At 35.6% G+C, this 60,330-nt stretch overlaps 5 protein-coding genes, 1 non-coding gene and 1 pseudogene across 7 annotated transcripts; 6 read left to right on the forward strand and 1 right to left on the reverse strand.

Annotated features, from left to right (window-relative positions):
• Positions 1–9,631: 9,631 nt before the first annotated feature.
• LOC115954677 lies at positions 9,632–10,344 on the reverse strand (annotated as a pseudogene).
• Positions 10,345–15,503: 5,159 nt separating this feature from the next.
• Positions 15,504–18,715, forward strand: LOC115954527 (probable protein phosphatase 2C 25). The gene is made up of 4 exons (XM_031072399.1): positions 15,504–16,045; positions 17,436–17,774; positions 17,974–18,153; positions 18,282–18,715. The coding sequence occupies exons 1-4, from the start codon at positions 15,599–15,601 to the stop codon at positions 18,444–18,446; spliced, it is 1,131 nt and encodes a 376-aa protein (XP_030928259.1). The 5' UTR covers positions 15,504–15,598; the 3' UTR covers positions 18,447–18,715.
• A 10,389-nt stretch (positions 18,716–29,104) lies between these two features.
• On the forward strand, positions 29,105–42,360 carry LOC115956114 (clathrin heavy chain 1). Its single transcript, XM_031074589.1, has 30 exons — positions 29,105–29,535; positions 29,926–30,130; positions 30,556–30,644; positions 30,763–30,841; positions 31,003–31,130; positions 31,945–32,043; positions 32,136–32,244; positions 33,109–33,188; positions 33,269–33,496; positions 33,580–33,645; positions 34,124–34,240; positions 34,872–35,069; positions 35,219–35,335; positions 35,457–35,516; positions 35,732–35,818; positions 36,011–36,094; positions 36,192–36,326; positions 36,420–36,482; positions 36,561–36,665; positions 36,746–36,858; positions 36,951–37,203; positions 37,317–37,453; positions 37,540–37,818; positions 37,905–38,907; positions 39,149–39,634; positions 39,733–39,903; positions 39,984–40,169; positions 40,549–40,671; positions 41,423–41,533; positions 41,808–42,360. Exons 1-30 carry the CDS (start codon positions 29,491–29,493, stop codon positions 41,967–41,969), a joined length of 5,118 nt encoding a protein of 1,705 aa, XP_030930449.1. The 5' UTR covers positions 29,105–29,490; the 3' UTR covers positions 41,970–42,360.
• A 4,073-nt stretch (positions 42,361–46,433) lies between these two features.
• LOC115957257 lies at positions 46,434–49,490 on the forward strand. 2 transcript variants are annotated; one of them, XM_031075457.1, is made up of 2 exons: positions 46,434–46,582; positions 48,606–49,490. In XM_031075457.1, exons 1-2 carry the CDS (start codon positions 46,541–46,543, stop codon positions 49,272–49,274), a joined length of 711 nt encoding a protein of 236 aa, XP_030931317.1. In that variant the 5' UTR covers positions 46,434–46,540; the 3' UTR covers positions 49,275–49,490. The 2 variants fall into 2 exon arrangements, with proteins under 2 accessions (XP_030931317.1, XP_030931316.1); XM_031075456.1 differs by having other exon boundaries at positions 46,446–46,582; positions 48,603–49,490.
• Positions 49,491–53,737: 4,247 nt separating this feature from the next.
• Positions 53,738–55,635, forward strand: LOC115954806 (transcription factor bHLH51). The gene is made up of 2 exons (XM_031072746.1): positions 53,738–54,365; positions 54,859–55,635. Exons 1-2 carry the CDS (start codon positions 54,063–54,065, stop codon positions 55,327–55,329), a joined length of 774 nt encoding a protein of 257 aa, XP_030928606.1. The 5' UTR covers positions 53,738–54,062; the 3' UTR covers positions 55,330–55,635.
• LOC115958656 lies at positions 54,576–54,678 on the forward strand. Its single transcript, XR_004084585.1, has one exon. It is a non-coding gene; the product is annotated as a U6 spliceosomal RNA (small nuclear RNA).
• A 904-nt stretch (positions 55,636–56,539) lies between the features above and the next one.
• Positions 56,540–57,697, forward strand: LOC115957215. The gene has a single exon (XM_031075415.1). It carries the CDS (start codon positions 56,540–56,542, stop codon positions 57,695–57,697), a length of 1,158 nt encoding a protein of 385 aa, XP_030931275.1.
• Positions 57,698–60,330: the final 2,633 nt, after the last annotated feature.

Consider the following 60,330-nt stretch of genomic DNA (forward strand, 5'->3'; position numbering starts at 1 on the left):
GTTCACATTAATGGATTCTAAATTAGGATAAAGTTGTAAATTGAGTTTAGAGTTTAAAAGGTTGTGCATGCAACTTCAGTGGTGTTGACCAAGTTAAATACTTGTTCTCCTTCTCCCCCTATTTTTTCAATAAACCATATTTTATAAGTACGAATATAATAATCATGTTGCAGTTGTTAGAGTTGATGACAGCACTAGCTGCAGATAATCCAAACTCCAAAGAACTCAAGCAAACTCCCTTCTGATCAACCCAACCCTAAAATATAGGGCTGTAAACGAATCGAGCTTTGTCGAGTAATGCATGTTCAAACTTAATTCGTCAATAAAAATCAATGAGTTTGTGACAAGCCTAAAAATAGTGTTTGAACTTGAGCTCATGATGATAGACCAATAATGTATTGACCCTTTATGATGAATTAACCAATTAATTAGTCAAGTTAATTAATTAGATTCAATTACATGTAATAAGCGTGATAACACAAATAAATCACCAATTAAACTAAATGCAGTAGAAATTAAATTGACACGGTGATTTGTTTATAAATGGAGAAAACCTATACGGCAAAAACCCCACTAGGTGATTTTAAGATCACCACTCTCGAGAATCCATTATTATCAAAATAAGCGGTTACAAGTAAATGAATCCCAGTACCTTATATCAACCTACAGTTGAACCATTATCCCAATATCCAATTAGACTTGTTCTATAGTGACAATCTTTTCTTTTCAATGCACGGCTCTCAGTACGTGACTAACCAATAGATGCGCGGATCCCAGTACGCGACTTAATCACCAACTTGAGAAGGATGTTGGCTGCAAAGTTCTTCAGTTCATCGCACGATGAAAATCAAGAAGCTCATTGGTCACAAAACCCTACAGTGTACAAACACAGCAGCTTCTTCAAGAGAAATATGAATTCGGACATATGTCTCCGGTTCACAATATGCTTATAAAAAACTTTTGCATTGAGTTGCATCAGCTGTGATAGTCCTTAAAACAATCCTTATATATGTTTAGGGTTATGAGAAAATAAAGCCTAAATACATACTCAAGGATTGGATGAAAAACAGTTCTGAAAAACTGAGTTTCATAAACCTCGATAGATAGCCATCTATCGAGCTAGCAGTCGAGCCACGGGTTTCAGTTGCTTTTAAATCTCGATAGATGCTAGCTGTCGAGTTTTAAAATCCAGCACTTTCTCACTTGATTCTTGAATAGACTTACATGGCTTTAACACTTAAACTTGAAACCTTGTTCTTTGAAGTATTAAATACATCTTAGATCTACCCAATTACAAGTAAAGTGCGTTTTATCAAAAGATTAATCAATTACATAAAATAGTGATATATGTTCCTAACATTGAATCACATATGTCCTAACACATGGGAAAGCCAAAAAGTTTGAACTTGGCTTGGCTTGACTTGATTAATTAGTCCAGCCAAACTCAAGTTTAATATCAAGCTTAAACTCAAGTTCAGGTCAAGTTTTTGAGCTTGAGTTCTAAAAAAATTACATTATTAAATGCTTAAATCTCTAAAATAAAATAAAAAAATAGTATACTTATTTTATTATGCATCTAGTCTTACTTATGACTAGCTATTATTCAAATTAATAATTTACATAATTAAATTCATTAAATTCATCATTCATCTTCTCTAGGAGGGAATTTCACACATATATACACTTAAATTAGATTATAACTGAATTATATTTATCTAAAAAAAAAAACAAAACAAAACAAACAAAAAAAAGCAAAACAAAACAACCAAGATACATGGTATATCTTTCCTTAAAAAAAAGAAATGATACATGGTATATCAGAAAAATTTAACAACATGCTATAGTGGTATGCTAGTAGTTGCTACTATTATTTAATTATTTTCTCTTTCTCTTTCTCTTTCTCGTGCTCCTCTCTTTCTTCTTCCTCTCACCACTTCCTCACCGTCACGAACCACCAAGGCCATCTTCGATCAAAACATCTCTCCGTTGCATCGAATTCCTTCTACCTCATATTCAAAACATGAAATTATTTTTAGCAAGAAACAAAAAAGAAAACCAAAGCAAATCATCAAGCTTCATACTCAACAAGGAAACTCAGCCACTAATCAAATCAAAACTGAGACAAAATGGGAGCAGGGAAACAGAGGAAGACCCAGTGGCCACCAATGGTGGCGACACTGACAATGGGATTGTGGGTGCAAGAGGAAGCTCAGCCAAATGTGAGCTTTAAAGAACAAAAACTCAAAGAGAGAGACATAGCAACCTCATCGAAACCACCATCGGCAGTGGTGGTGTGGGGTATGGTGTCTGCTAGCTATAGCCCACAAAGATATAACAATGGTGTTCTAGAGAAAGCTCTGATAAAGAAGAGAGAGAGAGTTTTTTGAAATTTGGGGAAGCTGAAGGGTGAACCGGTTAAGAGACAAGAGTAAAAATTTTTGGAGAAAATGCTCTTACACGGATCACTATCGTGTCTCTATGATGTGTCAATTTTATTTGCACAGGATCTCATTTCTACCAGTAAGTTAATATCTGCCATTTTTGTCAATACTCAGTATGAATAGACTCCCAATCATATAAGAGAAGATGGAGGAAGCCTATCAAATGCCCACATTACTGATTATGAGCTTGCCAAGTACTTCATTAAGAATGTTGTGGCACTTGAACAAATTATATTTTGAAATGGATTAACATTGGAGGAGATTGTAATTTGTTCACATTAATGGATTCTGAATTAGGATAGAGTTGTAAACTGAGTTTAGAGTTTAAAAGGCTGTGCATGCAACTTCGGTGGTGTTGACCAAGTTAAATACTTGTTCTTCTTCTCCCCCTATTTTTTCAATAAACCATATTTTATAAGTACGAATATAATAATCATGCTGCAGTCGTCAGAGTTGATGACAACACTAGCTACGGATAATCCAAACTCCAAAGAACTCGAGCAAACTCCCTTCTGATCAACCCAACCCTAAAATATAGGGATGTAAACGAGTCGAGTTTTGTCGAGTAATGCATGTTCAAGCTTAATTCGTCAAGAAAAATCAAAAGTTCGAGCTTGGCTTAAGTTTGTGACAAGCCTAAAAATAGTGTTTGAACTTGAGCTCATGATGATAGGTCAAGAATGTATTGACCCTTTGTAATGAATTAACCAATTAATTAGTCAAGTTAATTAATTAGATTGAATTACATGCAATAAGTGTGGTAACACAAACAAATCACCAATTAAATTAAATACAGTGGAAATTAAATTGACACGATGATTTGTTTACGAATGAGGAAAACCTATACGGCAAAAACCTTACCGGGTGATTTTAAAGTCATTACTCTCGATAATTCACTATTATCAAAACAAGCGGTTACAAGTAAATAAATCCCAGTACCTTATACCAACCTACAGTTGAACCCTTACCCCAATATCCAATTGGACTTATTCTGTAGTGACAATCTCTTCTTTTCAATGCACGGCTCCCAATACGTGACTATTCAATAGATGCGCGGATCCCAATACACGACTTAATCACCAACTTGAGAAGGATGTTGACTGTAAAGTTCTTCAGTTTATCACACGATGAAGATCAAGAAACTCCTTGGTCACAAAACCCTACGATGTACAAACACAGCAATTTTTTCAAGAGAAAGATGAATTAGGGCATATGTCTCTAGTTCACAATATGCTTGTGGAAAACTTTTGTATTGAGTTGCATCAGTTGTGAAAACAATCCTTATATATGTTTAGGGTTGTGATAAAAGAAAGCCTAAATACATACTCAAGGATTAGATGAAAAACAGTTTTGAAAAAACTGAGTTTCATAAACCTCAATAGATAGCCATCTATCGAGCTAACTCTTGGGCCACGGGCTTCAGCAGCTTTTAAACCTCGATAGATGCTAGTTGTCGAGATAGCTATCGAGTTTTAAAATCCAGCACTTTATCACTTGATTCTTGGACAAACTTGCATGGATTTAACACTTGAACTTGAAACCTTGTTCCTTGAAGTATTAAACACATCCTAAATCTACCAAATTACAAGTAAAGTGTGTTTTGTCAAAGGATTAGTCAATTACATAAAATAGTGACATATGTTCCTAACATTGAATCACATATGTCCTAACACATGGGAAAGCCACAAAACTTGAACTTCTTGATTAATTAGTCAAGCCAAACTCAAATTTAATATCAAGCTCAAACTCAAGCTCAGGTCAAGTTTTTGAGCTTGAGTTCTAAAAAAATTACATTATTAAATGCTTACATCTCTAAAATTAAGAAAAAAGAAAAAGAAAAAAAATAGTATACTCATTTTATTATGCATCTAGTTTTACTTATGATTAGCTATTATCCAAATTGATAATTTACATAATTAAATTCATTCATTCATCATTCCTTGTCTACAGCTTCAACAATTGTTCAAAATACAATTTTTACATTCACGTTAGATGGTGAAGGACTAGAAAAATACATGTTTGTAACTATTATAAATGAGAAAATACTAATATGTTTCATAACTTTACTTTAGATGATTGATAGAGAAGGATCATATGTGGCATTCTTAATTATTTATTTATTTTTAAATGAAACTATTGTCTAAAATGGTTCTTAATCAGTTTAAAAGGAAGGAAAAAATTAAGGTAATATAGGTAGTAGTCTCATGTTGGCTATGACATTATTAAGATATGTGTAATTAGTATATTTAACTAACACATATAAACTTATAAATGAGTCTATGCTTGAATTGTTGTGTATCAAGCCTAATAGCTCTCGAGCTTGTTTGTGAACAAATTTTTTTGCTTGAGCTTAGCTTGTTTATTAAATGAGCCTAAAACTAAGGCTCAAACTTGGCTTATTTATAAACAAACAAACATGAATAAACTTTTTATTGAGCCAAACCTGAGTTGTTCATGATCGGCTTGGTACATTTACAACCCTACTAAAATAGATCGAGCTCTGTCTTATCAAAGAATGCAAATATCTCTTTTTCTTTTTTATTCTTTTTGATGAGAAATGTGGTAACTTTATTAAGAAGAAGATAAATACATAACATCTTGAATCACTTAGGATTCAATTAGGATGGATTTTCCTCTATCCAAATTACAAAATAATCAATTCTTTTAGCATATTTTGCCAAAGTATGTGCTAGTTTATTTCCTAGGTGCTTCATATGCCCTATCTAAAGAGATTTGAACTCCTGCATTTTATGGTGGGTGTCTGAAATGATGTTGGCAATAGAGATCGGTGGGGAGGCAGAGTGAGAGAGAGCATGGGACATAATGCATGAATCACCTTCGAAGATAACATCACGGACCACATTATCCTTTGCAAAAAACATGGCTTCATCCATAGCTTTCGACTCAGCCTTTAATGGACCTAGGGGCAATGGTAGGTGCTTACTCATAGTTGCTATAACTGAGTCTTCATGATCATAGATCACTACACCAATACCCACCGATTTTGACTAAGAGAAAACAGTGGCATTAGTGTTCACCTTGTACCACGGGGAGGTTGGGGGGACCCAACGGTTGCTTGATGCATCGTTACATTGGGATGGTCTGAGGTGTGCAAGCTGGAATTCCTCAAGAATGAATCAAGCCTTTGTTATGATCTCATGAGCTCGCAAGCTGGAATTTCTATTTGTTTTCTTTTGTTGTTGATGGAGACTAATTAGCCAAAAAAAATGGGAAAAGAAGAAGAATATTGAGATTCTACTAATTTCCATTTTAGTACATACTTTTTTATTTTTTCACTTTTAGTCCCCAAAATAAATAAATAAATAAAAAACGTTATGGTTTCTACCGTCATCTCACTAATTGAAATAGCTTATATGACACACAAAGTGTAGTAGGCATGTTAGACGCTAATGTGACTAATAAAATAAGAATATAAAATTCCATGTCAGCATTTAATTAAAAAAATTAATTTATCAATTTAAAAAAAAAAAACATTATTAAAAACCAAAGCACACTAGAATTACAATGTACCAAACGTGACCTAAGAACTGAATACATCTTGAAATTAACACACAAGAGCACAAACCCACAAAATTCAAACATAAGAACACACAAACCAGATTAATTAGTTTTTGGATTATCAATATTCAAACCAATACATAGTTATCTTTTCATTTTAGTTAAACCATACAATAAAACAACAAACCCAAGAACTAATAACTGTTTGAGCTCTTAAAATCCAATAGTTTCCTCCCATAAACTTAAGAGAAAGAAGATGAAGAGATTGGGTCAAGGCCATTGCTGGAGATTGGGTCAACGCTACGAGGTCCAACTTCTAACACCACTATTGGAGATCGGTTTGGTTGCTTGGATTCCTAGGTTTGTGGTTTATTTTCTCTCCTTTATTTTTGCTCTATTTTTTATTTATGGCCAAAGCTCCCTACTTATTTTGTTTGGATTTGTTGTATTTTGGTTTGATTTGGTACTTTTGGGTTATGAGATTTGATGATTTTGCTTGGGTTTGAGAAAATGGGGTTTTTGGTTTATTTTTCGATGGGTATTCTAATTTGGGTTTTAGGGTTTGGATATGTGTTCAGCTAGGTTGAGAGAGAGAGAGAGAGAGAGAGAGAGAGAGAGAGAGAGAGAGAGCTCCTCAAGTGAATGTTCATGATGGAGTTGGCGGCTCTAACTAGGTCCAATCATGGGAGCTTAAATGATGAGGGTGAGATAAGGGAGAGAGGCACAGTGATTTTAGGTGTTTGGCAGCCAAGAAAATTAAAGAAACAAAAATGCAAGTTGATTTTTTTATTCAATTTTTCTACAAATTCTAATTTCAAATATGGGTTTTGTTCAGTATAGTAGGCTGATTGTTGTGTTTGATTGTGAAGAAAATGCTGTTGGAGGTTTCAGGTTTGGGTTTGTGTTTGTGTTCTGGAGGTTCTTGTGTTTGTGTTATAGGTTTTTGTTATTATGTATTCATGTTCAAGACATATTCAGATCTTAATTCAAGTGTATTTTTTTTTAATTATTTTTGTGTTAAAATTGATAAATTATTATATTTTTTAAATTAAAAGTTGACATGGATGCCTGATGTGGAATTTTTTTTAACTATTATGGTGGTTACAGAGAGCTGGTGTTTGTGGTGGAAAATGGAGATCTAAAATTGTGGGTTTTTTCTTTCATTTAGTTTCATGTCTTTTTTCTTTCATTTATGTTATTGTTTGTTTTAATTTTCGTCTTCCTTTTTAATTTTTCTATATATTTGGATCATATATATATTGTGGGTCCGAGAGGTCTGCAATCCGGCCCAAACTCTATCTGGGCCCAGGGCCCGTGCCGAGGAGGTATCTTGCTGAGGACGAATTGTCGATGGCCGGGGAGTCCAGGGGAACGGCTGAGAAGCTACCCTGTCCTCGGCGCTCCAGAACTTCGATGGGACGATCAACATCTTGGTAGAGGCTATCCCCAGACAGTCCCCTGAAGGGGATGTAAGTAGAAGGGGGCCCATAGGGAAGCAGGGTGTAGGATTGGATCAAGGATGACGCGTCCCCTCCGTATTAAATGCATCTGCCAACACCCAGATCCGATTAATGAGAAAAGACGTTGGGACGGTGTAAACTTCGATCTTCGCAACTAGTAAAAAGTAAGATGGGATGGTTGATGGGATGGATACAGAAAATAAGCTCCTACCTGACCTACAAGTGGAGGGCCAGGATTAACCAAGACGGACTATATAATAAAAAGATAAGTAACCTAAAGAGGAGGCTGGGAAAAATGGCCAAAAACCAGAGCCTCCCAGTCCACCTCCAGGAGAAAGACTCCATGGGTGAAGATAACCTAGACACGCACGAATACCACGAAAAACCCACCGCCTGGTGACTAAGGCCTAACTTTCTAAACCCACGCTCTACAAATGATATTGTTTTGGGCCTTTTTACGTGCGAACCCCACACCGCTACGGTTCGTTACGAATCGTGTCCTTACATATATCAACCGAGTTGGCTCGGTGAAAATGGTGACCAAGTTGGCTTGGTGAATGGGTCTCTCTTTCTCTCTATATCTCTCTCTGTTTCTCTCTCGACTTTTAATTTGACATAAAGGAAGTTTTCAAAGGCCATATTTGAATGAACTAAAAGAGAAATTGATATATAAAAAATGTCAATACCTAGAAAGCGCAGTGCGGATTTGGGTTCGAGTGCGGATGCGGGGCGACAACACGACAATTTTTGAAAAAGTAAGATACAGGTGCGGCAGGATACATTAATTAATTATCAAATATATTTTTATTTATATATTCTATATATTACTACGCTTTTTTTTTTTCATATAATAGTAAAGATACTTCAATTTAAGAAAAATAGTAAATAACAAAGTGAATATATGGATTACATGATGTTTAAAAATTAAAATACAAAAGAAAACCGTAGGAGTAAAAAAAAAAAATGAGAATTTTAAATGTAGAAATAGATTTAATGTAATAAAAAAATAAAATTTATGGTGGTGGCAGGCAACTGTTGTAGACTTTAGCGTCTCAAACCTTTGTGCATATATCGTTTATTTATGGTTCCCAAACGCTGATATCCCTTGCATTTTTTTAAAATTTTAGTGGGTGCCATCTCATACCCCATTATCTCACTAAAAGACAAAATTGAGATATAAACCACAACCATATCTCACTTTATTTTTAACGATAACATCACTTTGTTATCATCGGAACCAAGTATTAACACCAAAAAAAAAAAAAACAAACAAACAAACTTGAAAGGGGCGGGCGGTATCAAACGGTTCAAACCGCATTAGAGATGGAGAGAGAACAGTGTATTGGGTCGGATCTAAAAACAAAAGAAATAAATTCGTCTGGGACGCACATGCATTCGCATCCTGTGTCCGACACGGGTGTGGTAACCAAAATGCTGCACCCATGCTTCGGCCCATAATTTAGAAAAATTTTAGTGCCACAAATTAGTATACAATTTTGTCTACAATTTGTCTATGTGGCGAGTTATGATTGAAGAAAAGATGATCTATCATCATTTTTTTATTAACCACAATTTATCACATGGGCGAATTATAGACAAAATTGTGCACTAGTTTGTGATACTTTCTCCATAATTTAAGCTAAGGCATCCATATAACATTTTCAAAATTATAAAATATTGTTCACTGAAAAAAGAGAGGGAGAAGAACAAGAAGTATTTAAGCCGAGTCTTCCATATGCCATTTTCAAAAAAAGTTAGCAAATTAACACAATGGCATAATTCCTTCAACTACATAAACACTATACCACCTCCATACATGAGGAGCTAGCACCACCTTCTACGTATACGCAAAACGAAATGCCAGCTACATAAGACAAAGTCACAAGAAGCACCAAAGCCCCATCGGCCCACCACAAACACCAGAAATAAAGGTGTGTTTGGATAGAACTTATTTTGCTGAAATTGAAAACTAAAAATTGAAAACACTGTAGCAAAATAATTTTTAAATGTGTGAATAGTATCGTGAGACCCATTTTTAATGAAAAAGTTGTTGAAAAGTGTAATTTGCGGGTCTATAAACAGTGCACAAATGTACTGTTCACGGATAAAAAGTCAACAAGTGCGGCTAAAAAAAAAAAAAAAAAAAAAAAAGCTGAAACGCAGGAAACGCTAAACGTGGACGTAGAAGCTGAATACAAACACAGACAAAACTAACAAGTAATAAGTAATACTACTAGTCTACTACTATAGCATTCAGATCAGATCCAACTTCATCAACATAACAAATGCTCGGAAACGACACACTAGCTCTTGGTCCTGAACTTGGACTCGTCAATGGGTATACCCTCTTCCTTTGCACGTTCTTCTCCGGGCCTATCCCCAGTGCTTAGACCACCCTTGCGACCCATCTCCTGGTACCCTTCTGTTCCCAGCTGCGTCCTCCTAGTCTGTCCTCCTCGGCTCCTCCCTTTCATTACGCAAAACCAACAAAATTAGCAAAATTAATATTATATATTAACCAAGCCTATACCAAAGTAATTATCTAAACACCATCTAAAAAGTTTTTGGGTTCAATCCACAGACTATCAATTATAGAATTTCTGGGAGTTTTTATGAATAGAGAGTTAAATAGTTGACTAAAAATTTGAAACACCAATTCCTTATATATCAAACCAGCAATGAAATAGGCACATACATTGCTTACATGCACGTATAAAGAGCTAAATTGCTAGTTAATTAACCTTCAGCGAGGTGTTACTGGGCTTCAAGGCTTTTGCCACCGGTTCCACCGGGGACTACAGTCTCTCCTTGCCTAGCCCTGGCGTCAAGTTCCTGTCTTTTCTGCTGAGAAGACATATTGCTCGATCTCTATTTTGCATTTTTGCTAAGCTGATTACGTGCAATAAAAGTATAAAATCAATGAAATCTTTGTGATAGACTGATAGTACTGGTCTCAATGCGACGCTTGGGATTAGGATAAGTGAATTTATACGACAAGTTGTGAGGGAAAAGCATGTTCAAGTGGAAGACACGTGGGGTAGTGATTCGGCAAATTGAGGAAAAAGACCATAGGACACGGAACAAATAGAATGACACGAGTCATGCTTTTGTGACAACACCGTGTGAGAGAGCCCCGTTTCTGTGACACGTATGCATGTCTTTCTTCAGTTGGAGATAGGAGAGTCACTTACCAAGCTAGCTATCTCAAACATCATTAGTCGATGCTTAGGCCATGTTTGGTTTAATAATTTTCATCACTCAATTTCTGTTACTCATCATTCATCACTCAAAATACCCTACCCGTTTGGCACCATCACTCACTTCCCACCACTTAATATTTTTCACACTATTTGTGGGCCCATACCTATGATCACCCGGTGCAGCATTTTTTTTTTCTTTTCTTTAGTACCCAAACTCACTGAACCTAGTGAAAAAAAAAGAAGAAGAAACTTAGAACAGACCGAACCAGTGAAAGAAGAAGAAGAAAAAAAAAAGAACCGAACAGCCAACCCAAGAGAAGAAAGGAAAAAAAAGAAGTCAAAAGGTGGTCAAAATGTGCGGCTGAGTACTGTTTGTGGGTCCCCTATGTGTGTTTAATTACAATATTGTCATTGAGTTATTAGAGCATTAGCATTGAAAAATTCCAATGCTATTCTATTTTACCATTCTAAAACACTACTTTATCAATATACCATACCATTTTACAATACCTCCACATCCCAAAACTCTATTTTTATTAAAATATTATTTTTTAACCTTTTTTTATTATTTCTTTCCAACCGTTTTCCTAGGCTTTCCAATAGCCATTTTTATTCCTCTCTCTCTCAACCTCTAGCACCGGTTCAACACACAACACACACACACCCATGATACACCGATCAACCTATCCAAAACCATCACCACACCCACACACACAAACACAAACATCAAACTAGTAACAAAGCCACACACACAAACAAAAACCATCAACAAAGCTACACACACAAACCATCAAACTAGTCCACTGATCAGCAAACCCAAGCCACCGATCTGAAACCCACGCCGCCGATTTGAAACCCAGGCCACCAATCAAAAAAATCATCACCGGAGCAAGCCCATTCAAACCCATTCAAAAAAAATCATCACCGAAGCAAACCCATTCAAAAAACATCATCACCGGAGCCACCAGAGCAAACCCATTCAAAAAAAATCATCATCGGAGCAAACCCATTCAAACCCATTCAAAAAATATCATCATCGGAGCAAACCCATTCAAAAAACATCATCACTGGAGCCACCGCAGCAAACCCATTAAAAAAAAATCATCACCGGAGCCACCGGAGCAAACCCATTCAAAAAAATGAGAGAGATGAGAGAGCAGATGGAGAGCAGAGACGAGAGAGTAGAGGGAGAAGCAGAGACGGAAGAGAGAGAAGAGAACAGAAAAAATGAGAGAGATGAGAGACAGAGGAGAGAGAGTAGAGATAAAGTATTAATTTTTTTTTTACAATACTGCTACAGTGCAATTTTATCTTTAGAGTATTAGTATTGGGGAATGCTAATGCCATATCTAAGAGGAATTTGACATTTTAAACCTAAAAACCTCTTGCATCAGAGAATGTTAAACAGCAGTATTGCAAATTTTTTTGCAATACTGCTACAGTACAATTCTAAATAGAGAATTGTACTGTTCACAGAATTGCAAAAAAATAATAATATTTTATTCTCCTATTTACCCTGAAATTTCTCTCTCATCCCTCTCATTTTTCTGTGCTCTTCTCACTCTTCCTTATCTTTCTCCACCTGCTCTCTCCTCTCTGAAGCTTCAGCGCCAAAATTTCTCACCCATCTCACACGACCACTCTCTCATCTCTCATCGCATGGCCTCTCATCTCTCATCGCACGGCTTCTCTCTCATTGCATCGGTGCTGGGTTTTGGATTTTTGAGGTTGGAGGTTGGATCAACGTGGATCGGCGAGTTAGGTTTGGATCGTTGGGCTGGGATCGATTGATGGTGGGTTTGGATCTGTTGATCGGTGGGTTTGAAATGGTGGATCCGTTGATCGATGGGTGGATCGTTTGGGTTGATCATCGGTAGCTTTGGTGATGATTTTTGGGTATTTTCGACGGCTTGGGTTTCAAATCGACGGCATGGGTTTGTTGATCGGTGGCTTGGGTGGTGGGTGTGGTGGCCGTTGTTGGCTCCAACTAGTTTGATGGTTTGTGTGTGTGTGTGTGTGGCTTTGTTGTGGTTGGGTTGTGGCTGAAGTGGCTGGTTATTCTGGGTTTCCGATGGTTTTTTTTTTTTTCCTTCTGTTGTGACGCTGGGTTTTTTTTTTTTTAATATGAGTTTTTGTTTTGGTGGGATTTTGGTGAGCAGTGGGCAGTGGTGGCTTGGGTTTTTCTGGGTTTTTGTTTCGATGGGTCTGTGTGTGTCACACAGGTCTTGAGGGAGAAAGAGAGGAAGGCTTTGTGTGTTGAACCGGTGTTGAGGGAGAAAGAGAGGAAAAAAAAGACGGTTGGAAAGCCTAGGAAAACAAAAATTTCGGTTAGAAAAAAAAATAATAAAGAAAGACTAAAAGATAATATTTTAATAAAAATAGAAGTTTGGGATGTGGAGGTATTGTAAAATAAGATGGTATAAATGATAAAGTGGTTTTTAGAATTGTAAAATAGAATAGCATTAGCATTTTCTAATGCTAATGCTCTTAGAATTGCACTGTAGCAAGTATTGCAAAAAATTTACAATACTTGCCTTTACAAGTTTTTGATGTAGATGATTTTAAAGCTGTAAATGCCAAATTTCCCTTAGATATGGCATTAGTATTCTCCAATGCTAATGCTCTTAGTTATGGAAACTGAAAATACAGTTGTTTTCAGTTTTCATAACTCATAACTTAAAAATCAGAGAATTGAGTGATGGAAACAAAGTTATGGAAACATAGTTATGGACTTCCCAAACAACCTTTTTGTTATGGGTCCCACTATTTTAAGTTATGAGTTATGGAAACAGAGTTATGAGTTATGAAAATTGATGAACCGAACACCCTCTTAATTTCACTGTCTGAAATGTTTTGATTGGATATCCGAGCCAAAAAAAAAAGTGTTAAGCAAGTAATCAAAACTTCACAGATAACATTTTTCCAAGAAAACAAATTAATGAATTTATTATAATATGATAAATCCATTTTTCTAAACAGGTTTTATTTTTGCTAATCATCTATATAAACAGATTTTAAATTATCGGACTTGATTCAACAATAAAGACCCATCTCTGTATGCTCCTGTGTGATTGCATTATTTGTAGGGAGATGATTTGTTGCAATCTTGTTTGCAGCAATTGTTGCATATATATATATATATATATATATATATAGGTGACAATCAAAAAGAAATAATAAGTGTCCAAGAACTATGTGCAATATTCATGACAAGTTTGACTCATGCCACTTTATTTTATATGCAATAATTGATACAAACGAAGTTGCAGCAAATCCTCTCCCTTATTTGTATTTACGTGGTGACATGGAGGGAGCGTGGTCTACAAGCTACAGCCTACAGCTAGGACATTGTAAATGGAGTATAGTAGTGGACATTTCATGATGCTAATTAATAATAAGTGTGGAACAGTGGAATACACATTAATTATTTCAAAGAATCGGTATTGAAGCATTTACTCATACAAAGCCTGATTGTTTCAAATTGTTCTCGAAGCTGCCATGCAAAAATTGAATGTGACCAACACCAATTGCGTGCAGCTTGCTCTCACCTTCCACTCAAATCAATTTGTAAAGTAATACTTTAGCTGCGGAGGATAAAGAAATGCACCATTTATATAGGGAAATGTTAAGGTGCTTGTTAAGATTCCTTAATGTAGATCCAACGTAATAAAAAAATGAAATAAAAAGACATAAAAGTATTTATAAAATTAAAAAAAAAAATGACAAAAAATTGCAAAAAAGACAAAAAATTTATAAAAAGAAAAGTTGTTGTTAACAGGCAACTTATAGAGTTATAGTGTCAGTTAACACAACCCATTTATATATTATTCTCCTCATTATCATACCTTCTTCTTCTAAATTCTAATAGTTAAAAAACAAAAGATTTCAATTCAAACTATTACTTCTCTTCTTTCGGGTTGCTTACTAACTTTGCTTCTCAAATTTGGTTGTCATTACAGTCTGCATTGAAATGTTGAATTACCTGCATGTGATGTTATTGTAGTTTTTTATTTTCCAGTGGCCTGTTCCATGCAATTCGGTTACCAAATACCAAATACACATTAAAATAACACAAAAGGAGAGACTTTTATGTTTAATGAGATACTAAAAGAGAAGAGTATATGAATTTTTCTCACCCAATATCACATGCCACCTAATTTAGTCTTATCAAACAAGTGGCTAATATTTTCATGTAACTGGAAACCGGCAAATCCATGCCAAATTTAATAACTCTGACCACCGACTCTAGCTAGATCAACCCCAATTTGCTTCATGTCCAGGGCAACAATTTGAACCAGGTACAATGAAAGGAACAAAATATAGTATCCAAAGTAGGGGAATAATATCCAATTAGAGAGAGAGAGAGAGAGAGAGAGAGACAATGTATAAAGAACAAGATAAAAAAACCAAACTAGGAAAGGCCAAAGATAGACTCAGTCTCACAACTAAAATCCGGAAGAAGAATAACGTGTTTGACCGTTGAAACATTTTAGTCATAAAAAACACACCACCCACTGGGCCACTACTGTTATTTTCTTCTCTCTCTTTTATGGTACGTTGAATTTTAATTACACACTCACATTTAGAGCGCGTTTAATGTACTACTAGTACAAGCAAAGGCCGTCAGGGCATTTTTAGCTTTTAGCCCAGTCAACGCACCCAAGTAAACTGGGCTGACCTTCCACGCTCCTAAAAAAGAGCGTTCAGATTCTCTGAATTTAGAACCACAGAAAAGAAAGAAAGAAAAAAAAAAAAGAATTACGGATCAAACGGAAAATTTCCAAAACTCAGACTTAGTCAATAACCAGTCAATTCCATTATACGACATCGCTTACCGATTCTTCCATGACAATATATATTCATACGGATCCTCTCACAACTCATTCATAAGCTGTGTTTTGCTTTGCATTCCAAAGAGAAAAAAAAGAAAGAAAAACATTAACAAACACACAACCAAGAACAAACAAAGTTAAACAACATGTCTGTGGCAATCTTAAACTCTCCAATATTTTCTCCTAGAGTTTCGTCAAGCTTGTGTAAATCCTCAGCTTCTATTACTAAATCTCCTAGAGTTCTTCATGGCTTACCACCAACCCCATCACGATCATCATCGTCGTCATCATCGCCACTGCCGCCTTCTCCATCGACACCCTCAACGGCTAGGTTTAACAAACAGATAAGTACTATCAAGGAGGTTTCGTGTTCGCTTAATGGGACGGTTTTGAAGAGGAAGAGGCCGGCGAGGATTGATATTCCGGTGATGTCACTGAGTTTCGGCGTTGATACACCTAGAGCTGTGGAGAAAGTAGTGGACGTGGTAGAGGTTGAAGGGGATGGATATGCGCTTTATTGTAAGAGAGGAAGGAGAGGTCTAATGGAGGACCGGTACTCAGCTGTCGTTGATGTTCATGGAGATTCTAGACAGGTATGTACATGTTATGTTAATTAAGATTTTGTGTTTCGGTTATATAGTGAAGAAAATAGAGGAAAAGAAAATATTTCTTAGATGACTCTTTTTCTTTTTCTTTTTTGGTATCTTTTGGATGTAATTTATAGATGGATACTATAATACGTGGATTTAAAACGATTAAGGATGATATGTGTGTAATTTCTTTTTAACAAAAATGCTCATAACTCAAATTTATTGTATATTTTTGTTATATTCATATCAAACAATTTGTAATATATATATCAATATTAAAATTGGTTTTTAAGCTCCTTGAATTAAATCCTCAAATCCAAAATAAAATAAAATATCGTGCATGAAAAATGGGTATGTTCTTCTGTGTAAATTAATTTTATCTCAGGTTTTTTTTATCATTTAATTTTAGCAAATTGATCAAATTATTTAATCTTAATAAATATAGAGGTGTTAAGATCTTGTAATTAAGGCATTGGAATTTTTGCTGAAAGCCTAACATTGGAGAATTTGAATTGCCAGATCAATTGGGGGAAATGTGGTTATAAATATTAGCCTTTAATTTCCTATTAACTAAAGATTAAATATTAGTGTGATGGTTCAAAATATGGCATGCTATTTGAAATGATGATATAGAAAATTGCGTGAATATGTTTGCACTTTCATAAAATTAAAAATTAAGTTATTTAGGAAGAAATGAGAACTTTTTTTTTTTTTTTTTGGCACTGAAACTGCTAGCCTCCACTTGCTGCATTATATATGCACTCTTCACCATGAAAGACCCTTTGACAATTCACCCTACTTGAGCTTACAAATCCACTAGCATCCAATGTAATAATTATGTTATAATTTGAAATTTGAATTATATCAAAATCCATAGACATTAATATTTTAGTCAGTAATGTGCTCACTGCCAGTTAATTATTTTGGAATTAGGATATTGACAGCAAAAATTGATAGTTTGAGAATTTGGCTAATATCTTCATAATATAATGATGGATATGTACAATTAATTACTATATTGTTGTACTTAAAATTATCCTCTTTGACACACTTTACGGTGAGTTGGCCAAAGCTAATAAAATTGAGTAAGCAAAACATGGCACCGGTTCTCTTAGTAGCTCATTGGGTTTGATACTTATACCAAGTGTCAGGTCCATGGGTTCGAGAACTGGTGAGATAGAGATAGAGAAACTAAATTGAGGTATTCTAAAATACCTCTCTTTTTATTTGGAAACTTCAAAGGACAATTAATATACATTTTTTTTTTTTGGCTCAAGCAACCACATTGTGTTTTGATGGGAAAAAGGAAAAATAAAAGTTTGCTTAAAATTAACGTGCTCAGCCTTTTTCTTTGCCTTTTAGAACCTGACGATATCATATTCTATGATTGCAGGCTTTCTTTGGTGTTTTTGATGGGCATGGGGGTACAAAAGCTGCTCAATTTGCAGCCAACCATTTGGATAGGCATATAATGGACCAATCCAGGAAGAGATGTGCAGATGAAATTGTGGAAGCAGTTAGAGATGGTTACTTGACCACAGATGCCGAATTTTTTAAGCAGGGTGTTGAAGGTGGTACTTGCTGTGTGACTGCACTGATACAAGAGGGTAATCTTGTGGTCTCCAATGCTGGTGATTGTCGTGCTGTGATGAGCCGAGGAGGAATAGCTGAGGCCCTCACATCTGATCACCGGCCTTGCAGGGAAGATGAAAAACAACGAATTGAAACCCTGGTAAGTTAGCTATGTAATTCTCTGATATTAAAAATAGTGCAAATTTTATTACATAAGTCTTATAAATCGACGTGTCACCAATTATTTAAAAAAAAAAAATTTAATTTATAAGTTTATATTTTTATGTAGTTGAAGTGACACTATCACATTTGTTGTTAGTATTTTTCTAATCGATTATGCAATAATCATTATTTTTTAGGGTGGTTATGTGGATTCTCATCACAATGTATGGAGAGTACAAGGGTCCCTAGCTGTATCGAGAGGAATTGGAGATCGACATCTTAAACAATGGATTATAGCAGAACCGGAGACCAAAGTCTTAAAGATTGAGCATGACTGCGAGTTTGTAATTCTAGCCTCTGATGGTCTTTGGGACAAGGTAACTTCAAAACAAAAGTCATTGCTGTGACCCCTTAAATTGGAACATAGTATACATATAATGAAATTAAAATCATTTCACTCACTGAATTTTGCTGATAAATATTTTTTTTCCCTTCCTTCTTTTAGGTTAATAATCAAGAAGCAGCAGATATGGTTCGTCCTTTGTGCACCGGAATAGAAAAACCAAAACCATTTTTTGCTTGCAAAAAGCTCGTCGACTTAGCAGTAAAACGTGGCTCTACAGATGATATAAGTGTGATGATAGTTCAATTAGGCAATTTTCTTTCATAATTTGTAACTATAAGAAGATAGAAGAATTCCGGCGTATATGGGGGAATTATAGTTGTCATGCAAGTGTTTTTTTGGAGAAACTTGCAGCTTTAAGAAAGCTAGAAAGCAAGACCATCGTGTTTTTGGAATGTTATTGAACATTTCAAAGCTAGAAAGCCTCTCCTAGGATTGTCCCTAGTAGAAGTTATAAAACATACATATCGCATTTTGCATGTAACTCTATATATCCATCCCATTTAGAAGTTAATAGCTTTTATCACTTTATTCTAGTGAAATGTATTTATAACTTACAGAAATCTCTCTCTCTCTCTCTCTCTCTCTCTCTCTCTCTCTCTCTCTCTCTCTCATATTTACTGCTAACAACAACTATCAACTAACAATAAACTGACTATTTTACAACTAACAACTAACAATAAACTAACCATCTAACGTTCCACCACTTTAATGCCCCCATACAAAGGTTACAAGTTTGCATTACTAAACTCGACCGGTCTCATATTTACTGGAGATATGAATTGTAAGGACACGTTTTGCAGTCCATGCCCAAGATGTATGGGATATTGGCTCAGTGAACCTAGTACAATAAATTTATAGAGAGTGGGTCAAAGAACTAGGCCCTAATGAATTTGACAACGACTAGTATGTAGGGATGGCAATTTAGATCCGACCCGCGGATACCCGGCCCGGTCCGATCCTAATGGGCCGGATTTTACCCGGCCCGATAAATAATAGGGTCAGGTATGGGTTTAAAAAAAAAAAAAAAAAAAAACCTGAAGCGGGTCCGGGTCGGGTTCGGGTTTTATCAAAAAAACCCAAAACCCGACCCGGTTATATTATATATAAAATTACTAAATTAACCTCATATATATATAGTTAAAACCCTAAACTCTCAATTCCGCTCCTCATTTCAGCCTCTCACGCCTCTCATCTCTTCAGCTCTCTCAGTCACTACCTCTCATCTCTCAGCGATCTCGCATGCATGGCCACAAGCCATATGTATAGCGTGATGAACATCATGAACTCATCAGACAAGAGCTAGCGGGACTCCCGTTTCCGACAGATGGAAGTACCGATACCAGAAGAGCTAACCATCCTCGCCGTTCCGACAGATTTAAGAAGGGAAGGAGGCAGTTTCGTCCTCGTCGTTCCCGTTTCTCTCAAGTCTCAACTCCGTTTCGTCCTCGTCGTCGCTGATCTCGCACTGTCTCCATTTTTTTTTCTTTTTTCTATTTTTTTTTTCTGGGTTCAGTTCGCCTCAATCATGTGAATTTGTGTTTGTGTTTATGATTTCTGAAAGGGAAAAATGAAAATCATAGATCTAAAATTTGTGTTTGGATTGTGATTTTGAAAGGGAAAATGTAGATCTGAAATCTGTGTTTGTGATTTCTTTGTTTTTGTTTGTGTTTGTGATTGTGATTGTGTTTGGATCTAAATTTTTTTTTTTTTTTTGGTTGGGCCACGAATTGAGCCCAATCCTTTAATGGGGCCCGCGGGGCCCGGGAAAAAAACCCGCTTAGTTAACGGGCTGCGTCTGGGCCATGGGTCTTGGCCTGCGGGTCGGGTTCGGGTATAGAAAAACCCGGCCCGAACCCGACCCGTTGCCATTCCTACTAGTATGAGTTTAGAGGATGATCAAGCAAAAACAAGGAACATAAGGTTGAATGAATTCCCTGTTCGAGGAGGGAAGTTTTTCATACAGATCAATAATGGTTGAGTGCAAATACAATTTTGATTGCTACAGTATTCTTTCTCTATCTTTCTGATCCCTTTCTCATGGAGGGTCTTTTACATTATATAGCTCCCTTTAGACCATCTTGATCCTACACTTATTGATTATTTGAGACCTTACTTGAGTATCTGTCCCATCAGACACCCTCTTTGGCTTTCTATGAGTTATGGTAGTCAAAGCAGCACTGTTCAGAGGTCTTTTCCACATAAATGCGGCCAGAAAAGTAGCTGTAGTGCATTCAATGTGGTGGTAGCAGCTTTCCTTTAGATATTTTTGGGTTTCCCTCCTTTTTGTATGTTTATGATGCACATCTCTATCACTAGAGTTTCTTGAAAGGTTACCCTGATTGTAGGGATACATATTTGAGCTATATCTATTATATCCGATGAGGAATCCCTCCTCGGACCACCTTCCACTCCTTCCTTACTTATGAGACTCTGAACTAGAATCACCCATAACTATTTATTCCTCCTCGGACCATTCATCTTCTCGGCCAAGGCCCAAGGCCCAATATACAATTTGGGCCATTAACCCTACATGAACAATTCCATCAAATTATGAGCTAGCTTAACTAATTTAAGGGCATGACTTACAAGCCAAAAATCTGTAGGTTCTAAAAAAGTTCGCATTTCATCATTAGTAATGGAACTACAGATATATATATATATATATATATAAAACTACGAAAATCATAAACAAATTATATATTATGTTATGCATGGTAGTATAAATTTATAAACATAATTCAATATGTCAATGAAATTTTTTCATAATCCAAAAGATCTATAACAAAAAATATCCACTAAACTTAATAAATATGTGCTAATACAAACAAATTATTGAAGAATTGGATACCTTTTACCTATCTCTTATTAGTTATCATGCATGGTGGTGCTAAGTAATTACTTGAAAAAAAGAGAGGGTTTTTGCAGTGTTGTAGAAAATTGTAGGTTACACTTTTTCAAGAAACAAGAATCATCAAAGACCAAATTTGACTAAAGTTCTTAACAATTTTTCCTTCATTTATAGAAAATCCAATTATATGAAAAAGTATTCATGTTTAAAGATTTTTCAAACGCTCTTTGGGAATTGAAGTTTTAGTAAGAATAAAAAAGTGTATCACTTTCTAAATTGTAAACAACTTTTACTTTAAAGAATGTATTAATAATTCTTAACTTGATTATGCCTATCCATATAGCCTATAGGAGGGCGAAAATCAAATTGAAATTGATTTTTTAAAGACATTTCATATATTTTCTTGTTTGGGAGTTCAATAAAAACAAATTAAAATCATTTCACTCACTGAATTTTGCTGATAAATATTTTTTTCCCCTTCCTTCTTTTAGGTTAATAATCAAGAAGCAGCAGATATGGTTCGTCCTTTGTGCACCGGAATAGAAAAACCAAAACCATTTTTTGCTTGCAAAAAGCTCGTCGACTTACAGTAAAACGTGGCTCTACAGATGATATAAGTGTGATGATAGTTCAATTAGGCAATTTTCTTTCATAATTTTAACTATAAGAAGATAGAAGAACTCCGACGTATATGGGTGAATTATAGTTGTCATGCAAGTGTTTTTTTTTTGGAGAAACTTGCAGCTTTAAGAAAGCTAGAAAGCAAGACCATCATGTTTTTGGAATGTTATTAAACATTTCAAAGCTAGAAAGCCTCTCCTAGGATTGTCCCTAGTAGAAGAGTTATGAAACATATATATCGCATTTTGCATGTAACTCCATAGTTTACATAGGGTCCGTTTGGATTGAGCTTATTTTTGCTGAAGCTGAAAACACTGTAGCAAAATAATTTTTAAATGTGTGAATAGTACTGTAGGACTTATTTTTAATGAAAAAGTTGATGAAAAGTGGAATTTGTGGGACCCGTGAACAGTGCAAGAGTGCACTGTTCACAGAAGGCTAGTTAAATGTTGCGGCTGACCAAAAAAAAAAAAAAGAAGGTACAACATACTATATATCCATCCCATTTAGAAGTTAATAGCTTTTATCACTTTATTCTAGTGAAATGTATTTATAACTTACAGAAATCTCTCTCTCTCTCTCGTATTTACTGTTAACAACAACTATCAACTAACAATAGACTGATCATTTTACAACTAACAACTAACAATAAACTAACCATCCAACGTTCCACCACTTTAATCCCCCATATAAAGGTTACAAATTTGTGTTATTAAACCCGGCCTCTCTCATATTTACTGGAGATATGAACAATTCCATCAAATTATGAGCTAGCTTAACTAATTTAAGGGCATGACTTACAAGCCAAAAATCTATAGGTTCTAAAAAAGTTCGCATTTCATTATTAGTAACGGAACTACAGATAAAAATAAAAATAAAAACAAAAAAAACTACGAAAATCATAAACAAATTATATATTAAGTTATGTGATGATGCCGAAAAATCACTAGTGAGCCACACAGCTTTTGCACGCACGAAACAATACCTGCACAATAAAAAGAGAGGACCTAACAGAGAGCACATGTGTGGTGCCGGCCAAATACCTTTCGAAGGTCAAGTTAGAACTTCTTCACAACTCTAGAGTGCTAAAACTGGGTGAACTATGCGTACCTTTTTTCTGAGGGTTTTCGGATTTTTATAGTAGTGTAGAATCAAACTCCTTTGCTTGCATCACAAGTCTTTTCCTTATAGAGAAAATCTCCATTAATGCGCGTATATTTTAGAATCCTCTTCATGTTAGAATTCTATTCAAATTGGGACTCTATGGACTAGGGTTAATCTTGAGACGCAAGTCGTTTCTATTTAGGGTTTCTGGGAGACCACATAATGACCAGTTGAGTGCCACATGGCCTTTTGATTTGTCCACCCTGTGTCCGTTCACATAGTATCCGTTCACTAATAGCCCATTTGTCTCGCACTGTCAAGTCCATCGAAGTGGATCTGTCACCTCCAATTTTCTCCCTCTTCATTATGCATGGTAGTATAAATTTATAAACATAATTCAATATGTAAATGAAAAATTTTCATAACCCAAAAGATCTATAACAAAAAATATCCACTAAACTTAATAAATATGTGCTAATACAAACAAAATTATTGAAGAATTGGATACCTTTTACCTATCTCTTATTAGTTATCATGCATGGTGGTACTAAGTAATTACTTGAAAAAAAGAGAGGGTTTTTGCAGTGTTGTAAAAAATTGTAGGTTACACTTTTTCAAGAAACAAGAATCATCAAAGACCAAATTTGACTAAAGTTCTTAACAATTTTTCCTTCATTATAGAAAATCCAATTATATGCAAAAGTATTCATGTTTAAAGATTTTTCAAACGCTCTTTGGGAATTGAAGTTTTAGTAAGAATAAAAAAGTGTATCACTTTCTAAATTGTAAACAACTTTTACTTTAAAGAATGTATTAATAATTCTTAACTTGATTATGCCTATCCATATAGGAGGGCGAAAATCAAATTGAAATTGATTTTTTAAAGACATTTCATATATTTTCTTGTTTGGGAGTTCAATAAAAACAAATTAAACGGTGAAGGGAATGCTTATTCCATTCCGTTTCCACCTAAGCATTCCTCCCAAAAGTGGGAACAACAATCACTCCACCTCATTGATAGTATATTGACATAACTTGTGGATGTAGGGTAGGCCAAATTACAATAATTTTTTTTTCTTTTATGAATAAAAGCAAGATTATATTATTTTGTTTGTGTTGATGTGCATTTGTTAGCTAGCGTCAAAATACAATACACTGCCATTGAGGTTTTCATTGTCACAACAACTAATTTGAAAGTTCAAGGTTCATCTTGTTGTGGTTTGAGAAAAGTTTTTTTTATTTTATTTTTTTGGATACCTTTTTGCATTTGGTTTCGTATAAGGATTCTCTGCTTTAGATGTGGAAATAATAACCAACTTGTTCAATGAAAACTTGCTTGAAAATTTGAATTAATGTGGAGATTTATTAGAAACTACCTCAATTTCCTAATTTAACTTGGTTTGGATATTATTATAATGGAGTGAAAGTTTATTTATTGCTAGTAACATAAATTGGTATTACTTATCCACACAAAAAATGTATTGTAATTTGAATTAGTTTTTATTTGTGAAAAATGCGTGCGTGTATTGTTGTGAGAGTGTATTAATTTTGTTATCAGTTTTGGTTAATTGAAGCTTATTGTAATTGATATTGTTGATAATAATTTTATTTCATATGGATTTAGGCCTGGCATTGTGTCTTATGTGGAATTTTTGTTTGTAGTAGTGCCTTCGCTATCACATCTTGTTATAACCTAATATTAAAGAGTGGTAGTTACCGTGATGTGAAAGATATGTGATGAACCTTCATTACTAATCACAACTTACAAAAGTGACATGAAATGAAAGAAAAAAGTTTGATGTATTTTACTTTTTGATTAAGGGGTCACAAGAAAACAATGTTTTTATTTTATATTAATGTTTAAATTGATTGAAAAATTATAAAATATAACGAGATTTTGGGATGCCAGAGCCATGATGGGTAACCCCAAAAAAAAAAAAAAAACCTTAAAATTTATAAATTTTTTTTGGGGGTGAATAAAGCATTGGAATATTTTTTATTTATTTGTGAAAAGTTTGACAACAATACATTTTGAAATTTGAATCACACAACTACAGTCTACAAGGCACGCCACTCATCCAAATTTGACCACCTGTGTAGTCGTTAGCAAGAAGAGCCAAAGATTCTTATGAGTCATAAGCTTCACACTGTTGCCATAAAAAGATTCTTATGAAATGTTTCAAAAAGATTAGCCATCAATTTTTAATGATATATGATATTTACTACAAATAATTATATCATTTGCATTTTTAAGTAAATGGAGAATTTTACATATTAGTTGGATTTGGGATAACAACATGTGAGACGAGGTTGGATCATTGGTATTCTATCTCTTATTTAAGACAAGAAAAATTTGCATGTGTGAGAATGGACTAGGTCAGAGGTGGAGAAGGTTGGACTTTGGAGTCATCCTTAATAAGGTGGCTCCAATATTAACGAGATAATTATGAGAGAGAATTGGGAGGGGCAACTGTGAGTGTTGGGTGATGGATAGACGAGTCTTTTGCAATGGTAATACAATATGTATATAAAAAAGATAGATTATAAAAAGGATGTGTATACAAAATTTAAATTCTGTATAAATAACTTAAAGATACATTATATATGTATATACTCAAGACGAGACGGGGCAAATAAAATTCATTTCTAGCTTATTCTCTATTTGGTATGGAGAAAATCCGCATGATCAAAGTGTGACAAAGACATTTTCACCATCCACAAATTAAATACACTATATGCTTGGTTAAAGGGAAAAGAAGTGGAAGGGAAAGAGGGTGAGGGAAAACTGGAAAGGGAAACTCTTCCCTTGTTTGGATCGGTAGAAGTGAAAGGGAGGGAAAGGAAATTGAAGGATTTTCATTCCCTCCAAATTGGAAAAAAATGGACAAAGTGTGAAATAAAAAGTTTAAATTTTAATTTTTCAAGGAAATCATTTCGTCATAACCAAACAACATGAAGGATGTTATTTATTTATTTATTAAGAAATGTTATGTTTCACAGTAACGCTTTGTTTATTTTGATGGAAAATCTGGTGTAAAGATAATTTCCCATGTTTTTCAGTGTTTGATAGTTTTAGAAAAAATGAGTCGAAGAAAAACTATCTTTGGTCAACAGAATAAGTATGAGTTATTTTTAGAGATTGTTTTCTACTAAATTTCTTTGAAAAACAACTTTATCTTACAGCAAGTTAAATAAGAGAAGTTATAAAATTATTTTTCAACTTATTTAAGGTTACTACCAAACATAGGAAAATGCGATAGTTTTGTAGAAAACAATTTTTGAAATATGACTTATTTTTTAGAAAACATTATCACTGAAACAAACTGAGCGTAATCATAAGTGGTAAATTATTATTGGTTGTTACTGTGGATAAAATAAGTAATTTTAATGGTAAGTTCAATTTAGAATCAATAATAACTTACAATCTAAAATTTGTTACGAAAGTATAATAAAAATGTTTGTAAATGTAATAGTTTTCTTATTTGTTTATTTTTATAAAGGCGAAAACCACTACATTTTCACTCTCTACATTTTCACTCGATTTCTACTTTGGTCCCTATCTTTTATTTTCACCGCTTTTACTCCTTATCCTGAAAAAACACATCTCGTTTTTGCCCCTGTCGTTACATTAGAGATGGAAAATGCACACGTGGCAAATGGCAGAATTAAAAAAATATTAAAAAAAATTATTTTATTTTAAAATAAAATAAAATTTTAGTTATCATTTAATTTTTTAAATAATAATTGTTCTTCGTGTTCTTCCCCCAAGAACATGGTTGCCCAGAAAATAAGAAATTGAAGATGAACATAAAATTTGAATTCAAACCCAAATTGGCCAAAACACAAAACTCAAAACCATATTTCAAACCCCCACACCACCAAAGCATCAAACACAAAAATCAAACCCGTATTTTTGGCCCCCAAATACTAAATCCAACCTAGATTTTCAGCCCCCAAACACAAAACTCCAAACCCAGATTTCCATGAAATTTATTTGTCACAAGATTCGAAGGTGCTATAAAAGAACCGAAGGAATAAAAAAATATGTTACCAAGTTGGCGGGCTTCCTCTAGCGAGAGTTCCAAAACACACTTTGCACGAGGAGTGAATGGAATCTCAACAGCAACAAATCCACTACCCCTTCCAATAATTTTTTCCACTTCTACATGTGCATCTTTAAGATTGATTCCCATAGATTTAAGAACTTTAGCAACAATGCCAATGCCTTCACCAATAAGACCCAACAAGATCTATTCTGTGCCAACAAAATTATGACCAAGCCGTCTAGCTTCCTCTTGTGCAAGCATAATTACTTTAATCGCTTTTTCTATGAAGCGCTCAAACATGGCTTTAGCCAAACCCAGATTTTCGACCCCCAAACACAAAACTCAAAACCCAAATTTTCTTATTTTCAGAGAAACCAAATAGAAACCTCAAATCCAAACCTTAAAGCCAAAACCAAACCACTTGCATCCTCAGATTCGAAGCTATCAAATCCAAACGGAATCAACCTCAAACTAGCCAAAACGAAATCAACTTCAGATTCACTGCTCTCTTCTTTCTCATGTTTGCCTGGGGTGTGGATTTGAGAGGATAAGGGAGAGAGGAAAAGAGAGACAGAGAGGATGGGATTGTGTGGGTTTTAATGAAAAGGAGAGGATGAAAGACTAAGGCTATGTTTAGTTCAACGGAAAGTCAATTCTGAGCGTAAAATGATTTTAGGGGAAATTGTTTTCCCATAAGGAAAATGAAATCCGAGTGTTTGGTTCTGCAATTGAAAATGTTCAAAAAACGATTTTCGGTATTTGGTAACATTCTGAAAATGCTATTTTCCTACAAAATTTTCACATTTTCTCAGCTCCTAAACCCAGCCACCATCATCCACCACATAACCAATTAATTTGAAAAATCATAATCAAAACCCATTAATCTCAAAATCAATATCAAAACCATCTACCAAAACCCATAATCCACCACCATTGAAACCCACAAACCACCATAGCCAATAATCCACCCCCCCAATCGACCAACATCAACGCTTAAACTCACCCCCAACCCACCTCCACTAAAACCCATGAATACCCCAACCACCAATCCTCCAAAACCCAAGCAAAAATGTTATTTTACAATAAAAAAAAATAAAAAAATTAAAGGCAGCAACAATGTGGGTGGAAGAAGGATGGGTCTAATGAGTGAGAGAGAGGATGAAGGTGAAGTAGATGAGAAACTACCTTCACTGGCAGAGGGGCTTGTAGGCACGACGGTAAGGCCGTGGGTTGGGGACTGGGATGCGGTGAAATCATGGTGGGTTTAGCTAGGTTCATCGGAGATGGGTTTGAGGATGACGGAGAAGCTGAGGTGGCGCGATCAGATCGACGATGGGTTTGAGCGGTGCGATCAGATTGGTGGGGCCGTGGGTCAAGGATTGGACCTGGGCTTCACTGGCGATAGCTCTCTCCGTCCTTCGGCTTGGGCTTGGCATGAGTGATGAGAGTGAGTGAGGAGAGAAAATTTATGAGGATGGAAATGGTTTGAAGGTAAAATCAAAGTGTAAAATGATTTACACTTATGGGGTGGGTATTTTATAGTCAACGGAAATGATTTTCGGTTTGACCAAATTTTCCATGCGTAACCAAAGACACGGCAGGGTGTAAATTGTTTTCCCGAATTCACCTTCAACCGAAACAAACACACCCTAAAAGGAAAATGTTGTTCTTGTATTTAAATTTGGGTTGGTTTTTTTTTTTTTTTTTTTAAAATTTTTTTGAGAAACATATGGTTTGATATTTTTATTGTTCTTGTTTTAGATACACTTAAATCTTGACTCATGTGGTTTTTGGTTTTTAATTATGTTTTTAGTTTTTTTTTTATTTAGTTAAAATTGATAAATTAGTTTTTTAAATTTAGATGCTAATGTGGCATTTTTTAATGCCAAATAACATTTTTTTAATTTAATTTTAATGATTACATCTGCTTTTAGTGTGTCAACAGTGCACTCCGTTTGTCACGTGTGCATTTTCCGTCTCTGATGTAATGACAAGCACAAAAACGAGATGCATTTTTTAGGATTGTGAGAAAAAACAGTGAAAATAAAAGATAAGGACTAAAATGAGAATCGCGTGAAAATATAAGGACAAAAATATAATTTTCACCTTTCTTTTACTTTTATATTTTTTCACTCCCACCCTCCCATTTTGCCAAACACGAATCTTTACGGTTTGGACCGGACCTCAATTCCCTTCTCCAAACCACAGTTTGACACAATAAAATGTCCGAAGTCCGAGCTGTCGTGTTGGGCCGGACTCGACCCAGTGGCTATAAAAACCAAAAGAAAGTAAATTCCACTTCCACATTTGCGCACCCAGGCACAGGCACAGGCACAGCGCATCTCAACACACGTCTTATTCCAAATCGACGAGATTTTTCTATATAGTGTGTTCCCTTTCACTTTCCCCTTAGGCCCTGTTCGATTTCTGCTTCTCGTTATTCCGTTGCAAAATCACATTTATTTCTTTCCCTTTCTCTTCATTTCTTAATTCCCAAATCACAGCTCAAAACGCATCACACCCTCTCTCTCTCTCGCTGTAGATCGATCTCTCTCTGAGTCTCTGGATTTGGTCGCTGCTTCAGATCTTGCAACGATTCGAATCCTCTGTGAGTTTTCCATCTCTGACTCTCAATTGGCGATTCAATCGCAGCCACAGATCTGCGGAGCCTCCTTCGATCTCAGGCACCATGGCGGCCGCCAACGCTCCGATCACCATGAAAGAGGCCCTAACTGTCAGTCCTCTCTCATTCTCCACTTCGATTCGAAGCTTGCTTTCTCTTTCAACTTTATGCTTAAATTTTGAATCGTAACTTTTTTTTTAAGCTGAAAATGAATTGTATACGTTAATTGCGTTAATTTAGTAACTCCTGTTCATTCAATTTCGATTCTAGGTCAAATACTGTGCTTTACTTTCCTCGATTTGCTATTTTGAACAGTGCTTTTTAATGCTTAGTATGTTTCGAGGTTTATTTGGATTGGAAATGTATGGTTTATAGTTAGATCTGTAAAATTTAACATTATTTCTAAATTTTTTTGATAATTTATTGCAAAGGATATAATTTTACCATACTTAGAGGCTGAGTGATGAGCTTGTGTGATCTGAATTCTGATGTGAATTGCAGTTACCGAGCATTGGGATCAATCCACAATTCATCACGTTCACTCATGTTACTATGGAATCCGATAAGTATATATGTGTTCGGGAAACAGCGCCGCAGAATAGCGTTGTTATTATTGATATGAGTATGCCAATGCAGCCTTTGAGGCGGCCTATTACCGCAGACTCCGCACTCATGAATCCAAATTCCAGAATCCTTGCTTTGAAAGGTAGGACATTGTTATCAGTTTTGAATTCAGCATTGCAGATGCATATTTGGAATTGCTTTTATGATTGGTATAGTCTTTTTTTTCTGCTCATGTTGATGTTGTATGATCATAAGTGTGTGATCCATTTTGTTTATGTATGCAACTGGTTGAACCAGTGGTGTCATGCACTGTGTTACTTGCTTGTATAACTGTCGATACTGCCTGAGTATCGTCGCTCTCTGGGTCAAGAAAGAATATTATTGTCGAGATGCTAATTGTGATACTCTGTAATGTAGCTTAGATTTATGTTCTTCTGGTTTTAAAAAAAATGAAGGGTGTCCTTTTTTGAAGTATATATCTATATGTTTTGGGTTTGTGCACGCTTCTGTTGTTCTTTGTTCTTACATTGTTTTCTCATTAACTGTGTCTGTGACATTCTTCTGCAGCCCAAATACAAGGAACTAATCAAGATCACTTGCAAATATTTAACATTGAGATGAAAGCAAAAATGAAATCTTATCAGATGCCTGAGCAGGTGAGGACTTTACTTTTTAGCATCCTCCTTACAGTTTGTGAAATATTTTGATGGTCCACTTTGTTCCATTGAGATCAAAATCATTTAGCTAAACCAAGTCTCCTTGCTTCCTTAATAGATTGTCTTTTGGAAGTGGATTACGCCAAAGATGCTGGGCCTGGTGACACAGACCTCAGTATATCACTGGTCAATTGAAGGTAAATTGGTTTTATTTAACCTATTTCATTATCATGCTGCCATAGTTTTTCAGCTTATAAGGATATTTTTTTCATGGATATGTTCATATTTATGGTATTGGCTTTCTTGTTAAGTTGACATTGTTTTCTATTAATGGTCTTCACTGCATTTCCTTATATAGGTGATTCTGAACCTGTAAAGATGTTTGATAGAACAGCTAATTTGGCAAACAATCAGATTATAAACTATCGATGTGACCCTTCTGAAAAGTGGTTGGTTTTGATTGGAATTGCTCCTGGTGCACCTGAGGTGTGTTACTATTTCTGTTAATGCCTGTACAAAGTTGGTTACATTATTTCTTGAATGAGCTCTATCTCAGCTGACATTTTCCCTCATTTTTTAGAATGAGGTGGAGGGTTAGATCATGGTTTCAAAATCCACTGTGCATGTAACTTATGGGTAAAAAACAAGTTGGTTACATTGTTACTTAACCAAAAAAAAAGAAGAAGAAAAGAAATCGATTGCATCTCATGTATAGAGGGTGTGTTTCTTTCTCACAAGGGATATATAGAAATGCTACCCAAGTGAAAACCTGTTTTCCCAAAAAAAAGAGAGGATGTAAATGGTAGTATACATGTAATCAATGTTTACCTATCAAAGAAAAGTATACGTGTAATCAATGTTATTGTGTTGGCCAGGCAGGGTCTGGCCTAAGTTGCAAAACACATGCTGCTTCAAGCGAACTGGGCTTGAGAAGTTTTCCTACATCTAATTGGATGATTCGCAGTCCTTGGGCTTGGTTAATTTACCATGTCTATATATAACTTTTGGAAACACGGAGTTGTCCTGTCCCCTGCAGTACAATCTGTTAGATCTGGCCATTAAATAATTTATGAGTTTCAGTATCTTAAAGCCTTAAACTATTGGATTGGATGCTTTAACATATAACATAATCTTGTTCTTGTTCTACTCATAAAAAATAATTTGAGTTTCAGATTACTTTTTGTATTTTTTAATGTTGTAATTTGTCAGATGCTACTCTGTGTGTATTTATGTGATGAATTGTTTTGGACAACTTTGGTGGTATTCTGTTTTTGATTTCCTCATCTGATTTTGTTTACAGAGGCCACAATTGGTTAAAGGGAATATGCAACTTTTCTCCATTGATCAGCAGCGCAGTCAAGCTCTTGAAGCACATGCTGCATCATTTGCCCAATTTAAGGTGCCATGGTTTCCCTTTCCTAGTCCCTTTCCAACATTGCATACTCTCACACACGTGCTTACAGAATTCCATGAACTTGTATGTTTTTACAGGTTCCAGGAAATGATTATCCTTCTGTTCTTATTTCCTTTGCGACAAAGACCCTCAATGCTGGACAGATTACATCAAAGTTACATATTATTGAGCTTGGTGCCCAGCCAGGTGAACTTACTAGATCTAATTACCTTTTTTACGTCCCTGAAATCAAGAAGAGATTGTTAAGGATGAAAGTGCCAAATTACTTTTGATGTTAATCAGTAATTGGTTGCAACTGCTGGCATGGTAAATGGAAATAGGTAGCTTGGCCCCTAAATTTATTTAAAATCATGAGAATCTGATGGATTGGCTAATGTTGCCTGGATTGGAATTTTGATAATAACATGCATAAACAATTGTGGTGTTGTGTTGTAAGTTATTGAAATTTCTACAGAGAAAAGGCGAGATTCTAAAAAAAAAAAATGGAAAATATAATTGTATACCAGTATTCGCATGGTTCTATCTTTGGACGCTTGACTTGTGATTTTGAAGATGTTATATTTTTACTAATGGTTCGTTTGGATTGAGGGGAAGATAGGGAGAGTAGAGTAGAGCAGAGTTAACCCAAAATTAGCCTTATTTCAACTAACTCTACTCTCCTCCACTCCCCCTCCCTCCCCCCTCAATTCAAATAGGTCCTAAGTAATTTAAAATTTTGCTATGTTTGGGCTTGTCAAGATGTGTCCTGGAGTTTATGAATATAGGAAGTAGGAAGTTGAGAATTTTGAATGTGGTTTGGTATCAAGTGGGAACCCTCAAGGCAGGCTGAATTAGTTTAAAGAATTTGACAATTTGTTTTTGGTGGTTATAACTTATAACTTATAGCATACCATTCCTGCTTCTGTGATTTTCTGGAGTCAATAAATATCTAGTTTAAAGAATTTGACAATTTGTTTTTGGTGGTTATAACTTATAACTTATAGCATACCATTCCTGCTTCTGTGATTTTCTGGAGTCAATAAATATCTAACTTTGCATTTTTGTTGGTAGGGAAGCCGTCTTTTACAAAGAAACAAGCAGATCTTTTCTTCCCACCAGATTTTGCCGATGACTTTCCAGTTGCAATGCAGGTATCAAAGTCGCTCCTCCGTTTATTCATTGTAGTAAATAGCAGCATCATTGTTTTATTCATGAATTTATTAATTGACAGATATCCCAGAAATACAATTTGATCTATGTGATCACCAAGCTTGGACTATTATTTGTTTATGACATGGAGACCGCTACTGCAGTATATAGAAATAGAATTAGTCCAGATCCAATATTTTTGACAGCGGAAGCTTCATCGTTGGGAGGTTTTTATGCTGTCAATAGGCGTGGACAGGTGCTACTGGCTACTGTCAACGAACAAACGATTGTGCCATTTGTCAGTGGCCAGGTATGTTCAGTCTTGCATTTTCTTCGAGGTTTTATAGGAAAATGACTATTTGCTTTACAATTATTACCTGGATATTTTTACAGTTGAACAATTTGGAGCTAGCTGTCAATCTTGCCAAAAGAGGGAATCTTCCTGGTGCTGAGCAGCTGGTAAGTGATTCTTTTTCTATCTAAATATAGTAATGATTTTGTTAAATAGGATGGTTCTGTCAGATAAAAGTAAGTATCAAAGTCAAAACTTGGTAATGTATTTAATGTAGTGATGCAGATATGCTATAGTTTTTTTATTATGCTAATGTTTTGATAGTTTGGTTTTTGTAATTATTAAAGCACTCTATACATCTTGTTGTCCTCAATATTGTATATCCCTCTTAAGTATCCACCATGGATGTGGACATGGGATGTGTTCAACTTATCTTTATGCTTATTTTTTCTTGTTATTCTGTTGTGGTTAGGCGTGTTCTCTCATAGTGATGAAAACAATGATGTTTCATGCTGCACTTGATGACTTGCCATGTATTTTGTTCTGATGAAATGAAATGTTCTTGATGTTCAACTGGTCCTTATTTTCTATTTCTGTGTTCTCTATAATGCTGAAAATCTGGGAATGTGCTTTCTTGGATCTCAGGTTGTCCAACGTTTCCAAGAATTGTTTGCCCAAACAAAATACAAAGAAGCTGCGGAGCTTGCTGCTGAGTCTCCACAAGGAATCCTCCGTACACCTGACACAGTTGCAAAATTTCAGGTTTAAAATTTTGCTTTTCCAATCTTCATGTTTAATCTGTTGCTAATATGTTCATAGTTTCAACACTGTTCATCCTAGTGTATGTTGTGCATATGTCATTTTGTCTTCATTTGATTTCTTGCCAATTAAGATCTCACTTTTTAACACTTTATTGTATTGAAATGTTATAATAATGGTTAAACGATAAACTTAACCCTTTATTATCAGTTTAAGCTTTGTGAAAGGGTTATTTATCATGGTATCAAAGTAGGTGGTCTTGAGTTCAAGCCTTGCCTGCACTCCTCCTGTATAAAAATTATAAATTTCACTTGTTGGCCTCCACTCATTGTGGGGGATTTTGGGTTCGTATGTGCATGAAAAAAAAAAAGGGAGGGGGGGGGGTGATAATGGTTCAAACATTTTTGGACTCATGTTTGTTTGGAGAGGAAACAAACATTTTTCACATATTCCTTGATATATATATATATATATGTTAAGGAATGGGTATGGTAAAGGACCTTTAATCGACCAATTAGCGTAAAATGTACTTGATGAGTTGAGATCGTATGAAGTCCTGGTTGTTTCCTTGCCTGAATGGAACATTCCCTGAAATAGACTTGTCGTATTAAGTTAACACTTTGCTCTGTTGCAGAGTGTTCCTGTTCAAGCTGGGCAAACGCCACCGCTGTTGCAATATTTTGGGACACTATTGACGAGAGGAAAGCTTAATGCATTTGAGTCATTGGAATTATCACGCCTAGTTGTGAACCAAAACAAAAAGAATCTTTTGGAAAATTGGTTGGCAGAGGATAAGCTGGAATGCAGCGAGGAACTAGGGGATCTTGTGAAGGTTTGATGTGCAACTTGGGATTTAATAATATCAAATACTTTTCTCCTGAATAAAATTTATTGGGTGTCTTGTATACTTAATCCCAAAGCTGCTGGATCTGTAATTATTTTTCCTGTTGTGTTCTTATTGGTAATCACGTTTTATTGTAGACCGTGGATAATGATCTAGCATTGAAAATATATATTAAAGCCAGAGCAACTCCGAAAGTCGTTGCTGCTTTTGCTGAGCGGAGGGAGTTTGACAAAATTCTGATCTATTCAAAGCAGGTGAAGGGATGCTTATTATTACTATTGTTATTATTGTGATTATTGTTACTACCATATTTTTCTGATATTTTGTCAAGTTATTCTGCAACCTGAGCATATCATTATTTCTTTGTTGATTTAGGTTGGGTACACTCCAGACTATCTGTTTCTTCTGCAAACCATTCTTCGTTCAGATCCTCAGGTATTGCATAGTATTTCTTGCATGCATGTATGTTTTGTAACTTTTAGTACTTGAAGGTCAAACCTTTTCATATGTTGCCAATGTCCTTTTTCTTGATAACTGTCTGTTTTGGTGTACCATTGTTTTGAAACCATACTTTAATCAATGTAGCTGTAGTCTAGGATAGACTTCTTCTTTTTGAAACTATAGAGCTAATATTTATTTTTGGAATGTAGGGAGCTGTCAATTTTGCATTAATGATGTCTCAAATGGAGGGAGGTTGTCCAGTTGATTACAATACCATAACAGATCTCTTTCTTCAGGTTTGTTGATTCTAGCAGTGCTTAAGTTGTTATATTGATTTAATAATGACAATGATTTGTGCTTTTCGGTTGTTATAGTTTCTTGTCAACATGCTTCATAAAGCATAAATAAATTCTCATTGTTGCAAATTTTGCAGAAGGTTTAAGTGATTATAGTTAATAGTTTTTTGCTTTCTATTCTGTCTTTTTCAGAGGAACTTGATTCGTGAGGCGACGGCCTTCCTATTAGATGTTTTGAAGCCAAATCTTCCTGAACATGGTTTCCTTCAAACAAAGGTTTTTCCTTAACTCTCACTTTCTTTGTTCAGGTGATATGATTTCGGTTTGTATAGTTGTACCCATTTTGAGCTCTGTAACACTTTCTTATATATAGGTCCTGGAAATCAATCTGGTAACTTTTCCAAATGTAGCTGATGCTATATTAGCCAATGGAATGTTCAGCCACTATGACCGTCCTCGAATTGGCCAACTTTGTGAAAAAGCTGGTCTTTATATTCGTGCTCTGCAAGTAATGTCTTCTTGCAGTTCTTTTGTATTCATTAATTTTTTTCTTACGTTTAGTTAAATGTTCTTGTGTTAAAACATTTCACTTCTGATGCAGCATTACACAGAGTTGCCAGATATTAAACGCGTCATTGTGAATACACATGCAATTGAGCCACAGGTTTATGTACTCCAATGCTTATATCTTTCAGTACATGATGGTTGTTAAATTTCATACTGATTTTGTGGTTCATCACAGTCACTTGTAGAGTTTTTTGGGACTCTGTCACGAGAATGGGCTTTGGAGTGTATGAAGGACCTTTTATTGGTCAACCTAAGAGGCAATCTTCAGATAATTGTGCAGGTAAATGTCATTGTCTTGTGTTATGTTATGGAGTATCTTAATTAGTATTTAACTGAGCTTACTTACATGCATCTATGCAGGCTGCCAAGGAATATTGTGAACAGTTGGGTATTGATTCATGCATAAAGCTTTTTGAGCAATTTAAGTCATATGAAGGACTGTACTTTTTCCTTGGGTCATTTTTGAGCTCCAGGTAATCTGTTCAATAAAGAAAAACTTAAACTTTGGCGAGTTATTGGTATGTCCATTTTGTTTTTTACTTACTCATTTTCGCATATGGGACAGTGAGGACCCTGACATTCACTTTAAGTACATTGAGGCAGCTGCTAAAACTGGACAAATCAAAGAGGTTGAGCGTGTGACCAGAGAGTCAAATTTCTATGACCCGGAGAAAACGAAGAACTTTCTAATGGAAGCTAAGCTTCCAGATGCACGCCCACTAATTAATGTTTGTGATCGTTTTGGGTTTGTTCCAGATCTCACACACTATCTGTACTCAAATAACATGCTTCGTTACATTGAAGGTTATGTTCAAAAGGTATGAGGTTTTAAATGTTACTTGTGGCACCCTGAGCTTTTGCAAATGCCTTACCTGTTATGTGAATTTTACTTGTTTCTTGTACTTGATACTTTATGTCTCTCTTTTAATAGGTGAACCCAGGGAATGCTCCTTTAGTTGTTGGGCAGCTGCTAGATGATGAGTGTCCTGAAGATTTTATCAAAGGCTTGATTCTTTCTGTCCGTTCTTTGCTTCCAGTGGAGCCCCTTGTGGAGGAATGTGAGAAGAGGTGGTGTTCCAACTCTATTTCATCGCTTCATGATTCTTTTTCACAATTCTTGATATTTTTTCTCATGTTTTCTCTGTGGTAATTAGGAATCGACTTCGTTTACTCACTCAGTTCTTGGAGCATCTTGTGAGTGAGGGAAGCCAAGATGTACATGTTCATAATGCTTTGGGTAAAATCATCATTGATAGCAACAACAATCCAGAGCACTTCCTCACCACGAACCCCTATTATGATTCCCGTGTTGTGGGTAAATATTGTGAGAAACGCGATCCTACCCTGGCAGTTGTGGCTTACCGGCGAGGACAATGTGACGATGAGCTCATCAATGTCACAAATAAAAATTCTTTGTTCAAACTGCAAGCAAGGTTTGTGATTTGTTCAGTATTTTTGTTTGATTATCTACATTGTATTGTGGTGCTTGGCAGTTTATTAACTCATAATTTGATTTCAGATATGTGGTAGAAAGGATGGATGGCGATCTTTGGGAGAAAGTTCTTAACCCTGAAAATGTCTTTAGAAGACAGCTCATTGATCAAGTTGTGTCTACTGCTTTGCCTGAAAGCAAGAGCCCAGAACAAGTTTCTGCTGCTGTTAAGGCTTTCATGACTGCTGATCTACCTCACGAATTAATTGAGCTCCTTGAAAAGATTGTGCTGCAGAACTCCGCATTCAGTGGGAACTTTAATCTGCAGAACCTGCTCATTCTGACAGCCATTAAAGCAGATCCATCTAGAGTTATGGATTACATTAATAGACTAGACAACTTTGATGGACCTGCAGTTGGGGAAGTGGCCGTGGAAGCCCAACTTTATGAGGAAGCATTTGCAATTTTCAAGAAGTTTAACTTGAATGTTCAGGCTGTCAATGTCTTATTGGATAATATCCGAAGCATTGAACGGGCTGTGGAGTTTGCATTCCGTGTTGAAGAAGATGCAGTTTGGAGCCAAGTGGGCAAGGCTCAACTCAGGGAGGGCCTGGTGAGCGATGCCATTGAGTCATTTATTCGTGCAGATGATGCAACTCAATTTTTGGATGTTATTCGTGCTTCTGAGGATGCTGATGTTTACCATGACTTGGTGAGGTACCTTCTGATGGTTAGGCAGAAGGTGAAAGAGCCCAAGGTTGACAGTGAGCTCATCTATGCATATGCCAAAATAGATAGGTTGAGTGACATTGAAGAGTTTATTCTCATGCCAAATGTGGCTAATCTCCAAAATGTTGGTGATCGCTTATATGATGAAGCCTTATATGAGGCTGCAAAGATAATATTTGCCTTTATATCTAATTGGGCCAAGTTGGCTATCACACTTGTGAAACTAAGACAGTTCCAAGGTGCTGTGGATGCAGCAAGGAAAGCTAACAGTTCAAAAACATGGAAGGAAGTCTGCTTTGCTTGTGTTGATGCGGAGGAGTTCCGCTTAGCTCAGATATGTGGGCTCAACATTATTATACAGGTGAAATGTTGCATTCCTTATACTTTCTTTGAATTTTGAAATCTGTTTTCATTCAGCATCTGTTGCATGGAATTTTTGGAAGCTTGAAAGATGGGCCCCTGCAGAGAATGAAGATGAGAACATTGCTTGGCAGTGTTTCATGCTTGGCATTTTTTGTCATATAACCAGCATGTTCTATATTGATAATTTATACATTTGTTTAACCTTTACTTGATGTTGGTCTGTGTTATGAATCTTATAGGTGGATGACTTGGAAGAGGTCAGTGAATATTACCAGAATAGAGGATGCTTCAATGAGCTAATCTCTCTTATGGAGAGCGGTTTAGGTTTGGAACGTGCACATATGGGCATCTTTACTGAGTTGGGAGTTCTGTATGCTAGATACCGTCCTGAGAAGCTTATGGAGCACATCAAGCTGTTCTCAACCCGTCTCAATATTCCAAAGCTTATACGAGCTTGTGATGAACAACAGCATTGGAAGGAACTCACCTATCTGTATATCCAATATGATGAATTTGACAATGCTGCAACTACTATAATGAACCATTCCCCTGAGGCATGGGATCACATGCAGTTTAAAGACGTTGCAGTTAAAGTTGCTAATGTGGAGCTGTATTACAAGGCTGTGCACTTCTATTTGCAAGAACATCCAGATCTTATTAATGACCTTCTCAATGTGCTTGCACTTCGTGTGGACCATACACGTGTTGTTGACATTATGCGGAAGGTATTACTTCTGCGGCTTAATGATCTTATTGGAATCTATTATTATGACTTTCTTTCATGGCTCTAACTCTGGAGATTTTTCTTATCATGTAACATCAGGCTGGTCACCTGCATCTTGTGAAGCCATATATGGTTGCAGTTCAGAGTAACAATGTGGCTGCTGTGAATGAGGCGTTGAATGGAATATATGTTGAGGAGGAAGACTATGATAGATTGCGTGAATCAATTGATCTGCATGATAACTTTGATCAAATTGGTCTTGCACAGAAGGTTAGATGCAATTATTTTACTTTGTGGTTCTCTGTGAACAAGTCCAATTGCACAGGCCTCATTGATTTGTGTTTGAGCAGATTGAGAAACACGAGCTTCTTGAAATGAGACGTGTTGCTGCTTATATTTACAAGAAAGCTGGAAGGTGGAAGCAGTCCATTGCATTGTCAAAGAAAGACAACCTTTACAAAGATGCCATGGAGACAGCCTCACAATCTGGTGACCGTGAACTTGCAGAGGAATTGCTAGTTTACTTCATTGAAAAGGTACCTAGTTAAGCTTAGAACATGTTCACTGTTCTACTCACTGAGATTTAAATAGGTTTTACCTGGGTATGTACTTCCATAGACGTTGCCTATTGCATGGAATTATTAGGTATTTACAATTTTGTAAACCAAAGGTTTCTCACTCAATAGTAATGTTAGTTTGCAATGGTAGTTGTGTCAGTAGAGGGATGTTTCCATGTGAAGGTTGTCAATCAATCAACTTCTCAGATTTGGAAAAAACAATTCCCGTCTCCCTATCTTTTGCTTTCGTTTTTCAAGCATGGTGGCAATTTTTATTTTTATTTTTTGAAGTTGGGTTCGTATAATTTATGTTTATCTATTATTTTAATTTAATTTTGGTTTTAATTTGATCTTGCAGGGAAAGAAGGAATGCTTCGCATCATGCCTCTTTGTTTGTTATGATTTGATTCGGGCAGACATTGCTCTTGAACTTGCCTGGATGAACAATATGATCGACTTTGCTTTCCCATATCTGTTACAGGTGATTTACTATATCATTTGTACTTTGAAATTTATCTTTTTTTTGGCAAAAATAAGCTTGCGTTTTAGGTGCTAAGTCTGTCTCGTTAAATGTGAGGCATTGAACTCATGCTTGGCACAGAGTGTTCATGGATCATGGGTTTGGTTTTGATAGACTATGTTTATTAGCATAGACCCTAAGTCTGTCTTGTCAAATGTGAGGTATCGAGCTCATGCTTGGTGCTGAGCGTTCATGAATCTTGGATTTAGTTTTGATAGATTATGTTTCTTAACGTAGATCCTGCTTCTGTTGATCGACCTTTTTTGATCATTCAATGGTGCCACCTCTGCTGGCAAGAGTTTTATTGTTGTATCGTGGACATTGATATACCCCATTTGGGAAGAAGGGGGCGGGGGGGAGATGGGGCGAGCACTGCAATCTATAGACTATTGCTCAAGAGGTTTAAAAAAAAAAAAATTATAAATCATTGTGCTTTTACTATCCATGGTTCTGCAGTTGATAAAATCATAGAAACATGGACACCCTTTTGGAATCTCATTTACAAATTCTCTTACTGTCTTTCCTTTGGCGGAGGGGAGATGGGGCGAGCACTGCAATCTATAGACTATTGCTCAAGAGGTTTAAAAAAAAAAATTATAAATCATTGTACTTTTACTATCAATGGTTCTGCAGTTGGAAATCATAGAAACATGGATACCCTTTTGGAATCTCATTTACAAATTCTCTCACTGTCTTTCCTTTCCTTTTGTAGTTCATCCGGGAATACACAGGCAAAGTTGATGAACTTGTGAAGGACAAAATTGAGGCTCTGAATGAGGTTAAGATTAAAGAGAAGGAAGAGAAGGATGTGATTCAACAACAGGTAATCATTTCAGGCCTGTTATTTTGTTGGCTTAAAGTTTGCTCATTGTTCTGGGCTCTGTGGAGAGAGTATTTTTATTATTTTTTCTTGTGCTATAGATTTGTTAAAATTTCTGGGTTTTGATATTACTAAGCCATATTTTAAATATCAAGCCAAATATTTTCTCATTTAGGTCTTTTATCTGCCATACCTGTATCCCCTTCTCTTTTTTCATTCTCTTCTTTGTGGTTCAATTATAATGTTGGCTCTAATTGATGTGTGTCTTCTGTTGCAGAACATGTATGCGCAGTTGCTGCCTCTTGCTTTGCCTGCACCTCCAATGCCCGGTATGGGAGGTGCACCAGGAATGGGAGGGTTTGTTCCACCGCCTATGGGTGGAATGGGGATGCCTCCTATGCCACCTTTTGGTATGCCTCCAATGGGGAGCAGCTACTGATATGCAGGCAGGCAAATTGTTCAAGCTGAAGTTAAGGATGCAAGTTGAGTGTAGGGGCAAGGACGACCTAGCAGTTATGGCATTTTTGTCTTGTGTTATTGAGTGGGGTTTTGGTGCCTCATTTTTTCCCCTTGTTCTGATGGGGGTGAAGTTGTAGTTGAAATAATGTCAAATTATTTTGTGTCATAAGGGTGTGGATATATGTATTGTAATATTCTTTTGGTAGCGAGGCATTTTTTTGGCTGCCAGTAGAGGGCAAGCTGTGGATTTTCTGTATTTTACTTATTGTGGTCTAGGAATTGACCCCTTATAGTACAGTACAGAACACTTGATACTGATCATCATCTACCAGTTTGATATGTTATGGCCGTGCTTTGATTGATTCTGTTTTTCTGTCGTAGTGGTGATACCTTATTCATTTGGATTTTTTATTTAGTTGCAATCAAGGTGATATCTGAACGTTTTTTTTTTTTTTTTTTTTTTTTTTGAGGAACATTCAGATATCTGAATGTTGAAATGTGCTGGGATTTTGTACTTTAGTAGCAGTGCTTTGATTGGTTCTCTTTTTCAGTCCTAGTGGTGATACCTTATTATATTGTATTTTAGTTGCAATCAAGGTGATAACTGAATGTTGAAATGTGCTGGGATTGTGTACTTTATTAGCAGTGCTTTGATTGATTCTCTATTTCTGTCTTAGTGGTGATACCTTATTCATTTGGATTTTGTATTTAGTTGCAATCAAGGTGATATCTGAATGTTGAAATGTGCTGGGATTGTGTATGTTAGTCGCTGTTACAATACGCATCATTGTGAATATTAGTCAATATTTGATTTTTTTTTTTTGTTTTGTTTTGTTTTTTTTTTGTTCTTTGTTGTTGCTGCATTGTATCCATTGTCATATGTATTATCTTAGTTTTTGGTCAAATTCTGGGTTCGGTCTCTCTCGTGGGATGCTTTGTGCAATTTTACTTATATTATTTTGACACTATTGGGTATGCTTTTACGTATCCACTTGCTCAGATGTTTTGTTTTCAAAGTTATCTGTTGTAACAATGATGCTTTGATTGCTCAAAGGTTTGTTTCTTAAATCTTTATATAGCACATTTTGTATCCATGCTTTGTGATGGTTTCGTTGAAGTTTGTTCGTATGTCAAAAACTTGTGTCTTTCATTTCCTTCTGTGATAATTATAATTAAATTTTTTAAATGATTTTAGATTGAAAACTTAAAGCCATTTGCATAAACAAAAGGAGGGGGGAGCTTGGCAGGGAAGTTATTATTGCTCCATATGCCCCTTGCAGTGTGTTAGAATCCATATGATTCTGGAATTAATGTTGATTGATAATTTGATGAGTGTGGATTTATCTAAGTCATGAACTCGGTAGTGGCAACTCAAACATTTTTGTTAGGTACTTATCTTGCAAACCAAATGCATATACCACCCAACGCCCAAGAAAAGAAGAAAAATTCCACAGGCAGCTTTTCGCCTTTTCCCTTCTTCCTCTTACCATATACTGACAAGTATATAACTACCAACAAAAAAGAAAAAAAAAAAATACAGGCAAGTATATGGTCACATGCCCATACAGATTAATAATATTTAACTTTGGTGTGTGAGCAACCTAATAGTCTTATGAGGTCCTGTATCTAACATTTCTTTTCTGAGCTGTCACTGATGGCCTAAGTTGAGATCTTTTACATTACATAAAGCTCCTGCATGCATTTGTATTAGATGTAGACAACTTCATATTACCTGTTCTCTTATGTTATGGTGTAAAATTTTCTTATGTTTGTGGCAGCATTTGGCTATCCCAGTGCAAAATCCTCTATAACACAATAATTAGCTGGATAGCCTGAATGTATAGATTTGTAGCTCTTGTGCACACCTTGCTATGGTCAACACTTCATGAACTCAGTCTCATATTGAAAAGCTTTGGAGAATTCCTCACTGAATTGAGTGTATCCTCCTTGTGATACTTCAGGCTTCAGGTTTGTAATTTCCTATTTCTTTAATCTAAGGACTGTGGGGTTGAAGGACTTCGTGTATGTGTGTGTACGCCTTTTTTCTTTTCTCCTGCTAGTCCAAATTTTTCCTTTCATTTGTCTATATGATGTAACATTGTTATTTGTTCTTGAATATAAGCCATCATTTATTGTTGTTAATTTTTTAATTAAACAAGTTATCATTTATATTTTCTTTGCAACAAGATAATACCTATTGTTGCAAGGTTGGTAGGATTATCCACATTTTACTCTCTTTTTTCTTTCCTTTAAAAAGAAAAAAAAAAGGAAGAAATTTAGGTTTATGTTGGTAGCATATTTTCTCTATTCTGACATTAATATTAAGAATTTATTTATAATAATCCTTGCTTTTGTTAAAATTCCGATGCAAAAACTTGTGGGTTTTGACAAATTATTGTCCAAATAGGTTCTCCCATTGCAAAGGCCTTCTAAACTTCAATAATTATATCCGGCTCAATTTCATCTGGAGAAGGTGGGCATATTTGTATGGGCAAGATTATGATGATACAGATCCTGATTCTGATAGTGATATAAATGATTATAACTATAATAATAGCACAAATAATTGGAGTACATTAACAGGAGATAAAATCAACCAACAGATTGATAGACACAATAATAGTTTGTTAGATAGGATTACTAAAAAATTAGAATCTTTAGAAATTGTAGAAAAATCCATAACAAACACTAAAGTAGAAAGGAAAAATGGTAGTTTTTTGGGCTTATTAGAAAAAATGAACGCTTTAAATTCAAAGTTAGAAAAAGAAAGAGAATTTGAATCTCATTATAGATCATCTTTAGCAAAAATCATAATAGATAATTGGTGTAATAGACAAAAGAATAACTTAGTAAGTACTAACATATCTATAAACATGACATATATAAAAAATAGTAAAAAAGATAGCCTAATAGAGACAATTGATGAAAGAAATGACATAAAAACATTAAAAACAACCTTGACAAATAGTAAAGAAGATAATCACATAGTGTAAAAGAAGTTTGGAAGAATAGAAGTAGGAAAAGAAAGTAGTCCTATAAAAATAATGCAAGAAGAAGATGATGTAGAAAGACAAAAGAGTAATAATAAGAAAGTTGACCTAATAATGGAAAGAACAACACGTATAGAAGACAAAGGAAAGAATCCTAGTACTATAGAAACAATACAAAAGAAGAATCTATACATAATTAATGAAGACAAAGAAAAAGGAATGATCAGAAAAGAAAATGCATAGTAAAAGAGATGTTAGAAAAAATTGAAAGGCAAAATGACACCATTGTAAAAATAGAAGCTATACCTAAGAAAGGAGATATAGAAAGAGAAGACAAAGGAATACTCTAGTAGAACTATTACAGTGTAAAATTTTCTCATGTTTGTGGCAACGTTTGGCTAACCTAGTGCAATAATTAGCTGGATGTATAGATTTGTAGCTCTTGTGCACACCTTGCTATGGTCAACTCTTCATGAACTCAGTCTAATATTGAAAAGCTTTGGAGAATTCCTCACTGAATTGAGTGAGTGTATCGTCCTTGTGATACTTCAGGTTTCAGGTTTGTAATTTCCCGTTTCTTTAATCTAAGGATTGTGGGGTTGGAAGGACTTCGTGTATGTGTGTGCGCGCCTTTTTTTTTTTTTTTTTTCCCTTCTGTTAATCCAAAATTTTCCTTCCATTTGTCTTTACGATGCAACATTGTTATTTATGTTCTTGAATATAAGTCGTCGTTTATTGTTTTTAATTTTTTAATTAAACAAGTTATCATTTATATTTTCTTTGCAACAAGATGATACCTATTGGTGCAAGGTTGGTAGGAATTAGGGTTAGCCACATTTTACTCTCTTTTTTCTTTCCTTAAAAAAGAAAGAAAAAGGTTTATGTTTTTTTGAGAAAGGAAAAAAAAAGAAAAGTTTTTGCACTAGGTTATTTTTTGACGTTAATCTATACATAAACATGAGAAAAAGATGCTACCAACATACCAACCTAGTGCAATAATTATCTTTTTTGACCCAAGATTGTAGGGAATCCACAAGATTATGGGAATTCTCCGTAGAGATCAGCAATAAGCCTATAAGTGTAGGGAATTTATAACTTGAAAGTTATAAAAAAAATGCAGTCTGATATGTAAATTATTAAACTCATAGCTTTAGTTCAATGTTAATAGCCTTGACCAATTGAACTATGATTATTTTATCATTAAAAAGTAAATAAAAAAAAATTTAAACAAGAATTCATGCAAAACAACATATGAATGTGTGTGATAAAATGGGCTGGACTGGCTGTCTCTGGCCTATTTGTTTTATCCTGGGCCAGTCCTCTTGCTGACTTGGGTCTGATCCTTGTTTTTAGTTTTTACAGTCGCCTGGGCTTTAAAAAAGTATTAAAAAAAAAAAAAAATCAGAGTGAGATTGTGACAGCGTGATATTACGCGCTGAAAATGAAGGTGGTGCTGACAACTTCTCATCTACTTAATTCGATTACCAGCCATCCACACAAACACAGCTCTAACACAAGGAGAGCTCTCTTTCTTCATGGTTGAGCCTTAAACGACAAGAATATGGCTATCTCTCTGAATTCAGTCGTGGGTTTCAACTCAACGGTAAATCTATGCTCCCTATTTCTCTCATCTAACTTAGGCTGCAAAATTTGTTCTTCTTTCTATGCATGTCTTAATAAGTTGAGTTTAGTGACTTTAGTCTTGTTAAATTTCATTATCTTTTTTAAACTTTTCAACTGTGTGTTTAACATATATTAGTTGTGAATTATAGTGGGAATTGAATGGTGGAATAGCTCAAAGAAAAGAAACAAAAAATAATTAGATAAGGTTAGAAGGCTTTTTAAGCGTAGCCTACCTCAAATGGTTGAGATTTAGCTGTATTACACTTTAAGTTTGAGGACTCATTGTGATCATTAAAGATTTTACTAGTGGTTCCAGAAAAACATGTTGGAAAGTTTCAAGTAGCTATATATTGATTCCAGACTTAACTGATTCCTTAGATTATGATTCTTAAATTATAGAAGGGTAAAGTCTCTTTCACTTTCTGTTTTAGTGAAGAAAGAAATGGGGTTTAGAGTCAGCTTTTACTAAACTTTGAAGGGATGGTTGAGGTTGTCGATAACGTTCGGTGGGCTTTAGCACTTCTTGTATGAAGTTTAAGGGTAAAATTTAGGTATAGCTTCCTAGGTATTGTACCTTAGGTTCACGTATTAGATTCAAACACATGATTCATGATTGTATTGACCAATGTAGCACGCACAATGTTATCTTTCCTTAGGACACTTAAATTCTATGCAGCCATGTGTTTTAATTTAATTGGAAAATCTAAGGTGTGACTCCTAAAAAATTGTCCCTAAAATTTAGCCGAAGTTTAAATATTTGTAGCATGATTTGTGTCAAATGCAATGGTTGGGCATCCTCGTATGTCCTGCACAATATCTTGCTCTAAAAATTATGTATGATAATCAAAATGAGTGTCCGTTATTTACCCTCATAGGGCAAAGGCCATTGAATGCGATTCTGGGTGTTACCAGATGAAATATTAAACACTTACTGTAGAAATGTTCAATGTATCTGTTATAATATGGAAATTGGATCTGGGGTTTAAGAAATCATAGGCTCAATAGTCCACAGATGAAGTTCCATTTTCCTGGAAAATGAGCTTTCAAGCAATATTTGGAATAAGAAAGAAATGCTTTCAAAGATAGGTTGGATTGTCAACTTAATACTTGTAATTTCTTTATAAAGGGCGCCTTTAAAAAAAAAAAAAAATCTGTGATTCACTTCTTGGCCTGCAAGAAGGAGCTGCTTGAACATTGTGATTAGCCAAAATTCAGCCAAAAATTGTTGCATTCGTGGTTTCTCAAAATAACATGTAGTTCTTTGCCTATTGAAATGTTATATCTACAATCAATCCATAAATTGATTCAACCCAAACCAAAATGCATTGAAAAAACTTCCATGATGAATGCATATCAACTACAAAGCAATGTATAAAATCAATATCAGTTATTAAGATTATCTCGGTTAGATTGTAGTATCTTTTAACAACTAGATTGATTATGAACTGCTTGCCTTATACTTTGTTTTAATGTTCTTCAATTTTTTTGATGATATGTGCCTTTCTTTTTCCTTTTGATACCACAATTATGCCTCTTCCTATAAAATGCCATCTATGGCGGTATTTTGTATGTAACTTTTCAGGTCTTCTTTCAGGTTAAACCTTCTATTTCCTTTTTTCATCAACATTGTAGAAACTTCAATTAGACTTGATCAGAGAGAATTTTTGATATAAATGCCTTCTATTTCCTATTTCATCATTATTATAAGATACATCTAAATGCAGCAGTAGGTATTAGTAACAGAATTGTAAGAGCGTTGTAGCTCAGTAACATTACCCAGTTATCCCATGGAGGAGAATTTGGATTCAAATCCTCTCACCCTTGTTGTAAGCAGGAAAAAAAGTATTAGGAGTAACAAAATCAGAAACTATTTGATGCATTATTTATTATCATTTGGGAACTGAGTTTCATAATATTCACATTTATGATTTTATATTTTAATGTGATCTAGATATATCTGGGTGACTGTTATTTCCCTTGGTTGTTTTTTTCTCCATTAGCAGCTGCAAGCCAATTACCAAAATGTGTCAAGATCTTCTATTGGAGCTTCAGTATCAAAAGCCTCCCAATTTGCATCCTTCTCAGGAAAGTTGGGGTCCAGTAGTCTTCTGAAGGAAAAAAGATTGAGCCTTTGTTTTTCAGTTGCTAATAGTGATAGTCTTACCACAAAAACCAGTGATGAGGGTTCTGGAAATGCAGAAAATAGTCAGTTGCAAGATAGTATTAATAATGACTCTGGGTCTCAAGCCTCTGAAGCCTCTAATGGATCAACAGTTTCTTCAGATTTGAAGCCGAAGACACCATCATCATCTCCAAACCTTCAATCCACGCTGAAAAGGTCACCACTAACAGCAAAAGAGAGACTGAGGGCTGCCCGGGTTCTCAACCGTTACTCAGAATCAAAGGCTACTAAGTCAGAAATGGGCAGCAAAGTATTGGACGCTCTAAGAGATAGTGATCGTGGGAAGAAAAGATCCGGGCTTCCAGAGGCCCCTACAAACTTATTTGATGACAGCAAGCGAGGAATGCCAAAGCAGGGCTTAACTTTTCAGTTTCCAGGAGGTGTTGAGCTGCTTGCTATTGTCGTTTCATTTGTTTTAATAAGTACAGTGATGTTTGCTACGACATTCATTGTGTGGAAAGTTGGTGCCATCCATTTTAATGAGTACTAAGGTGGAGAGCAGTGAGGTACTGCGTTATGGAAAAATTACATTTTTAAAGTATATGTGTAAATCACAAGTTAGCTGAATTTCAGGTACTTTAATTAGATGCTCATCTTGTGCAAGGGTAGGATGAATCTTTTTTTTTCAGGCAAGATACATATCCTTGAATGTAAGAAAGATTTGCTCACTCAACAGTTATACATCAGTGATCAACATTTACTGCTTGGAGTGCTTCTTTTTTCTTTAATTTTTTTTTTTCAAATTACTACAAGCAGAGAGGGGATTTGAACACAAGTTCTCATTGGGAAATTCGGACAATGCCACTGAGCTTGGACAGCTATTGTAGCTCCATATAAGTGAAATTATTATGATAGCAAGGCCAAAACGACCCAGTACTATTATTTGGCGAAATAAGTAGAGATCTATCACTAATTGCGAAATAATTAAGGATTTATTACTTTTTTAAAGCTTGAGTTTGTGAAACTCGAGTTACATGGCAAACTCGAGTTCCATGAAAAAAAGTCACCAATTTTTTATGTAACTTGAGTTCCAGGAACTCGAGATCCATAAAAAATAGCACGGCAAAATTGACGGCTATTTTTTCAAAGAACTCAGGTTCCTGAAACTCCAATTACACGGCAAACTCAAGTTTCACAAACTCAAATACTAAAAGAGTGGTATATTTATATATATATATATATATATTTACAAAACTGTGATAGATTCTTATATATTTTGCTAAATAGTGATATTTGACCATTTTAGCCATGATAGCATAGCCTAATAAATTCCTTGAGCTCACTCCTTCTAGAATTCTTAGCTCAAGTACTTGAAAGTAGAGGTCAATTATTTCACCTGTAATAAGTTGTATTGAATTTGAACATGGCCCTTGTCCTTTGGGATTTTTACTGCACGTGGTGGTTAACCAAAATCTGAGTAATAGATGTAGTTTCTCGGTTTCTCCATAGATTTGTCTGGCATGGATATTTATACACTAGTCAGATATTTACTATTATAGGGGGGAAAGTTATAGCCAAAGTACATGTGTGCTTGCTCTTTTAATAACCACAAGCGGTGGATTTACGCGTTACGCATGATAATTATTTTTATAATGATTTTATTAATTTTTTTATACAATTTAAATTAATTTAATAAAGAGTAATGTATTTTGTAATTATATTTTTATTTATTATAAGAATAATCATAAATGTAATATAGGAACAATCATAAATCATAAATTTCATAATTTTTGTCGTACTAAAATAAAAAAAAAAATACAATTTTTCTCAGAAATTCAAAAGGCAAGTAAACGAAAATATTTATTTATTTTTATAAAAGTTATAACATTTTGTGAATCATTAAAAAGAATATAAAATTTGGAAATTATTCTTTTAGTTTTAAACAAACTTTCTCAAACTTATTTTTTCTGCCTACAGTCTAAAACACTGAAAAAAGTAACTAAAAAAATTAATAAAGCTTAACTATGATTAATTGGACCAATTAGGAAAACAATTTGTTGTTTATAATCTACTAAGGTTATTTTCTTTACAGAAATTGTAATTTCATCCATCCAAAACATATTATCAAATAAAAAATTATTAGCAAAACTTAAGAATTAAATTTCTATATATGCATTGTTATAAAATAATAATAATAATAATTAAAGTAAAATTGCGAAAGGTAAAATTTGTCTCTCATCCAATAATTTTTGTTTAGCGAACCTTTGCTTTTCTCTAAATAAATGGCATTGTAGAGTACTTCTAATACAATTATTAAGAGTACTTTGTCCACCACAAAGGATTAAAAAATAAACAAAAATGATTAAAGTCTCATAGTTTAACATCTAAACTGAGCACTATAAAATCATGCTATCAAATTACAATAACTATTAATTAAATTATCCAAATCATGCTATGTAGTAGAATAATATTATATTTTTATATGCTATATTTAATTCTTTATAACACAATAGGATAACATTTAACAATCAAAGAGAGAGAGAGAGAAAAAAAAAAACACAACAATTAAAAAAAAAAATGAATCGCATTAACCTAAAGTAGATTAAAGAATATAAAAAATTATCAACCTAAATTGAAGATGCAAGAAAAATAAAAAATAAAAATCCACCCAAAAATTGAGAGAGAGAGAGAGAGAGAGAGAGAGAGAGAGAGAGAGAAACTTTTTTCAGTAAGGGAAAACTATGCATAGAATGAAAGAAATAGTGACAAATTTATAGTAAGAGGGTGTGAATAAGAAGAGACAAAAATAGAAGAAAATGAAGGGAAATATGAAGAATGATATTAATGTAGAAGGTAGTGGGAAGATGAGAAGGTCAGGGAAGGAGAAGGTTGGAGAAGTAGTGAGGAGATGAAAATGTAAGGAATAGAGAAATGTTGGAGAAGTGTAAATATGAAATAAAAAAATATTAAAAATAATTATAAGAAAATGGAAAGAAAAAAGATAATGACGTGGATGCTGATGTGGCTCAACATGAGTGCAGTAGCATTAAACGCTACGCTTCAATTTTTAGTAATATATAGATTTAAACACGCTCTATGCCTCTATTGAGATCCAATGCAATAGCCCATGCAATAGAACATCAACAGCTGAAATTAAAAGTTGTAAAAATCACTTTTAATTTTGCAACTTTTAATCTCAGCCTTTAAATAATTTTTTTTTAACTTTCAAATTTTTACCATTTCACTTTTACACTTTATTTTTTCACATTTCTCTCACACACCATGGTTAATTGCACAGGGCAATAACTTTTTGCTATTGCATTGGATCTCAATTTGATGATATATAATGCCAACATCAAAGTGTGAACACTGAACATGGATCAACCAATCCAAGATCTTAGCTTATTTATTGTGTGATCTCTATTCACGTTTATTGCATCTTTTAGGTTCTTCTACATTGCCAAATTCTCCAAATTGAGCCGTTAAAAAGTGTTTGACAAATCGTGTTTCGATTTTTTCCCCCTTGAAAAACTAGTGAGAATGCCGAATTATTGGAGAATCTTGCTTAGGCATGATCATACTGGTACCTACCATTGCTAAAACCAATGCCTAAGGGGGCTTAGATCGGAATAGAATATCTCGTGAGATCACCCTCTCACAGAATGCAAGATTTACATATGTGAGACCAGATACGATGTGAAAACCAACTTCATGCTCCAAGAAGTGAAACTCTAGCGAAATACATTATGTACCTAAGATATAGCGCATATTTTTATCATGGATCTTGCCGACAGAAAATCTTACTAGTTGAAGCAAGGGGACCCAAAAAGCCTACATTCATATGTCCCAAATGGATTAAAGTATACAGGAAGAAGATACGAAAATCATAAACACCACACAATTTTGAGAGAGAGTACTTTGCAAATTGAGAGGTTGATCAGAGGTCGTATCAATCTTTAAGGTCTTTCTTTATGGTGAGTTACAATGTTTCATTGAGAATGGGGACCTACGTTGCGACACGGAGGTTGATTGCAATTTAAGCTCTCTTGTTTGCTTGTGTAGGACAACCTTAATCATAGAGAACATATGGAAATGGACAAACCGAGCCGCTATAATCAAGTGACCTCCCTTAAGAGTTCTTTTTCATCAAAGTGATAGAAAAATTCCAAGCCCCACAAACCCTCGAGCTGTAAAGGGTTAAGCCTGAAAGCTCCACCTTGATATAATTTGCATAGTTCCTATGTTAGCTACAGTTGCTAAACACCCTGTCCTCTACAACATAGATAAGGTTAAAGGACAACCGAAAAATAAAAAAGAAAAGAAAAAAAGAGTCAATTATCAAGAAATGTTGAACACCCTGACATCTAGTTTCGCCATCTTGCCGTTTTTTTTAACCATATTTTACTTTCAAAATAACATCGTTTTGGTGGATACAAATTTGATGGAAGGATTACATTAAAAATGAACGGATGTTAAACATTGAAATGAAATAAATAAATAAAATTTAATAACATCATTTTGATGGATTTAACGGTATAGATTTGATGGAAGGATTACATTGAAAAGGACCGAAAATTAAATATTGAAATAAAATAAATAAATAAAATTTAAGATGTGATTTTTTAATTTAGCCTAAAATCTAATAAGTATGGTAGACTACTTGTCATGATAAAATGAAGACCTAGCTAGTAGCACCATTAGTAGTAGGTTGTAGTTCAATCATACATTTTACCCTTCCCCGAAAAAGTAGGAGAAAGAGAGAACAAGTCCTAGAAATAGAACCAACCGAAATGGCTGGTAATTCTAGTATGGTAGTGTGATAAAATTAAAATGCTTTCAGTGCATCACAACAAAATTGAAGACCCTTTAAATCTACTTCTGTCAGTAAGTAAATCTATGGTTGCACTCACACGGAAGAAACAAATTATTTTTTCAGGATCCATCCATTTCTATTTCCATGCTACTGTTTCATTTTTTTTTTTTGGGGGGGGGGGGGGGGGTCTAAGTTTGGGTAAGAGTGAGTCTTTAATGCTTTGTAGGACAAACATCTTTTTCTCTTTCTAAAATCCACAAGATCCTTTTGAGCATAGTACTATAGTTGCTTGTTATATTTATCAACAAAGTTTTCATATTGACGTGACAGGGAGATAAGGCCAAACATGATTTTCATTTTGACCAATTAAAGGTCACTGGATTACACACCAATCACATTCAAGATAAGGAGGTCACAGCGCACACATTATAAGCGCAAGAAACAGTAGTAGCTGTATAATGTGCCATAAAAATCAGAGAGTTGGAGTTGAAATTTTATTAGCAAGTCTTTGTTGATTTATTGGCCATGGAAAATTGCTATCATGGTGGTTGGCCTGAAGAGGAAAATTGGGCTCAGTGTCATGCTCCACTAAACAATGAGTCTTCCTATCTAGTCCCATGGCCGGTACCACCTCATGTATCAGCCTCTACCAGATTCCAATTTCATGGGTTACCTTCTTGGCCTATGCCAATTGAAGGAGTTGCAGATGATGGAGGAGGTGCCACTGCTTCCAGTTCCAAGAGCCATAGCCAAGCAGAGAAGCGGCGTCGAGACAGGATTAATGCACAACTTGCAACTCTTAGGAAACTGATCCCCAAGTCTGATAAGGTGAACAAAAATTCTCTTTCACAAAAACACACACACATCACACAAAGATGCACACTTAGTCTTAGTCAAGTCAACTTTCATTTTCAGTTGGTAGATTCAGCTTGTCACTCAAATAAATGAGTATTTTACATGGTTTGATGCATCAATTCGATCATATATGAATGTCATATAATGTCCAAAAAAGATTTTAACTTGTATAATTCTTGTTAAGTCCATGTAGGGACATTCAATAAGATTGGAACGATACAGAGAAGATTAGCATAGTCTGTGCACAAGGATGACCTGCATAAATTGAGGAGTGGTTCAAATTTTTAATGATCAAAATTGTAGATAACCATATAGAGCATGCCTTAACATGTTGAGATCATTAGCCCTTTTGAGAAAAAAATGGTTTAGTACTTAGATGTTTCTGCAACTTGAGTGCTTGACTTAATTCTTATGTACACAATTCATATGTTCCGAACTCAAATGATCAATATTTTGTTATGTGCAGATGGACAAGGCAGCTCTATTAGGAACTGTAATTGACCATGTGAAGGATCTCAAGCGAAAAGCAAATGAAGTCAGCAAAGCCTGCACACTTCCAACAGAAGTAGATGAAGTAACAATTGACTATGATCTTGCTCAAGATGTCAAACCCACCAACGTTGATAACAACAGCAAGGACAATGTTTTCATAAGGGCTTCTTTTTGCTGTGATGATCGGCCTGAGCTGTTTTCTGAGCTCATCCATGTCCTCAAAACCTTAAGACTCACAGCAGTAAAAGCTGACATAGCAAGTGTTGGGGGCAGAATTAGAAGCATTTTGGTGCTTTGCACCAAAGAAACTGAAGTGGGTGTCTGCGTCAGCACACTGAGACAGTCACTTAAACTAGTTTTGAATAAAATTGCTTCATCATCAGTGCAATCTAACTATCGTATTAGAAGCAAAAGGCAGAGGTTCTTCTTGCCTTGTTCACAATAATCTTGGTGGCGGTGGTGGTGGGGTTTCAACCATTTAGTGCACTAACACGCTGGACGGGACACAAAAGTGACACGTACACATTCATGAACATGAACATTTTTTGGTCACATCACACTAGTATCTTTTTTTTACCATTTTCCCCATTGAGATATGCTTTGCACACGTACAATCGGGGTGGTGGCACAAGCTAGGCACGCGAATTATTATGTGGATTTGCTGCCATATAAAAAGAAGTGGACCTCATTGTACGAGTATGACCACTGTTTTGGTTTTGCTTCTTTAGTCTTTACCTCCCTCTCTCTATCTCTCTCTAAAAAAAGAGATTAGCTCCATTTATATTTTATCAAATCAGTAGCAGTAAGCAGCATAACACAGTGCAACAATAGTTAAGGGCAGAAGAATAATTTAATTATTATTCAGCCATAATTGAAAGAAGAATAGTTTAAATTATTGAGCTTGGGAGTCACTAAGGTCCACCACTGACTAGTTGTTTCATTTACTACGTGAGTGACATAAATTTTTTTTTTTTTTTGGAACTAAAAAAAAAATTCATATAAAATAGATAAATACTTGTTCTACTAATGCTATTTTTATAGCTAAATTATAATAGGTTTTTTACTCAAATTTTCAAACAAAATTACAAATTTTACGAGTAGGGTGAGTGAGGACTGAGGAGCCTCCTCATCCCTCTTTTTACCCAAAACAGAGAACTCAAAAGAGAAGAAATTGTAACAGGCCTCTATTATTTACACTGATGAGCCCAAAATGCTAAATTGTGGGCCAAAGAAATTTTGCTCACATAGGGAAATGGACAAAAGGCCCAAACTTGATATCTAACACAACTTAATATCAAGCATTATGTTTTCAATAGACCAGGAGCTCCCTGACGAGTGATGACTGATGAGTATCAAATAAACTGATTTATTTGAAAAAAATTAATTTATTTGCTTATATTCATTTTTGTCTCATTTTTAAGCAAATAAGCGCTGCCAAGCGCACTTGTGAAGAGGGCAGCTAACTCTTTTTAACTTATTGGTTTATTTGCTTAGGTACAACTTTTTAAAGTTTTGTGTTTTTAAAATATAATTGAACTTTTGTCTACTTTGTCAATTTCTCTCCCTCTTGTGGAGTTCTCCCTCTCGTATTTGTGCGAGTACTTTCTCCCTTGGCCTTGTGCGAAGGGTAATTGTCTAGTGGTTTACAAGGTAGAATGGAGGATGTTGTGTGTGATAGGCTTGACAAGATGAAGTTGACTATTGAAGAGGAAGAAACTATAGCCATTTCGGATGATGGAAGATTGGAAGCTATTGAAAGTTGCACTTTGAGTTTGGTTGGAAAATTCCTCACATGTAAGTCTTTTAACAAAGTAGCAGCGAAGAATACGATTAGGCGAGCGTGGGGATTGAATGATTCATTGCAGATTCTTGAAGTTAGGCTGAATCTTTTCCAATTCAAATTTCAGTCAGAGTTTGATTTGGATAGGATCTTGAGAGGAGGCCCTTGGTCTTTTGATAATCAGCTACTATTACTTCAGAGGTGGAAGAAGGGCATGATCGTGGGAAATATTCGATTGGAGTCGGCATCCCTCTGGGTTCAAATATGGGATGCAACATTTGATATGGTTTCCCCTCAAGTTGCAAAGGAAGTGGGGAGTCGTCTGGGTGAGGTTGAGGAGGTGGAATGGAAGAAGCGGAAAGATGATATCAGCATGTTCATGAGAGTTCGGGTAGCATTACCTATCTCAAAACCTATTCGAAGGGGAGGGTTTATTGCTAGATCGGATGGTGTTAAAACGTGGGTGTCTTTTAAGTATGAGAGACTGCCCATCTTTTGTCACTACTGTGGGATTTTAGGCCATGATTTGCGGCACTGTGCAGCCCATTATGCAGTGGAGAAAAAGGGTGACCGAATTGAGTATCAATATGGTGATTTTCTCAGGGCTGTGGGTGGTCGTCCAAGAGTTTCATCGTCCAAAGTCTCAGGTCAGATGGCAGGTACGGAGGAGGAGACGGGGTCTGCAGCAGAGAAGAGTCCGAAACAAGGAATTCAGGGTGTTTCGATGAGTACAACGGCGGCGATAGCAAGAACGAATGATGTTGGCAACCCTAGTGCCGTTGGAAACCCTAGTAAGGTGATTAATTCTGAGGCCGTGATTTCTGGAACGGTAGCTGAAATAACGCTCAGTAATAATGAGCGTAATTACTCCCATGCAAATGTGAAGGGCGCAAAATCTGTTAATGTGGAAACGGGTAAGGAAAATAAGGAGCATGGACAGGTCAGCATTACTTTAAATGGAGATGATGAGTACGTGGGAGCTAAATTCAAATCCACTGACAATGATTTGGTGGATGTGTTGATACAAACTTAAGGGCCGGGGCTAGACACACCTATCTTACATCCGGATATGAATGGGCCTAATAATGTTAAGCCCAAAGGCACTTGGACTCGTATAAATAGGATGGACCTTGGGTCAGGTGGCTGTAACAAGGCTAGTATGCTACCTGGATTGGGAAAGAGAGAGTCACGGGAAGCATATGAAGGGCAGATTGATGTGCTGAACTGTAAGAAAGGAAAATTGAACAGAGATGAGGAACGCAATGACCATGGATCGGCGGGGGTGGAAAGCCACCCTTGCTTGGAGCAATGAGGCTGTTAAGCTGGAACTGCCAAGGGCTTGGGAACCCTTGGACAGGTTGAAGCCTTCGCAAAATTGTGAGGGAGCAAGTTCCCACAGTATGTTTCTTGATGGAGACTAGACTTGATAAGGACAGCTTTAAAAAGTTGTATGGAAACTTACCGTTTCAGAATAAGATTATAGTTAGACATCCGGATTCTGGGGGAGGATTGGCTTTTTTGTGGAAGAATGATGTAAGGTTGGAGGTTATTAACTTCACTGCTAACCATGTTTTAGCCAAAGTAACTGAAAATGATGGTGTTGTCTAGTACTTGACTGGGTTTTATGGGTGGCCGAATGCACAGCAAAAGGAAGATTCATGGAGACTGTTAAAATATTTACAAACATTTGTTGTGGGTCCATGGGTGGTGATTGGAGATTTCAATGCTTATTTACATGCATCTGAGAAGAAAAGTGCAAGACAGGCGCAATTTTCACAGATTGAAGCATTTAGGGAGGCTTTGAGCTATTGTCACCTGTAAGACCTTGGTTTTAAGGGCTATCCCTACACTTGGAGTAATAAGAGGCCTAGGGATGCTAATACTAAGATTCGGCTTGATAGGGGGGTTGCTAATAAAGAATGGATTGACAGATTCCAGTTGAGTAGAGTTGTACACTTGTCATCTCATGCTTCAGATCACCTTCCCCTGTTATTGCATATTCAATCCTTTTCACAACCAAGGCAGAACTGGGGGAGAAGTTTCAGGTTTAAGGAGTCATGGTTGCTTCGGGCTGAATGTGCAGATGTTATTCAGGAGGCATGGGGGAATGCAGGTATGGATAAGGATGGATTGGCTGCTGTACATGAAAAAATAAAGGCTTGTGGGGTGGATCTTATGGCCTGGGGTTCATCAATAATTGACCCGGATACGGTGGCCATCAAGGAAACTCAGAAGCAGCTGGTTAGGTTGAATGAGGCCAAACTTACTGAAGCTTCCAAAGCTGAATATTTAAATTTGAGCAAAAAGTTGGATGAACTTCTACAAAAACAAGAAATATACTGGGCCCAACGATCTAGAATAAATTGGATGAAACATGGCGATAGGAATACGAAATTCTTTCATGCCAAAGCATCACAAAGAAGAAGGAAAAATTACATAAGAGGCATCTGGAATTCACAGGGGCAGTGGGTGAAGAATTTGGAGGAGGTGGTTCAGGTAGCATCAGATTCCTTTGATAACCTTTTTCAGGTGGGTGTTGGTGATCAGATGGAGGAGTGTTTGGATGCTATGGAGAGTAGGGTGACCGATGACATGCGGGAATTTCTGTCCACTCAATTTACTGCTGAAGAAGTACAGGTGGCCTTGTTTCAAATGGGACCAACAAAAGCTCCAGGACCCGATGGTATGAACGCTCTTTTTTATCAAAAATACTGGCATATTGTGGGTGATTCTGTTGTTTTAGCTGTTTTGGATTTTTTTAAATAATGGTAACATGCTCCCTGATATTAATCATACAAATATTGTGCTTATTCCTAAAGTACAAAATCCGGAGAGAATGTCTGAGTTTAGACCTATAAGTTTATGTAATGTTATTTACAAAATTATTTCCAAGGTATTGGCAAATAGATTGAAACAGGTACTGCCTCAGATCATATCATCCACACAAAGTGCTTTTGTACCAGGACTGCTGATCACTGATAATGGTTGGTGGCCTATAAGACACTTCATACAATGCATGCCAGAAAAAAGGGGAAAAAGGGCTCTGTGGCATTGAAGCTTGATATCAGCAAGGCATATGACCGTGTTGAATGGCACTTCTTGCAAAGTATTATGGAGAAAATGGGGTTCCCAGATGTTTGGATAGAGAGGGTGATGAGCTGTGTTACAACACCATCCTTCTCTATTCTGGTTAATGGGAAACCTTATGGTATGATCCAGCCATCTAGAGGTATTTGTCAGGGAGATCCGATTATCAGCATACTTATTTCTATTGTGTGTTGAAGGCCTTACTGCTTTGTTAAAGAAAGCGGAATTAGAAGGGAGGATAAAAGGAGTTTCAATTTGTAGAGGTGCACCAAAAATTACTAAGCTTATGTTTGCAGATGATTCATTTCTATTTTGCCAGGCAACTCGAGTTGAAGGAGAAATCATAGCAGAAGTCCTCCATACGTATGCAAGAGCTTCTGGGCAAAGTATCAATTTGGAAAAGTCTTCAGCCTATTTCAGTAGCAATACTTCAGAAAGGCAGAAGGGCTAGATTTTGGAGATTTTGGGAGTAAAGGAGGTGGATCGATTTGCAAACTATTTGGGGCTATCAACTTTGATTGGCCGAGCTAAGTATAACACATTCTCATACTTGAAGGACAGAGTTTGGAAGAAGCTCCA

Source organism: Quercus lobata, chromosome 8, assembly GCF_001633185.2.
Source record: "Quercus lobata isolate SW786 chromosome 8, ValleyOak3.0 Primary Assembly, whole genome shotgun sequence".
Taxonomy (NCBI): domain Eukaryota; kingdom Viridiplantae; phylum Streptophyta; class Magnoliopsida; order Fagales; family Fagaceae; genus Quercus; species Quercus lobata.

Coding starts and splice junctions, on each gene's coding strand:
- LOC115954527 (XM_031072399.1), top strand. CDS start 15,599: ATGTCTGTGGCAATCTTAAACTCTCCAATATTTTCTCCTAGAGTTTCG. Junction 16,046..17,435: donor TTCATGGAGATTCTAGACAG/GTATGTACATGT, acceptor CTATGATTGCAG/GCTTTCTTTGGTGTTTTTGA. Junction 18,154..18,281: donor CTGATGGTCTTTGGGACAAG/GTAACTTCAAAA, acceptor TCCTTCTTTTAG/GTTAATAATCAAGAAGCAGC.
- LOC115956114 (XM_031074589.1), top strand. CDS start 29,491: ATGGCGGCCGCCAACGCTCCGATCACCATGAAAGAGGCCCTAACT. Junction 30,842..31,002: donor ATATCACTGGTCAATTGAAG/GTAAATTGGTTT, acceptor TTCCTTATATAG/GTGATTCTGAACCTGTAAAG. Junction 41,534..41,807: donor AGGATGTGATTCAACAACAG/GTAATCATTTCA, acceptor CTTCTGTTGCAG/AACATGTATGCGCAGTTGCT.
- LOC115954806 (XM_031072746.1), top strand. CDS start 54,063: ATGGAAAATTGCTATCATGGTGGTTGGCCTGAAGAGGAAAATTGGGCT. Junction 54,366..54,858: donor TGATCCCCAAGTCTGATAAG/GTGAACAAAAAT, acceptor TGTTATGTGCAG/ATGGACAAGGCAGCTCTATT.
- LOC115957257 (XM_031075456.1), top strand. CDS start 46,541: ATGGCTATCTCTCTGAATTCAGTCGTGGGTTTCAACTCAACG. Junction 46,583..48,602: donor TCGTGGGTTTCAACTCAACG/GTAAATCTATGC, acceptor TTTCTCCATTAG/CAGCTGCAAGCCAATTACCA.
- LOC115957215 (XM_031075415.1), top strand. CDS start 56,540: ATGGAGGATGTTGTGTGTGATAGGCTTGACAAGATGAAGTTGACTATT.